Here is a 72,089-nt window from a genome sequence, read left to right as displayed (position 1 = left end):
GTGGCCAGCCCCAGAGCCTTCTACCACCTGGAGGCAAACCCTGAACCTGGAAAGTGAGAGGCGGGGCCAGGCCATTTGCTAGTAGAAAAATATAGGAAAGTTCCTTTTCTGTGTGTGTTTTCTCTTGACTTTAAAAAATCATAAGCTTGCCCATGGAGCTTTTGTGAGAGGAGAGATTTGACCAGCTCTGTGCCTATCCCCTGGGTCCTTAGCTGGTCGCTTTGCGCTTTGTCACCAGAAAAGGAAGATGTCTCTAAATCACTGTCACTGGATTTGACCAATGGAATTTTTGAAAACGTTTTCCATTTTCTCATGGTTTTGAAAAGTCTATACTTATCGAGAATTTGGCTTTAAGTTGTTTTGTTGTTTGCAACTTTCTTTTGTTCTTTGTTTCGTTTATCAATCTATAGAAACGGGTCAAAAATTAAATGACTTCTTATACAAGGCAATTAAAGACATGAATGTGAGTGCAGGACCGTGGGCACAGAGACCCTTTGCGATTCTCTGGCAGGAAGGAAGAAGCCGCGGGTGTGGCGGAGGTGAGGTGGCCGGGCCCCTGCTCCCTCGCGCTGGGCTAAGTGCTCTGGATGGGGTGGTGTCAAGGCTCTGCGCCCCCGCCCAGCGGCCTTCCAGACCTGAAGCCTTATTCGGAGCAGCAAAATGGAATCCTCAAGCCTGAGAAAAAGATAGGACTCATCAGGGGATCTAAAAGCTGGTGCCTTGCTTTCAGGCCAGGTCCAGGGTTGGGAGATCCCCGGGGAAGCACCAACTCTGACAAGCAGGCTTCGTGCGCGCCTTTGCCTTCGCCTTCTCCTCCAGGCCTCTTCCATTCCCTCCTAGAGGGCTCCCTTCCAGCGGCGGAGGCATGCCTTTTGGATTTTCAGGTTTTTTTCAAGAGTCTTCAATTTAAAACGAGTTTCTTTAGAAAAAGATTCCTACCTTGCTTCAGGACGGATGCTGTGGGTAGAGCGGATGGCGGAATAAGGGGTAGGCGCCAGGACCCAAGTGGAAACAAGCTCCCGGGGGCAAAGCACTCCCAGTTCCTGACCCTTTGCCTCCCAGCCCCACCCTAGGTCTGACTGTCACACACCCAGGAGTATCCTGAACACAGCAGCCCTTGCTCAGACTCCTTCAGTCATCATCCGCTGCTGGAGAAACAGCATCCAAACTCATCAGTCTGGTGTCCAGGGAGCCCATCTATCCGCCTACTCCTCTTGCTCCCTTGGCCCCAGCGTGCCTGGGCCCCAGCGTACCTTCTGCATAGCCTATCACAGCTGCACCTCTGTGCCTCTTTTCCTTTGCTGACTTTGCTCTCTTAGCCTATGACTTGCTTTCTAGTTATGTCCATGCCCCCTCCTTCTAATTGTTGAAATCCTAACCATTTTTCAAGGGCTATTGATCTACTCCACAAAACTGCCTCCAATCCATTAAGACAATATGAGTCGTGCATTTATGTATTCTTCCCTGGCACCTGGTATTGTCATGATTACAACATCTTCTGCCTGGCCCACCATCAGAGTTATTTGATGACCAGGTCCCTGATATGCTCGTCTTTGGACACTCTGTTGCACTGAACGCAGTGGCTAGGTTGAAGTTTTTGGTTCAGGATCCAGTTTAACGAGAAACTGAGCCTACAAAAAAGACAGGTTTTAATTGTTGAACGAGCCTCTCAGATGCAAAATGAACTTCAGGGCACTAACAGGTTCAGAAGTGGTGTGTGGCTGCACAGCACCTGCCTGCTTGATGAGGGCCTGGTGTCAAGGAAATAGAAGGATTCGGGGATCAGGACTGCCCTGTATTGCTTTGCAGAAAATGTAGAAGCCACAGCCATCATGCAGATTGTATTCAGGGAACCAAATGTTGCAGAGAGCCCTGCTTTGAGATCTCCTGCCTGGGCCCAGGAATACCATTCTTCTTATCCAGCATTGACTTAATTTTAGAATGGCAGAATCTTAGAATTGGAAGGTACTGAGGAGATGACCTTGTTCGAATTCCCAACCAATACTAAGGTCTCTTCATCGTGTCCATGCATCCTTCAGCAGCATGCACTGTGGTATTTGGAGTCGACCCCCTTCCAGGAAGGGCTCATACACATCAGGCCCCTTTCCCCTCACCAGCCCGGCCCTCAAACATGGGGCCTTGCAGAGAATGTCAAGGGACCATATATAGAGGAAATCTTACGAAAGGCTTGAAAAGAGTCCAGCAACTTGGTAGAGACACTGTACCACTGTCCCTGTGCCAGTCAGCATGCCTCCTGTTAAGGAAGGAGTGAGATGCTGACAGCACTCCATTCAGACTCAAAAAAGACCAAAAAAAAAAAAAAAGCCATCTTAGTGACAAATTTTTGTAATCACTCTTAAAAATCTCAGATATTGTTAGATCTTCCAATCTGCTTATAAGGAGCCTAGGATTAATACTTTTCAGTCTGACTGGAGTTTAGTATAAGCTGTTATGCATGAGTAGGGGTTAGTACAAATGCAAGGACATTTAGGATGTAAGTAATTCATTCATGATAGTTTCAGAGCTGACTGAGGGGTTTCTCGCTCAGAGGAGGGTTGATGAAGAAAGAACTTCACTGAGAGGGTGAAGCCAGCTCATCATAACTCTGTCTGCTGGCCTTAGGAGACAGATGCATCCATCAGATATATCCAGTGCATTAGGAAATGATAATGATAAGGAGGTCTTTTTCAAAAACATAACATCCTCTGTTATATACATGGGATATGTGCTATGAATGGAGTTTTCAGAGAATTTAAATGAGACATTTTCCACACTTCTTGTCCTAAGATTCTTGAGCACTGTTTATAATTCCTTCAGAGGGAGCGGGGAGGTTGTTGTGATGCACTTTTGGACTACGGAGTTCTTGTTTTATCTTTCCTAGATGCAGATGCTTTGCATCTGTGACTGCTTGCAGAGTCCTTCCTTTGAGCCATTGCCCCCTGCTGTTATTTTGCCACCTCATCCAAGATGCCAAGAACTCTCAGGTCAAGGCTCAAGATAAAAACAAAAGATCAGAGCTAAGCACACTCTCACACACAGGCACACACGTGAGTGCGCACAGGATTCCGAAGCCTCCGGGATTGACTCTGAAGCATGCAGGCAGAGGTGTGTTTGTACGGGGAGGTATGGATGTTGATCTGAGCAGCACCTCCTTTCTTGTGATCTGGCCATTTGTCTTGAAAGAACCAAGAAGAGACAAGCCTGAATCCCTGAGCCATCAGAGGACCCCAAGCAGCAGGGGCTTGCTGGTGGAACAAAGGGCCTCCCGACATGTGTGAGGACTGTGTTTTGTCGACTAGGTATCACATTCCAGCCACAGCATGACAGACAAATGTCAGGCCAGATGAGAAGATGCAATCTGCTCGACCAAATGCATCTTTACCTGGCTCATGTGATGGGAGCAGATGCTGACTCAATACGGGTGCAGGTGCAGAAAAAAAAAGGAGGAAAGCCCAGACACTGAGGCAAAGTGCTGTGAAAGCCCAGAGCCTCCAGGGAGGCTCACTTTTCCACATTATTGATCCAAACTTCTATGTGTCATAGATCTTGTCTGTGCTGTACCTTGTTGAAGCTTTCTGGCAGAGGAAGCCTGAGGGAATCTTTGACATCTGGAAACTGAAGGCCATTATACAAATACCAGTCTTTCTACTCCCCTCCTTGTGAGATGGACCTGAAGAGTCTCCCATCATTTGCGGCTGCCACATCCACCCTTGAGGATAGGACTGTCTTTATGCTGCTGGGTGTCCTTGGAAGGGTGCTAAGGGGAGACTGCCTCAGTTAGGCAGGGCTGGTGAACTCCTTACTCCTGACCTCTCCTACTGACTGACACACGAAACTTCACTTTGTTTATCAAGGAAACCCAAGCTTGTGTCACACAAGGGTTTTAACATTGTACACTGAACCTTGAAAATGGCCAGTGTCAACCTTACTAAATAGTTCTTGAGATCAGAGTTCCGAAATTTCCTGATTATTGTTGTTTTTCCAAACATTATTTATTGACATCTTCTGTTAGTGTGCCATGTGTTCAGATGGCAAACGTTGACATCTGGTTATCTGCGGGGGCACTAATATGCCTCCTTCTGCAACTCCTTTTTCTTCTTCTTCCCTGTATCCTTCCTTTTCTTTTTACTATTACTATTATTGTTATTGCTTTCTCTAGAATTTGCTCCATCCTTTCTATTTTGGATATTTCTTTGTTCACATAAAAACTGACTTCAGAGGCATGAAATTGCTCAAATTCCTGCCTTCTTTGCTGCCCTTGAAGCTATTCTTTTTGGAACTGTTTACTTTTTTAATTGAAATTTTTGTTGAGATTATGACAGATCCACATGTAGTTGTATCCTTTACCCAGTTTTCCTCATTGGAACATCTTGAAAAACTATAGGCTTGCAGCGTTACAACCAGGATATTGACATTGGTATAACCCACTATTCTTCAGATTTGCCTAGTTTTACTTATTCTCATTTGTGTGTGTGTGCATGCAAGTATTTAGCTGTGGGCAATTCCATCCTGTGAATAGGTTTGTGTCTTCACTACCACAGTTAAGATACTGAGCAGTTCTGTTACTTCAGGGATCCCACCTTTCTTATTAATTCACTTTATTTTTTTACAACACCTTTGGATTAATGAAGAAATTAAGCAGATGGCAGAGAGACTTCCCATATGCCTCTCCCACTCCCATATAGAATTTCTTTTACTGTCAGCATCTTATGTAGGTATGGTTTATTTGTCACAAATTAATGATAAATTATGATTTATCACAATATTGATAAATTATGTAACACAAGTCCATACTATATCCAGATTTCTTGGGCTTTTACCTACTGCCCCTTTTCTGTTCCAGGATCCTGTCTATATGGGTATGCTAGGTACACTCTACATTTAGTGAGCATGTCTTCTTGGGCTGCTTTTGATTGACTATTTCTCAAACTCCCTTCTCTCTAGTGACATTTACAGGTTTGAGAAATAATGGTCAGTCGTTTTGGCAGATGCTGTCTGATGTTTTTCTCATGATTAGACTGACATTATGGGTTTTGGGAGGAAGATCACAGAGGTAAAATGCCATTTTCATCACATCGTATCAAGAGTACATACTATCAACAAGATATATCACTTTAAATGTTGGCCTTGAGCTGGGTGCGGTGGCTCACACCTGTAATCCCAGCACTTTGGGAGGCTGAAGCCGGTGGATCACCTGAGGTCAGGAGTTCTAGACCAGCCTGGCCAACATGGTGAAACCCCGTCTCTACTAAAAATACAAAAAATTAGCTGGGTGTGGTAGCCCGTGCCTGTAATCCCAGCTATTCAGGGGGCTGAGGCACGAGAATCACTTGAACCTAGGAGACGGAGGTTGCAGTGAGCCAAGATCACACCACTGTACTCCAACTTGGGCAACAGAGCAAGACTCCATCTCAAAAAAAAAAAAAAAAAAAAGATGTTGACCTTGGTCACCTGTTGAAGTAGTGTTTGTCAGGCACCACTCCTTTTCAACATCATAGTAGAAATCCCAGCTAGTGCAGTTAAGACGAGAAAAGGAAATAAAAGATGTATACATGGAGAAAGAAGAAATAAAGCCATCTTTGTTTACAGATGACATGATCATCTACGCAGAAAATTCCAAAGAATCAACAACCAAAAACCCTTTTAGAACTAATAAGTGATTATAAAAAGTTTGCAGGATACAAGGTTAAGATCCAAATGTTAATTGCTTCTCTATATACTGGGAATGAATGATTGGAATTTGAAATTAAAAAATCAATATCATTTATATTAGGACCTCAACAAATTAAATAGTTAGGTATAAACCTCACAAAATATGTACAGCATCTTATGAGGAAAATTAGAAAAATCTGGTAAAAGAAATAAAAAAATAAATAGAGAAATATTTTATGTTCATGGATAGGAAGGCTCAATATTGGCAAGATGTCACTTCTTTTTAAATCCTACAATCAAAATCCCAGTATTTTGTGGATATTGACAAACTGATTCTAAGTTGATATGGAGAGGCAAAAGATCCAGAATAGCCAACACAATATTGAAGAAGAACAAAATTGAAAGACTGGCACTACCTGACCTCGAGACTTACTTTAAATCTTCAGTAATCAAGATATCAAGATACCATGGTATTACTGAAAAGAATAGACAAATTAATGAAACAGAATAGAAAAACCCAGAAATAGACCCACATAAATATAGTCAGCTCATCTTTGACACAGGAGCAAAGGCAACACAATGAATCAATGATAATCTTTTCAACAAATGGTGCTGGAACAATTGGATATTTACTGGCAATCAAGCAATTAATAAATCCAGACACAGACTTTTTTGACATTTTTCAACATCTGTAGAATGCAACTTCAAGAGTGAACCTTAAGGCTAACTATGGACTTCGGGGATACTGATGTGTCATTGTAGGTTCATGATTTGTAACAAATGTGCCACTCTGTTGGAGGAAGGTGATTGTATGAGAGGCTGTTATATGCTCTTGTTCTACAATAAATCCTAGTCAATTGCCTAGATAATGCCATCTGTAGATGGTATTTCAACTCTGAAAACATCCAGTAAATGGGACTCATGACTTACTGAGACACTGTATTCTATCCTTGGCCCATTCTTAAGTTTTAAAGAGTTTCTATGTGTATATGGTTTCCTTTTGGTTTGCCCACTTAATCAAAACAAAGCAAAGAATACCCCTCCTTCACATGAGAGTCCTTCAAATGGCTCAGATAAAGATCATGTTCTATCTCACTTCTCTCTGTTCCCAAGTCTTCTATTTTCCAGCTAAAATGAAACACCCAAAACACCAACAAACTTATTTTCTGTTTCCTCTTATGAAGTGATTTCAAGTTCTCCCCCTATCTGATATCAAACCCCAATTACCTCCATTTCCCAGTGCCCTAATCCCAATTCACCCTCTTGGCCCATGTCCAGATACTGTATTTATATCGACTTGAACTAAGACCGCACTACTGTTTTGTTACACTAATACAATAGCGTTCATTTAAGAACTATTTATTGAGCAGCTACTTTACTGAGAGATGTTCAAAATGGGAGTCAAGGCCTCAAACCAGGCAGAGGTTTTAGGGATCCCATAAGGTGTTTTCCACAATGTATTAGGAAGAAAATGGTAACAAATGTCCAAATAACACAAAGGACAGAAGGATCACATTGGCCAGGAAGACACAAAAAGTTTTATGATGTAAAAGGCTTTTTGAATCAATCTTGATGGGTGGATATGACTTGGAAATATCCAAGGAGGAGGTACATGGCTAAATTGATTGATATTTAATTTCCATTCAACCATTAACATATTTTACCAGGAGCTGAAGCTGGGCCTTGTGTCCCTATGTACATATTAGCAACATCATTTTCTGTTTTTTCTTTTAACTTTTAACCAAATGCGAAGCATTTTAAATCTCTATTAAGCTTTAATGATTTAATGAAGCCCACCAGTCTAGACACTTGGGGTGTTTTGGTGTCCTCATCTTGCTATCCATCCTGTTACATTCCCTACCCAGCTTCCGGTCACCCAGCAATTTAATTCGTTTTCTTTCCACTCCTTCCTCCAGGTGGTCAAGGAAAAGAGTGGCCAAGCCTGAGCTGAAAACAGGCCTGAGCTCACACTGGAAGCTGCCCTCCACAGTACCCTTGATCACATTTATCACGCTTTGTCTCCCTCATTCTTCAACCCACATGCCAAAGGACAGAAGGAGACCCTCATAGACGCCTTCTTGGAATCCTGTTTGCCATGTATCCCTGATTTGCCAGCTGGACAACAAAGGCAATCAGGCTTGTTGGCATAGCTGCTTATTCTTTGTAAACCTCTAGTGACTTGAGTGATCACTGTCTCCTTTCTAAGCACTTGCACAGCATCCTTGGACTCTTGCCTAAGTTCTGCAGCAGGATTTCATGTCTGTAGTCAAACTGCACACTCACTTCCCACGTTCCTGCTCTTGGTGTCAGCTTTCTAGTCTCTTCCCCTGTCTACAGGCAGCCATGATGACCCACAGTGGAGCAGTGGTCCTGGCCACCCATGCATTCAACAAGTGTAGACAGTTTATCTACGTGGGTATATTATTTGTTTTGGCCAAGAGGCTCAAACTACTATTGAGAAAAGTTAGAAGCAAATCACATTTTTCTTATGGTCTTGTTGGGCTTATATTTCCTCTTAACAATATTTGTTTTGCCCTTTCTGTCCAGAATGATTTAGTTTGATGGGGAAGACTGAATTAACATAAAAATTGAGTTTTAGTTTCTGTTTATCATTCATCAGCCTTTCCCTGACTGACCTTTGGCAGGAGATCTATCTTTTCAGTTCCCTTTGATTCTTTGAGGACAGCGTATGATAGTTTAAGTGGGTAAGAACATGGCTTTGAAGTGTGCACCTGGACTAGATGACCGCTGCCCTGGAGCGGGGGACCAGGCTTTTCCAGATTTCTATCTTCTGCCCTAAAAAATGTGCCTTATGATGCTATCCCATCAAGTCACTATATAAATTAGAAGAAATTAGGAGTCTGTCTCTCATAGGCACTCTGTAAGTGCCAATTCATAAGCTGTTTTTTATTCAGGTATTTGTTTAAGTTTCCAAGTTTTGTTCCCTTGGTGTTTTCACATCTTTAACATGAATACTGCATGCTCTGTCACTCTCTTGCATGGATCCTTGCTCACATCTCATCTTTCCATTTGTGGGCATGCTTTTCCTTAAATGCAAAGGATCAATTAAGACAACATGAATACATAGCATAGTGTTTAGTTAAAAAAAAAGTCAGATACAAAATAACACATCTGTGGGAATTCATTTATAGAATGTCCACAAGCAAGCAAAATGAAGTGGAATATTCAGATGCACACTTATGTATGAGAATTATTCATACTAGCAGGTGAGTGACCCTCACCACTCACAAGTAAGGTCTTTCAGAGGAGAAGGAGGGTGAAGGCCTGGCAGGTTACAGGGGCCTGGGAGTGGTTAGACCCAGGCGGTGAACATGGTGTGATGCTGTGGTGACTCAGTATGCCATCTATCCATATTGTATGGATGTTTGTTTATGCGTCTTGTGCTTCAAAATAATTTGCTTTAAAAAGGGTTACCTAAAGCTAATTTAAATATATATAATGTGTGAAGATGAGAGGAATAAGCATATTTTATTACAAACTTAGAAAATGCTCATTAAGCTCGATTAGATTTTACTGTTATTTTAAAGTAAGAAGGACCAAACAAATGATGAGTATCTTTGCTCTGCCTTGAAGTAACTTTATCACTGAAGCTGAGGGCTTCTCTTGTGACTTTCATCTTCAAGCTGGCAATTCCTGTCTGATTTCAACGCAGGTGTGCCCCGGTGTCAGGGGCTTCGTTGATGCTATGCTGGGGAAACTCCTGTGCCCCCACCGCTGTCTTGTGTGTCTTGTCCACTCCACCTCAGGCAGCTCCAGCCCTCCACACTCCCCTACAAGGCAGCCTCTCAGTCTAGTAAAGCAGTGTTGGGTCAGACGCAATTGTGGACAAGAAAAATAATCCAATGCAGTGCTTTAAACCTGTGACTTTTTTTTCCATTCCTCTCATCTTTGGACTTAATTTCGTAGGTGAATAAAATCCCATAGAACCCAACGCATGTCTACAATAACGAAGGAAATGAGTATGAATATTTTTCAAATAGCACATTGTAAATAATGTACCAGCCATCCAGCAAAACAAATTTCTTTTGCATGTACAGTACACCTATGTGCTCAAAGCTTAGAGAAATACACTTCCGGTCCTGACAGGATCCAGTGAACACAGTTATCTTTGTTCTCCCCCACTAAGTTCACCTGTAAACTGCGGAAGTAACCAAAGGAAAACAGTGGAAGGTAGTAAAAGAAAGGTGAATCGGCTTGGGAAAAAAGTGGCAGCAGGATGTCTATAGCTCCTTTATCAGCAGAAGGCGGCCCAGACCCTGGGCTTTACAGCAAAGGGCAGCCCACATGGGCCCATTCCTCCCTGGAATGGGAGGGGCTCTCTCACAGCACCACTAACAAGGGTTTCCTTGTCGGGCCAGGGGGTGCAGATCCTTCATTCCCTCTCCACCCAGAAATACCGGCAGGAGGATCTCATTACAACAAGCCCCAGGCCAGGAAAGCCTCTTCGTGCCGGCAAGCCTGAGACTCCCCGCCCCATGAGGGCACACTGGAGTGGGCTGGCATGACCAACCCGAGGGTCCCGGCCACAGCCAGCGGGCTCTGTGTCTCACAACCCGAGACTCGTCTCCCCTAATCAAGAGGCACCGGCAGACCCACACAAATACGCTGAACTGAGTTTCTAATAGTCTTCATTTTTCACAGCAGTTTCAGGTTCACAGGAAAATTGAGATGAAGGCACAGAGTTCCCATATATGCCCTGTCTCCTGGCGTGCACAGCCTCCTCTACTATCAGCCTCACCCACCAGAGTGGAGCATCTGTTACAATTGAGGGACCTCCATCGACACATCATCGTCACCCGGAGTCCATTGTTTACATTAGGGTTCCCTCTCGGTGTTGTATATTGGACAAATGTATAATGATATAGATCCGTCACTGCAGTGTCATATAGAGTAGTTTTGTTCTAAAATCCCCTATGCTTCACCTATTTATTCCTCCCTTCCCCCTAACCCCTGGCAACTGCTGATTTTTTTGCTAGCTGCAGTTTTAACTTTTGCAGAATGTCGTATAGCTGGAATCATACAGTATGTAGCCTTTCAAGATTGCCTTATTTCACTTAGTGTTCTGCATTTAAGTTTCCTCCACATCTTTTCATGGCTTGATAGCTCATTTCTTTTTAACACGGAATGGTATTTTATTGTTTGTACCACAGCTTATGCATCCATTCACCTACTGAAGGACACTTTGGTTGCTTCCAGGTTTGGCAATTATGAATAAACTGTTATAAACATCCATGTGAGGATTTTTGTGTTAACATAATTTTTAACTCCTTTGGGTGAATATCAAGGGGTTAGTCCTCATTTATTGTTATTTTTTTATTTTTGAGACGGAGTCTCACTCTGTCACCCAGGCTGGAGTGCAGTGGTGTAATCTTGGCTCATTGCAGCCTCCACCTCCCAGGTTTAAGCGATTCTCCTGACTCAGCCTCCTGAGGAGCTGAGATTACATGCGCCCTCCACCATGCCTGGCTAATTTTTGTATTTTTAGTTGGCTAGGCTGATCTCGAACTCCCAACCTCAGGTGATCCACCCACCTCGGCCTCCCAAAATGCTGGGATTACAGGCATGAGCCACCACACCTGGCCTATTCCTGGTTTATGTGGTAAGAATATGTTTAGTTTTGTCAGAAACTGCCACTCTGTCTTCCACAGTGGCCATATCATTTTGAATTCCTGCCAGAAATGAATGAGAGTTCCTGTTGCTCCACATCCTCACCAGCGTTTGGTGCTGCCAGTGTTCTGACTTTGGGCATTCTAATAGGTGAGTAGCAGTATCTCACTGTGTTGAATTGCAGTTTCCTAATAACATATACTGTTGAACATCTTTTCACGTGCTTACTTGTAATCTCTATATCTTCTTTGGTGAGGTGTCATATCAGTTTTTTGCCCATTTAAAAATCAGGTTATTCGTGAAACCTGTCTCTACTAAAAATACAAAAAAAAATTAGCTGGGCATTGTGGCAGGCACCTGTAGTCCCAGCTACTCGGAGAGGCTGAGGCAGGAGAATGGCGTGAACCCGGGAGGCGGAGCTTGCAGCGAGCCGAGATTGCACCACTGCACTCCGGCCTGGGTGACAGAGCGAGACTCCGTCTCAAAAAAAAAAAAAAAAAAAGAAAAAATCAGGTTATTCATCTTATTATTGTTGAATTTTAAGTTTCGTTGTATATTTTGGATAACAACCCTTTATTAGATGTGTGTTTGAAAATACTTTCTCGAATTGTGTGGACTGTGTTCTCGTTCTCTTGACAGTCTTGTATAGAGCAAAAGTTTTAAATTTAATGAAGTACAGCTTATCATTATCTCTTTTGCAGATCATACCTTTGGTGTCATATCTAAAAAGTCATTGCCAGAGTGAAAGTTACCTATCTTTTTTTCTGTTATCGTCTAGAAATATCATAGTTTTATGTTTTACGTTTAGGCCTATGCTCTATTTTGAGCTAATTTTTGTGATGAGTATAAGGTCTGTGTCTAGATTTATTATTATTTTTTGTGTGTGTGATTGTCCAGTTAATCAGCACAACTTGTTAAAGGACTATCTTTGCTCCACTGTATTGCCTTTGCTCCTTTGCCTAAGATCAGGTGACTGTTTATGTGAGTCTATTTCTGGGCTTTCTTTTCTGTTCCGTTTATCCATTTGTTTATTCCTTCACTAATACCACACGGTCTTGACGACTATAGCTTGATTGAAGTCTTGAAGTCGAATTGTGGTAGTCCTCTAAATTTGTTCTTCTCCTTCAACATTGAGTTGGCTATTCAGGGTCTTTTGCCTCTCCATATAAACTATAGAATCAGTTTGTTGATATCCACAAAATAACCCGCTGAGGTTTGATTGTGATTGTATTTGGCACATCACAAAAAATAAATGTTGCCCACAAATTCTATATCCACCAAAACTTTCCTTCAAGAATGAAGGGGAAATCAAGACATATTCAGAGGAAGTAAAACTGGGAGAATACGTTACCAACAGACCTATCCTAAAAGAATGGCTCTAGAAAGTTCTCTAAGTAGAAAGGGAATGCTACAAGAAGAAATCTTGGGATACGAAAAAGGAAGACAGAGCAGAATGAGGGGAAAAACATTAACAAACACAATGTACTTTCCTCTTATCTTGAGTTTTCTAAATTAGTTTGATGTTTGAAGCAAAAAACGTAATATTGTCTAATGTAATTCTAAATTCATGTGGAAGAAATATGTAAGGCAGTAATAAGGAACAGTAAATAGAAATACAGTGAAATAATGTTTCTATTTATCAATAAACTGCTAATATGATGACAGCAGTAAGTTTTAATATCATACAATGTAATGCAAAAAAGAACCACTAAAAAAGCTGTGTAAAGAGACATACTCAAAACCACTATAGATAAATCAAAATTGATTTCTAAAAAATGTTCAAGTCACCCCCAGGAAGGCAGAAAAAAAATAGACAAGCAAAAGATGAGAACACACAGAAAAAAAAATTAAATGTCAGCTTTAGGTTTTAACATACAATAATTGCATTATAGGTAATTGGTCTAAACATATCAACTAAAAAGCAGAAATTGGCCAGTAAATTATAAAATATGACCTAAATATATATTGTATACCAAAAACTCACTTCAAATATAATAATATAGGCAGGTTAAAAGTAAAATGATAGAAAGGATACATCATGAAAATATCAATCAAAAGAAATGAAAAACAGTTGTATTATTATTAGATACAGCAGACTTCAAAGCAAGAAAATTATCAGAGGCAGAGAAAGTTATTATAATATGACAAAAAGTCAATCTGCCATGAATACCTGTCAATCTTAATTGTGTATGCACCAAACAACAGAAACATAAAAACTGTGAAGCAAAAATTGATAGAACCAAAGGGAGAAACAGGCAAATCCACAATTACAGTTGGAGATTTCAACGTCCCTTTCTCAACTAGATAGAAAATCAGCAATGACATAGAACTATTCAAAACAGGCTCGCATATGCCAGGCACAGTGGCTCATGCCTGTAATCCCAGCACTTTGAGAGGCCGAGGCAGGGTGGATCACCTGAGGTCAGGAGTTCGAGACCAGCCCCAACATGGCAAAACCCCATCTCTACTAAAAATACAATAATAATAATAATAATAATAATAATAATAATAATAATAATTAGCCTGTCCTGGTGGCACGCACCTATAATCCCAGCTACTAGGGAGGCTAAGGCAGGAAAATCACTTGAACCTGGGAGGCAAAGGTTGCGGTGAGCTGAGATCATGCCATTGCACTCCAGCCTGGGCAACAAGAGCAAAACTCCATCTCAGAAAAACAAACAAACAAACAACAACAACAAGGAAAACAGGCTCTAATCAACATTTATGGAGCAACAGCAGAACACTCATTTTTTTTTTCTCAAGGACCCATGGAGCATTTGTCAAAATATTTTGGTGGAGGAGGAAGAGTCTAAATAATTATAAAAATGCTGAAATGATACAGAATATTTTATAACCACAATGGAATCAAAATAGAAACAAACAACAGAATGATAATGGAAATATCTAGACACTACAAAACTAAACAACATGCTTTTTAATAATTCATAGACCAAAAAAGTCTAAGAGAAAGTAAAAAATACATTGAACTGAGGAAAAATGAAAGTACAACCTACAAAACATTTTTGAACACAGCTAAAGCAGTGGTGAGAGGAAAATTCATACCACTAGATGCTTACATTAGATCTAGAAAGGTGTTAAATTAACAACCTAAGATCCCATCTCAATGATCTAGAAAAACAAGAGCAAAATAAACTCAAAGCAAGAAGGAGGAATATAAGAGAGATAACAGCAGAAATTAATAAAATTAAAACAGAAAAACAAACAAAAAAACCAAGTACACAAAAAGCTGGTTCTTTAAAAATATCAATAAAATTCATAAATCTCTAGCAAGACTGACAAAGAAAAAAGAAGACATAAATTCCTGAGAATAAAATAGAGACTATTACTTCAGATCTTGTAGTCATCAAAAGGATAATAAAGGAATATGCCAAACAACTCAATACACATACATTTGACAATTTCAATAACATGTAACAATTCCTTGAAGAGCACGAACTACCACAACTCAGTAGACATGAAATAGATACTTGACTAGTCCTGTGACTATTCAGGAAATTCAATTTGCAGATACAGTATCTCTCAAAAAAGAAATCTCCCGGCCCATCTAGATAGCCTGAGAATTCTACCAAAATTCTACCAAAAAAAAGAATTAATGACAGTTTCCAAGGGAATATCTTAGAGAAGGAATGAGCACTTCCAAGTTCACTTTATGAAGCTAGTACGGATGACCCTAATACCAAAAATAGACGCAGGCAGTACCAACAAAGAAAACTAAAGACCAATACCCTTGAGATAATGTTATTCTGTTCACTTGAAAGATAAAGAATTGGAATCTCAGAGGATTTGCTAATATTTTGTAGAGTAAGGGTTTGAATTTATAACCTCTGAATTGTTATGACTAGCAACCACCTTCCCTCCACTATGGGTTGTTTTTTCTTCCCACTTCTCATTGCTCTCCTTTCTCTAAATCTTTTCCATTTCCTTCTCGTTCTCCTTCTTCCGCTTCTGCTCCCGCTCCCGCTTCCGCTTCTGCTGCTTCTGCTTTTTCTACTTCTTCTGCTGCTTCTTCAGTTTTTGAGACAGAGTTTCACTCTTGTTGCCCAGGCTGGAGTGCAATAGTGCGATCTCGGCTCTCTGCAACCTCCGCCTCCCAGGTTTAAGTGATTCTCCTGCCTCAGCCTCCCGAGTAGCTGAGATTACAGGCACACACCACTACGCCCGGCTAATTTTTTTTATTTTTAGTAGAAACGGGGTTTCACCATGTTGGTCAGGCTGGTCTCAAACTCCTGACCTCAGGTGATCTGCCCACCTCAGCCTCCCAAAGTGCTGGGATTACAGATGTGAGCTACTGCGCCCAGCCTCTCTAAATATTCTTCTATCTACTGAATGTGAATCCCAGCGTGACTACTTTGAAGATAAGCTTGGGCAAGTCACTTATTTTTCAGAACTTCAGTTTTTTCATCTGTTAAACTGGGTAATGATAGTACTAATCTCATGAGTTCGTTGCCAAAATTAAATATACAAATACATGAAAAGTGCTTGGCAGAGTATCTGGCCACAGTGCTGAGAATTCATCATCATTACCATCATAACTACTTTTTATTAAATACACGTAGTTGGTATTTCTCAAGAGTTACTCTGGTGTTTGTCAGTGAGTCTAATGAATCTGTCTACATGAGTTCATTCCTTAATAGGATGGGAAAGCCTGTGATTCCCGTAGATGTTGTTTGGTGGTAGAGGGAAAACGTTTCAGATCCTAGGTGTAGCTATGGCCCGAGGAATCTACTCAGTGTTTTGGGGCTTTGTGGATTAACCAGGCGCGTGGGTGCACTTTTGGGTTACTGTGCTGGAGTAGATTCCTCCCTAAGGTATTCCCTGGGAACCTGACTTTTAAACATTTTACTGGCCTGAAGTTAATGTGGTATGTGGAAAAGAGAAGAGAAAACAAGAAGGTGGAGGAAGAAATGGAGGCAAAAGAGAAAGAAATCGGAGGCAAATGTGTATTTAAAACCTTAGAGAGAGTGCATTCAATTTGGGATAAAATCCAGACATCAGCTGAAGTTGAAGAGACCTAAAATATAAATTATAGCTTTAATTCAGGCTATGGAGCATCATGCAAGTGAAAGGCATTTGTCAATTGGAATATAATGAAGCTGAACTGTTGGATAGAATTAATTTGGTTCGAGCTTTTGGTTAGTGAATGGGTCTGTCTTTGCTTTAAACATTTTAGCATTCCTTATTCTCATCAGTTGTAAAATCTTTCAAAACATGACTCCTTAAGGCAAATGTCTGGAGCTTAATTGAGCCATATTATTTCAACTCTTCCATTGTCTTTGATCGTATCAGATGGAATACATTCTCCTTTCTATGTTAGAGAAGCAGGAAATGTAGCGGCTGAAGCTTTTTAATTTCATAGAATGGTATATTTCTGGTTTAACGTGGTGTGATATAACAGAAAGGGGACTGAATACGCAGCTCTGCAGGTCTTAGGGTGAGTCACTTCACTTCCCTGAGCTTCAGATTGTCCAGTGTGGAATGGGGATGGCAACAGTTGTCTGTCTGTGCCCAGGCTTTGTGTTGTGCAGATGTTATCAAATGGGATGTACATGAGAACGTGCTTTGTAAATTGTTCAGCAATTTACATTGTTGTTCTGATAATTAGATAGAGACAGTGTTGAATATTGAATACAAGTAATGAAATACATTTTGCCATTTTTTTTCAATTTCACCTCTATATTGCTGAAGGTTACACAGTGTTTTTTCTTGTTGAAGAGAACTGAAACCATTATTTTCTCCTATATACGGCTAGGGAATTATCAGATATGACATTTGTCCCAATTATCTTTATTTTTGTTTTATTTGTTTTCTTTTGATTTTATTATTTACTATTTTTTTTTCTATAGAGATGGGGTTTCTCCATGTTTGCCAGGCTGGTCTTGAACTCTTGGGCTCAAGCGATCTGTCCGTCTCAGCCTCCCGAGGTGCTGGGATTACAGGTGTGAGCTGCTGCACCTGGCCTCCTAATTATCTTTATATATTTAGTATGTTTCAGATATAATTTTTAGCTCTAATTTTACATCTTTAGAAAGTGTTTTTAGACTAGCATTTCTTCAGTTCCAAATATTTACATAAGATACTTCTACTTCAGTCCTGTTGAAATCGTGTGTGTGTGTTTGCATATGCACACATGCACACAAGTGGAGAATCCTTTGAGTTCCATAGATTGCAACTAGGATTCAGGGTTGAGACCACACCAGGTCTGTATTACCTGGGCAAAATAGACTGCTGGCTCTGACAATGGAAAGATTGGCTTTTAAAAAGAGGAGCTTCCAAAGACAGATATTCCCCTTTATTCAAATCATGTGGAATAGTATTATTAGGTGAGGGGTAAATGGAAAGAGATTGCAGAGCTAGTGTACTTACAGAGTCTGGCTATAAAAATACCTATTTAGGTCATATTTATGTGAAGTTAAATCAGCTCATCCCCTACAAACTCATCCAGCAACACACACACACACATACACACACACACACACACAATTTGTCCTTCTAACAAATGTTTATGTTCCTTAAGGTTTCTTATCAAATATCTCATCTTTCTAGACTTTGTAATTGTTAATTTGTATCAGCTATAATGGATTTGATTCCTGCAACAGATTGTCTCTTCATGGTAAGGTTGAATCAGGATGGTTTCATAAGTATGATGTGCTGTAGAATGACAAGGACATTCTAATTTTCATTAAAAACAATCAAATTTTATTATTGTAGGCTTGTTATAATATTTCCATTTATTATTATTATATTATCAATTATTGAAATATGAGGAGAAGCAAAGTTGAAGAAAATATTTCTTCTTTTGAAATGTAGTCTAGCATGAGTGTTGTAATGGAAAGAACCATTTTCAAGAACTGCCTCCGCATCAACCGTGTAACTTATTGCAAGTCATCTGACTCTGTGAGTTTCAAACAGTGGCTGCTGGAATGCATAGTAGGCTTGCCATGATGATGGAAGGGGACACACAACAGTCATGATTGTTATTACTATTGCTACCACTGTGAGGTTTCAAATCAGTTTGTTTTTTACCTATTTGTACCATAGCAACTAATGTCAGTAAAAAATCTTATTTCATGTGTTTCCTTTGTTGATATTACTGACCTTGATGTTTCAGCATTTTGACCTAATTCATCTGTGCTTTTACCTGATTTTATTCTAGCTTTTAGATTTGTAATTTTCATTTTAGGTATAGCTTGCATATTCTTGATCTTTTCAGCGTAACTGTGTATTTAATTGCTATCTTATTGGAAACAGAAAAATCAGCTGGGGAATAGTAAAGTGTATTGGTCAAACAGTTCAGAGACTAACTTCCTACTGCATTACTCAGGTATAATTTCATATTTTCTCAAGACATAAAATACTTCCATTTTATAGACTATTAAAAAGAGAAAATATGCTTCCCACTCAGCCAGTTTCACTCACTCTTGTGCAGGCTATGGCTTGCAGCCATGTCAAGCTGTCCATCACTTTTCTGTGAATGTTCACAGGTGGAAATTGAGATTTGTCTGCATTTGGGAGAAATTCATCAGATCCATCAAGGGCCCAGAAGTAAGTGCGGGAGGTGAGGATCTGATATCCCCTGTTTTTATTATGGAATGTGGTTTCTTACGATGCCTAATGATACATGTCCATCTTGAACCAATTTCAATTTTGCTATTTGTGTAAAAGAAAAAAAATAACTATGACAAGTCCATAAGACTAACAAAAATGAGATTGTGAGCTTTGGCAGAAATGTGGGTTTATTTTTTCCTTTAACTCCGGTCTCAGGGAATCATGAAGAATGCAGTATACCATTTCCATAGAGGAATTGTAACCAGTCAGCTGCTAGTTTGAAAGAGTTGAGTAAGTTTGACATGGTTATGGAGAGTGATATGCCTCCCTGAGACAGTTCCTTAATGAGTGAGTCAAAGTAAACATCCTACACCTAGAACCTGGCACTTATTGGCAGCTGATGCATATTTGTTCCATGAATGATGCTTATGTACTGAGTGTTCGAAGCTGGGGGTACAAAGGTGAAGGAAAGTTGGTCCCTTCTTGTGTGACTTAAGGAAAATACAACGAACTAGAGTGGAGGTAGAATACAGGGGCTGTAGTCATGCTGATCATCTCCAAGAACCTTGTACATTTATGAGAAATGTGATGCTAATACAATTTGCCTGACAGTTGAATTAGTGAGCAATGGTTTGAGATCTTCAAATTTTGTAACCCTAGTTTCTAACATGGAACGGTGTTGTGGCAGGCACTGTTGATTGGCCAACCCAGTCCATCTGGAAATCCTTCTCCTCAGACACTGTTCCTAGATACTGCTTCCAGAAAACCTGTGGTTTCCTGAGAAAAAAAGAGCAGATTTGGCTGGATGGCCCATAACCTTCTCCCCAGTTCCCTTTGCCCTTTTACTTGCTGGAATGAGGAAGTGCCTGGGGGTGCAGAAATCCTCTTCATACCATAGAAAAAAAGGTCAATGTATTCGTGATAGCAGAGAAGAGAAAACAGAAAGAGTGGTATTTTGATGGTATTGTTGAAGCAGCCCAAACCTAGATGATTTTGTGTGAGAAAGAAATTCATATTGGATTAAGCCACCCTTCCTTGGTATTCTCTTCCTTGCAGCCGAACACACTCTGATGGGCACAGAGGCCCTGCACAATAGTCCTTGCCTTCATTTTCATTTCACTCTTCCTGCACTCCATTCTGCAGGGTGAGGCTGTGCAGGACTCTGTTCCCAGTGTAGATGATGTGATCTGTGCAGGGACCCTGCCCAGTGGTGCCTGGTGGCCCTGACAGTGACGCTGGTCTTTTTTTTGTGCTTGTCTCTGTCTTCACATGAAGACAGAGTCTAAGTCTTCACAATGCTTCTCTATCTGGAATGCTTTCTTACTTCCCACCCCACCCCCTCCTGGCCTGGTCAACACCTCCTCCTCCCCTTCTGGTCTCAGTTTAAATGTCATTGTTCAGGGAAGCCATCCCCACACCTCCAAGCCAAGTGAGGAACCTGTGGTTTACACTTTCACAACACCCTTATTTTCCTCAAAACACTCATCATAGGTGTAAATAAATAAATCTCTGGGTCATTAAAAAAGTCATGTTGCTGGGTATGGTGGCTCACGCCCGTAATCCCAGCACTTTGGGAGGCTGAGGTGGATGGATCACTTGAGGTCAGGAGTTAGAGACCAGTCTGACCAACATGGTGAAACACTGTCTCTACTAAAAATACAAAAATCAGCTGGGCGTGGTGGCACGTGCCTGTAATCCCAGCTACTTGGGAGGCTGAGGCAGGAGAATCGCTTGAACCTGGGAGGTGGAGGTTGCAGTGAGCTGAGATCGCGCCACTGCACTCTAGCCTGGGCGTCAGAGCAAGAATTTGTCTCAAAAAAAAAAAAAAAAAGATATTTTCCCTTCTGCTTGATTACAAGAGACCAGGCCCCTGTCTTTTTGTTCACTGGGTTTGTGCCCATACCTGGCAAAGTGCATGGCATGTGATAGGAATGTGACAAATATTTGTTGAATGAGTACTCAAAAGAAGGAATGGAATAATTTATTTGTAATAAGATCAGTTATATACTTCTGCAATGACGGAGGATTATGGGGTAGACTAAGAGCTGGGAGACCACCATGATTCATGAAGGCTTCAGAGTTCTTGGTCTGTTCTCCAACAGGGCAGTGACCTCCCCAAGAGGCGGCCACCTAGGTGTGTCCAGACAGCATGGCTCTGGCCAGCAGGAGAGGAGCTGCGATGGTCACAACAGGGGCGGCCACTGCGTTCTCATGAGCTGCATTGCTTCCCCCTTCTTTGCTGTTGCTTCCTTTCCAAAGACAAGTTACAGAGAGCCCTTCCAAGAGCTGGGAGAGCTTGTGGGCTCCGACAGCCTGGAGAGGAGAGCTTCAGGGCCACTCAGCCCTGACTAGCACGATTTACCAGCACAGCACTGTTTTAACCTTTAGGGGAAAACGGGATATGATGAGACCTAAAGAAACATCATTTCCCAAAGGTGGATTTCATTTCTTTAACCATTTATAAGTCTCAAACAATAAAATATGACTATTTGGGGACTGGTATTATATTTCAATGACTTTTCCAGCTGTTGTGCTATTGCACACATTCCGGAGCCTTCTCTCCTCCAGCTGAAAGCTGACTGCTCACTCACAGCAGCGGCAACACAACCACCGCGGGCTGTTTGGGGCGTCCGGCCTGCACACAGTGACACATTCACACGCCGAGCGAGGGTCGGGCCTGCTGCCTGGGTGTGAGGAAAACCAGTCATGTTCTCTCTATTCTTGAGATTGATTACCCTGGGCTTCTGCAAGCCCATAAAAAGTAAGTCAAGGGGTGACTCCGGGCTTGGTGCTAATGTGACCACTGTTGTTGGCAGGTGCTGTGATTCCGGAGAGGCATTTGTCCACTCAGCATGTAAGGGAGAAGTCATGCTTTCCTCAGCTGTGCCTGCACTGTAACGGCCCTGTGTCTGTCACTACTGCTGGGGGCACCTGGAAGCGCCCAGGCACACATTTGGGGACCACAGCAAATCCTCTGTGTCTTGCATGTGAGCCATGGGGAAGCTCGCCTTTAAGATAAAGCCATGGCGGGGCGTGGTGGCTCATGCTGTAATCCCAGCACTTTGGGAGGCTGAGGCGGGCGGATCACCTGAGGTTAGGAGTTTGAGACCAGCCTGGCTAATATGGTGAAATCCTGTCTCTACTAAAAATACAAAAATGAGCTGGGTGTGGTGGTGGGCACCTGTAATCCCAGCTACTCAGGAGCCTGAGGCAGGAGAATCACTTGAACCTGGGAGGCAGAGGTTGCAATGAGCCGAGATCATGCCACCGTACTCCAGCCTGGGCATCAGAGCGAGACTCCATCTCAAACAAAGGCCGGGCACGGAGGCTCACGCCTGTAATCCCAGCACTTTGGGAGGCCAAGGCGAGTGGATCACAAGGTCAGGAGATCAAGACCATCCCGGCTAACACGGTGAAACCCCGTCTCTACTAAAAATACAAAAAATTAGCTGGGCATGGCGGCCAGTGCCTGTAGTCCCCAGCTTCTTGGGAGGCTGAGGCAGAGAATGGCGTGAACCCGGGAGGCGGAGCTTGCAGTGAGCCTGAGCCGAGTTGGAGCCACTGCACTCCAGCCTGGGTGACAGAGCAAGACTCTGTCTCAAAAAAAAAAAAAGATAAAGCCATGGGTTTACTCTTTATCAAAGATGCCAAAGAGTATAGCCTCTGATTGCATGATTTTTAAAAAATTAGAGTATAGAAATAGTGCTTAGTATTATGTCAGTAAATTCAATGTTTTCATACTTTTTTTGCTCTAAATTGGAAACCAGGGCAATCCCCTGAAATATATGTATTTTATTTTAAAATAATCCTAGCCCCTGTATTTAATCCTTTTCCTAACTGTCTCTCTCCTCACTCATCCTTGCTCCTTACACCTCTGCCCAGCAGGGCTTCTTTCTTCTTTTCCCCCTTCTTTTTCTTTCTCTGTAGAGCATCAAGCCAGCTTCTTCTTCCTCACCAGCCTCACCATCTGAGTTTCTCGTGGGCAGCTTCTCAGTGGACACAGGAAGGCCTAGACCCCACTCTGGGAGCTCTGAGGACCACGGTGTGCACAGGCAGGTTGGTGCCTAACACTCTACAACATTTACATACTCTTATTTTCACAGGACATCAAATATCCAGTAGTTTTGCATTTGGGCCTGAGCCATGGCTCTGACGTTGGAGATTAGACACTGTGACAAAGGGAGAGAATGGTAGGGGGAACAGACTCCGGGTTTCTAAGCAGATGGAGTGAACAGCTGACCAAGAAGCTCAAGCCTGAAGCAGGTGGCGGATTCTCTTAGCAGCACCAAATCACCCTGTCAGGCAGCCCAGCCAGGGCAGCTCAGGAGTGGGCCACAGAGCCGGACCTGCCAGGACGTCCAGAGAGTGTGGGCGGAAGCTGCTTCCCGGTGGAGCCTGGCCAGGGGGAGACAGCCAGACAGTGAGGCGGATGAGTCAGCCCTGAAAGCGATCCCGGCCATGACCTAGTGGGAGAGGAGAGAACAGAAGGGGCAGTCAGGAACCGACAGGTGGGCTGTGCAACATGAAGGGGTCACAGACCCAGCAGGTGGCAGGGCAGATGGAGGAGATGAAGGGACGTGTGATAGTGGGGGGGCACCCACCTGGGTGTGGGGGGTGCAGGTTGGGGTGGGTGGCCGTGGGGCAGGGAGCAGGGCACCAATCAAATGGGGTGGTGGGTTGAGGGGACACAGGGCAGGTGGGCAGGACACCAGCCAGGGGATGCGGGGCGGGGGATGGGCAGGAGGGAGCCCTTCTGACCCCCCGTGTGGCTGCACGTGCTGTTTGGAGCACACAGAGGCCAGAGGTGCCAAGGTGCAACCTGTTCTTTCAGGTTATTGATCTGTTTTTAAAGGAAATGGCTTGGGATGGCTGGAACAATATTCACTTTTAAATGAACAGCTTTGGACTCATTCCTTGTGTGATCTCAAAGTGCCAAAGGGAGCCAAAGAGGACCAAATTATTCCAAAGAATTATAGCAGCCCAGTTGTTAGGGATACAGTGAAGCTCGGCTTCCTTTACTGAGGCATTTTGAGTGGAATGAAATGCTTCATTTAGCATTTAATGAGATTATAGTGGCAGAGATAAACATGCTATGATAAGGTGGAAAGATCACCTGGTCAGAGCCAGATTCCTAGAGGTGATCCAAGCTCTGGGGACCTGCTGCTGAGCCGGGCAGTCACCACCCCCTGTTTGGTTCCCAAATCTGTCCAGGCAGCCTGCCGCTGGGATGTCGGCAGGGGTGCCTCTGGGAAGAGGGGGTTGTTATTGGCATGTGCTCTGCTCACTCAGGGAGGGCTGGGCCCGGGGCCTCGGAGCCACCCAGTCCTGAGTGGTGCTTTCCACCTCAGCATAAGAGCCGCTTTTCTTACTGTGTGGGGAGAAGCCGGTCTAAGGAATATTCCTGCATTTGTACAGTGCCTGCCACCTGCAGTGTGCGTCCCGATTCGTGTTCTTCCTCCATCTCAATGCTAACTCTGGGAGAGAGGAGGCACTGGTGTTAGCAGAGGCACTTTCCAGGTGCAGAATCTTCTGCACAGAGGGAGGCAACAAAGGCTGGCAGCTGGGAGGCTGGGCCCAGGTCAGGCCAGGCTCTTGGTCCAGACCCCACTTGTCACCTGTGTGTTAGTGGGCTGGCCCTCAGGGGCTTCCCCAGCCCCTTCCCTCACCTGATTTTGACTGGAGGGCCTTGTACCCTGGACTGAGGAGCTATGGAGCTAGGAAGGCAGGAAAGCTGGCCCTGGACTCTGGGAGAAGAAAGGGCCAGAAAGCGGCGTAGGAAAAAAGGGAATGAACATTTACCAAAAGTCTGTGTTCTTGGTGTTTTTTGTACAACGTATTTAATCCCACAAGGTCCAGTGAGTTTGTGTTAGTCCAGTTTCACACATGCGGAAACCGAGGCCTGTCACACAGTTGGGCAGAGCTGGACTCCAGTAACAGCCCTCGCTGCTGAAAGGACTGGAGGAAACTGCAGGCCAGAGCAGAAGGTAGGCAGTTTTCAGAGGAACTCTCAGACCTTGGTGAATAGCAGAGGCTGGAGTTGGGGATGTCAGAAACAGCAACTAGCATCCAGAGACATCCAGGGAGCTCTGAGTACAGGCACAGAAGACGTGCAGGCACTGCAGGGCGTGGCATGAGGACACAGCCTCAGGGCTCAGCCTAGGTGGAGAGCAGCACAGGGGCCTGGCAGGGAGGAACACTAACGGGTTAGTGCCAGTCCTGGGATGGCCTCTTCCCCAGGACTCTAGGCAGTGCTTCTCTATCTTAGGCCTTTCTTTCAAATTCAAGTTTGCATTTTAAATGAAAACAGAGGCAGTCTCCTTCAAAATATACTCTTAAAGATGATTGTACTTTTGAGGCAGTATCCTTTTAGTATATTCTGTACACTGAATCTGTTTTGGTTTTGCTTGACTTATTGGTGGTGAATTAGTTAAACAAAGGGAAGGAGTATACATTTCCTTCTTTTCTTACACAAGGCAGGGGTTTATATTCAGGAAGTAGAACTTGAATCATAAAGTTTTGCATGACTTGATCCAAGTCATTATTATAATTAGTTTTGTGGAATATTAAAGAAGGCGGGAGAAAGACAGAAGGAAGAGGAGAGTGCAGCCTTTGAAAAGCTGTGCCCCCTGATAGATGTGGAGTCTTGAGTTGCACTTTGCACTGTGGTCTGGACCTCAAGGTGTCACTTTTGTCGCTGAGCCACACTGAAAGTGTCATGAAAATGGTTTCTGTTTTCCCCTGTGGCTCCTGGCCAGTCACCTGGTTGTTTATTATGTGTTCTACCATGATCATTAATGTTTGAAAAGCAGTTTTTCAACTTAAGACTCCTTGTCAATAAGTTCATGGAAGGGGGTTTGATGGAATGCATCTTAGTTTGTGTTTTTTTCCCCACCCTCTTCTGTCACTTCTTCTCCAGGTAGACTTCCTTTCCTAAAGTCTGCTTCTCCCATCTCCTCTTCTGGGTCTTCAGAGCCCTGCACTTCTCAGCAATGTATCTTTGTTTTCTGGGTCTTACAAAGCACAATGGCAGAATGTTCAAGAGACAATTCAAAGAAAAAGATGCCAGTAAAAATGGGAGGCGATTATTAGAAGGGACATCTAGAAACCTACCCCATGAGAGGTCATGGCAATTGCAGCACGACAGAGGAGGAAAGGTTTTAAGGTTTTGTCCTGGTGCAAACGGGAGCTGTCTGAGCTGAGAGATTCGCTTGAGCCCTTCCAGGCCATCTGTTCAAACTTGCACAAGGGTGGGGGAGGGGGGAAGACATGGTCAACCGTCTCATTTGTTTCTACCATCATCTCCATGTCCGTCCATCTTTAATTATAAGAGAGTAAATCTTAAAAGTTGAAAAGGTGTATTAAGTAACGATTGTTGTGGGGAAAATCCTACTTTTAATGTTTTATGTATTTTTTTTCAGAAGCTTGATTGTAAAGAGTGTTAACTCTTCAAGGGAAAAAAAATTAAAAATAGTTTTTAAAGAAAATGAAGGCCCAGATGGAAGAGGCCCCCACCTGTAACGCCAAGGTGAGCTCATCCCCAGGTACCACAATGACCTGAGGTGCTTGTAAAAGATGCCGCTCTCTCGGTGCTTGGCTAGGAGCAAGCTAGGGCATGGAGAACAGGGATAGACCCTCCTGAAAATCTAGACCTGCTTCTTCATGGATGAAGGAATGTGCACCCAAGAGGCCAGGACCCCTGGTCACCTGCATGAAGGGTTTGAGGTGGTGCCGCACATTCCAGAAGGTGATGTGGTATCAGATGATGCCCATGGGCACTGTCAGGGCGGGTCCAGGACTGCAGCTGCCTGGGCTGTTTACTCTGCAAGCAGACATGCCCTGGGGGCCAGTCTGAAGAGCAGCTCAGAGAAGGTGATCAAGCTCCATTTTCAAAAACAAAATAAAATAGTGAAGACAGATCAACACCCAGTAAGCATGATGTGACCAGGGCTGCCACTTCCCGAGCACCCTGGGAGTCAAGACTAAAGATCACCAGCAGCCTCTGATTTGAACCTCAGATTGGAGCTGGAGGCTAAGCATTCTCAGCCTGCTCTAAAGCCGGACAGGCTTCCTGATGCCAGAGCTGGCTGCTGGACCCGAGGATGGACCACAGGAGGCTGAGCCTCCTCCCACAGCGGGGAGATGGTGCCCAGGTGAAAGACACGTGTCCTGAGAGAAACCCCTCGGCCCATCACTCATCACAGAGGGGCCGGGAGAACAGCTCCTAATTTTCTCTCGAGCAGTGATAACATGTGATTTCCCAGGTCAATCTTGATTTCAGAAATGTTAAAAATAAATGGGCCTGGAAGACTTGTAATTTGAGAATAAGACTTGAAAACAAGTGAAAAGCAGTGAGAGCAGATTTTGGTGCCTCCTAGACTTTTTTCATTGGCTGCTCACATTTAGCCTTGAAAGTAAGCAAGCTTATATAGCTGGTGTTCTTCAAACATTTCACATGAAAGTGTTAGGTATATTTTGTATAAAAATGCATGTGAAAGATCTTGTGACAAAGGAAAACAAGCCTACTTGAAGATTCTTAAGAAAAGAAAAAGGGTTTTTACTGAGATGTCTGTGGTCTCGAAAAGTGACTCTATCCTCTTGCTTGAGGCTGAGACAAGACACGTCGGGCGGTCCCACTGCATCCGCCTCACCCACCCTCTGGTGAACCAGGCGGAGAAGTCCTCCTCCTGCAGTGGATTCACACAGACTCGCCTCACAGCTCAGAGAAAAGGCTGCTTCTGCCCACATGTGGCTTGGCAATCCAGGGCACCTGCCTGGGGAATAAAAAGTCATCCTGGGAGGTGCTTCCATGGTGGCCTCTGGCAGAATGACACCTTCTCAGGTGCAGGACTCCACATCCCCTTTCTGAGCCACTGGCTGAGTCGGGTGCTCTTGTATGAGTGGGGAATAGAAGCAAAGATGTTGCTAACACCCTGCTTTGAAAGATGCTTCCTATTTAGAGTGATCTCAGGTCTATCTGAGGCTCGAGGCACCCTAAGTCAAGAGGAGACAATGCCGCATGCTGAACCAGGGTCAGGCGGGTACATGCACACGTTGCAAGGCTGTGAGGGAATCCTTGAGGGAGATGAGAGGATAGAAGCTAAGGGTCAAAAGAGGATGCACCAACGTGAAGGGAAATGTTGACTGTGACCCACAGCATCAAGACAAACACACGAGCAGGCTGGAGAGGAGCCCCAGGTGAAGCTTATTCTGGGAAAAGAGAATGTAAGGGGTGACTTTTACTAAAGATTCAGCTCTGAACAGAACCCAGATATCATAGGGTCACTTGTCGTGCATCTACATCTCCAACAAGACATGCTAGAAGTGATGGGAGCTTGTTACACTCAGACATGTGACCTGGAGACTCTGAGTTCTATTTCTATTCCCTTGAGGCCTGCAGACATGTCTTTGTCTTGTCTCCTAATCTCCTTTCTGTTTAGGAAAAGACAGAACACCAGAGCCACTGTCAAAATGGTGAGGACGGGATCTGGTTTTGTGGATTCCGCCATAGTGCTAACATAGCCCAGACTGTTGCTTTCTGTCTCCAGTTCCATGACTTCTTAATGACAAACTTGTTAAAATATGGTTTTATTTCCAAAATTCAAATGCAGGTGAGACACAATACTTCTTAAATACTGTTTCTACCGTCTCTTCCTCCTCTTGCCCTTTTGCTTCCACTAATATCTAGGAATAGCAAAGCATAATTACATGAAAGGTGCTTGGCTTAACTGCATGTGGGAGAGGAGGAACTGGAAAAGAAAGAGAGCATTCCATTAAGAGAGGACAAAAAAACACACACAGAGAAAGACAGGGACAAGAGACAGGAATAATGGAAACACCATTCTTCACATCTTCACTCTTTTCAACACTGGCTTCCTCAGCCTATGAGATATCACACCATTTACAGAGAATAAATGGAAGTCTAGAATTGCCGAGGTTTGCTAAAGTTCACACAGTTCGACAGTCATTGAATGCAAGACCCAGGCATGCAAGCTCCTGCTGTCAACAGGGGGAAAGGAGGGGTGGAATCAGATCAGATTCCTCCTCTACCAGAGTGTATACAGTTGTTACAGGGCGGCCTGCCTCCACTCGCACATCTTGCACATCTCAGCCATCCTCTCCCTTCTCTTGCCTTCTCTATTCTCCATCTGCAGCTCCTTTCCCGCAGCTGCTAGAGACACCATCATGTGCAAGTGCAAGCCTGGCTACTGAAGTGCAGGAGTGGCCACTGTGCCTGGAGCAGCATGCCTTAGTGGGGGATGTGGTCAGAATGGACGTGAAGGCCGCACTGCAGGAGGCCTTAGGCATGACTGTAAGGGATTGGGTCTTGATTCTGCACGAATGAGGTGGCGCTGGAGAACTCTCTACAGAGAAGTGTCGTTATGTAACATTCTTTTTAATTTTTAAAATTTTTCTTTTGGATTAATTTCAGATTTACAGAAAAGTTACAACACAAAGTATGGAGAGTTACTATAAACCCTTCACCTGGCTTCGTCTAATGTGCATATTTTACATAAGCAAAGTACATTTTTCAAAACTAAGAAATTAACGTTGGTTATGACTGACTCAACTACAGAGGTTATTGAGATTTCACTAGTTATTTCACTAGTGTCTCTTTGTTGTTCTCCTGTCTATTTGAAATATCACATTGTATTCAGTGCCATGAGTTTTCAACAGGGTCACTGAAGCTGCTCTGTGGGTGGAGGGAGACATTTACGGGATTTAGGAATAGACTAACCAAAGACAATGTTGATTTGGCCCAAAGTGGGAGCTTGGGCCAAGGATTCTGGATACATTTTGAAGATGAGACAGGAGCACTGGGGAGAGAGAGGAGTTAAATGTGTGTGTGGCCTGAGCACCTAGCAGAATGGAGCTGCCATTTACAGAGATGGGGAAGACCAAGAGGAGCAGGTTTGCAAGGGGTGCCAGGCACTCAGGTTGGGGGTTGCGGGAGGTTTGGGACGTGCTGCCTACTAAACATTGGGTCTGGCAGAAGCTGCACACAGACGGAGAGCCTTGGCCTTGGGTGAATCCAGCCTTTGCAGACCCATCCAGCCAATACTGACCCATGCATGCCATGTGCCATGGCCCTCCTTGGATTTACCACTCTTCATTTAATATGGCTTCACCAGCAAGTGACAGGAGTTGCTTACACAAACTGGCTTGACCAAGAAATGCCCTCACCTCACATAATGGGAACTGGAGAGACTGGACAGCATTCCCGGGTGCCCACAGGTCGTTTCCTGTTGCCCAATCTGCTGCCTCAGTGTTGCTACCTGGCAGGTGGAGCTGGTCAGTTTGCAGGGGCAGATGGCTGCTGGCAGCAGTCAGGGCACAGCCTTTTCTTCACTTCGGAGTGGGGTGGGAGGGAGAGGCGAGTCCCCTTGGTGTCCTCTCCAGGCCAGCTCTCAGCCGGGAAGAGTCTGACCCCTGGGCACACTTGGCCTTGCTGGGAGACATTTGGGTTGTCACAACTGATCATGGAAACCATTGTGAGATGCTGCTAAACATCCTCCCCTGCATCAGACAGCCTGACCACTGACCAGAGATGAGGTGCACCCACCTCTTGACAGGCTTTCCTGGTACTGTGAACACTTGGGTGTCAGTGGTCCCCAGACTGGCTGGGCTGAGCTTCCCAGGCCTGCTCTTTATTCTGCCCTAAAATTGGTCCCTGTACAAGTGCTATGTCCACGTCCACTTCCAAAGCAGTGGAAAGATGCCCTCAGATGTATCAGAGAAAAAAAGTGTGTATCTGTGTTTTGAAGCTTCACGTTCCTTTTAGTTTCTACTCTGGAAAGTGCAAGAAAAAGAAGGTGATCTTCAGCTCTGAGGGTATCTGTGGAAGTCCCCACACCGATTCTTTCCTAGGGACCCAATCATAACCCTCCAGGCTTACTTTGTTTACTTTTGTGCCCTGGTGCCCAGGAATGTGTTTGGCATGTGATGGGCAGCTAGGCTGTTGAACTGACTTTCACTTCTGCAGTATGGTTTACGTGGCATGATGCCTGCAGTGTTTCATTTCCGGAGCAATATTGGAATCCAAGGCCTAGCCCATTGGTGGGCACACCATGGATACATAAGAGTGACTGCTGACTGTTATGTCCAAATGCCATTGGATGGAAGCCCATATTGGCCTGAGTCACCTGAACAGATCATCTGAGTCTCTACATCTGCAAAATATTCACATACATTTGGAACCATATGCCCTTGTTGGGTCATTTTAATCTTTGTTTTAACTTTCTCATTATTAACTTTATTTTCTGCTTCACTGCAGGCATAGCAGTCCTACATCCATCCAAAATGAAGGAAACTGTTCTGGAAACATTTTTACCTTGGTTTCTCCTAAAGCAAGTTGGATCTCTGTAATGCTATCTTACATGCTGCTGAAGTCATTTTCCAGTGGTGTAATTTTCCTGTTAACTTAAAAAAGAAGCTCAGCATTACATGTCCCTCTGGGCTTCAGACATCTGTTCCTTCCTCCCATGTCCAGAAATATTGGACAATTTCTCTCCAGCATCAAGAGAAACAAACTGATGGGAACTTATTTCAATTTTGAGAGAATCTGAGTTTGTAGGACTAACACAATGATCATACCAGTTTGACAGTGGAAGAGTGTTAACATTTATTTCTTTTTTTCTTTAGGATTTTGTGAATCTTTTGTCTTTCATTTCTTAAGAATTCTAACTACACTGCTTGATATCATACAATAATAATTTTCTGAAAACTGAGAATGGAGATTCTGTTTAGTTAAAACTTCCAAATCAGTTGTAAATGTGGGTATAGTGTGAATCATAATGCAATTCAAAGACAGAAGAGAACGACGTCAGAGGGTACAGTGGGCGCAGAAGAGACTTCAGGTGGATCTCCATATTTCATGAACAAATCCAAGATTTCCAAGAAATAGGAAGACGATTGTCCTGAGGTTTACGGATCTCTTCCTCCCCCACCTCTCTCTCCTTTTTAAAAAGTAATTGAAAAAGACTTGAGGTGACTCTAAATATTTTTATTTGTTAGCTTACAGTTGTAAAGAAGTTGAACAGCATTTGTCGCAGGTGGCGGGGACTGTACAGGAAGGGAGGGTGTGCAGAAGGACCATGATCATGGGCAGCATCACCAAGCTCCAGAGAAAAAGAAACAGGCAGAACTTCTTAAAATCCTTAGAAGGAAAAAAATCATTCGTATCTCAGGGTACACATGACAAGCATTGTCATTAGCTCATTCTGCAACAAAATTCACTTCTTGTATGATTCCATTTCCATTGCTCCATTTTTGTTCAAAGTTGAAAAAATCTGCTGTCCCTAAGCACAAAATGGAGTAGGCTTGCAACTCTGTGGATCTTATGATAATGATACTGGTCCTTCTCCTTCCTTTGACTGTGAAGAACACTGACACATTATTAGGATTTTGTTGGTACCTGTGAGCCTGACCGGACAGCAAAGACATAGGGAAGGAGTTCCTGACACTCAAGATATCACACACACATGCTCACTGGAAATTCTTTAAAAGGGCCTTTGATTTAAACATCAGAATTGCCATTTAAAGTGCAATAACACAGGGATATTTTTCTAAGAGACTCAGTTAAGTGTATGCTAAATTAATTGGATAAAATATAAAATTCTGAGTGCAGGTGTTTATTTAAAATTCCCAGTGCTAAAAGTTTTGGGGTGGTATTGGGAAGACACAGTGAAACACGGTGTAATTTCTCTCAGTAAAGGAATTTGGGTTCCAACCAAAGGAGACAGGAATGCATGCAGGCAGTGATTAGACTGGGAGGAGAGGCAGCACTCAGTGTGGTCGGAGGTGAAGTGGAGGCAGGCTCAGGGCTGCAAATGAGACTGCTGGTGTTCTAGAGACAGCTGCTTACTTTCTAGTTCAGCTGTCTAAAAACCTGTCCTGGGTCTGGAAGCAGGGTGCATCTGTAGTAAAGGCTGCTTTAGAGTTTAGCTCCCACAGCAAGGTGGCATCATTGTAGATCTTGACACAGGTAGCCCCTGGGGCCACTTTTAAGTTCCCTTCCAATGTGTTGTTCTTTTTGGGACAGGTGAATAGAGCAATCAGAATTGCTGCAAATGAAGACATTGCCCCTGAGTTGAATGAGAGATCTATTCAATTCAGTCACCATCATTTTCCTTAATAATGAAGACACTAAGTTATGACAAATGTCTCCATTACCTACATCTATGGGAAATTAATTGATAGAGCTTGGTACAATAAACAGAAAATTGATGAGAAAAAATTGAGAAGAAAATTTAACAGCCAGGCCCAAAACTGAAGAAATATCTCCCACAGACTGTGGTTCTATTCTGTGCAAATATTATAGACTTTTACATATTTTGGTTGATAAAATATGCTGAATGAGACACCCTCACATTTGGGCAAACCAACTACATTATACAAATAAAGTTTTGGAAGTATCTTTGTGCACTGTGACTAATAATAGGAAAAGAGAAATGGGGGTTGAAAGGAAATACTCTTATTTACCTTGCGAGTTTTTTTGGTGCTTGAAATATTTCCTTGATATTCTTCATAAGATGTTAGAAAATCTCTATGTCCAATTTAATTATATCTTGGTCTTCTTTTTTGGTTCTTATGAGGATCTGGGTTTGGAGACCAAAGCACGCCAGGAAGGCAAGTGTGTGAATACTTGTGAGCTCACTGTCTTCTTGCTATCTATTCCCCAACCTGTTTTATTAACCATCAGATTACAGAAACAGGAAAGCCAAAAAGTCTCCAAGGGGACTCCACTTCCAGTTCCAGTTCTTACTCGTTCTTTGTAGAATAGGCCTTTGCGGCCTCTCTCCTGACCAGCATCCTCACCTGGTGCTCAGAACCTCATGTTGTCCAAAGTAGGACCCTTGACAACATTTCAAAGACCCGAGTGACTCTGGCTGTTGCTCTGAAAAGCAATACTTAGAAGCCATCCAGAAAATGGTCCTTAATAACTTGGCATAAACTCAACTCAAATAGGGACCTCTCTACCTCTTCACCAGGCTCAATACTGTTAGGGATCCTTAGCTAGTTCTGATCCAAAAAAGGAGATTGCTGAGGAGAGTCCCCTTCAGCTGAGCACTTAAACCCCGCCATCCAGAGCCATCCACCAAAAGGCAAAATGACTGCTCCTCCCTCAACTTCTTCCTTTAGGATATTGTGCATTTTTCTATTCTTGGTTCTTTCTGGAATAACCCTGACAAGGTGTTCCACATTTCAACTATAAATTTCATTTTGGTGTTATAGGACTGAAACTGCTTTTATTTTAACTGAAAACTTTAGTGAAATAATTACAGATTTTAGCCATTCTGATAGGTGACACATCACTAATGATTTTCATTTTCATTTGCCTGAGAGCTAATGAGGCTACATCTTTTTAGATGTGCTTTTTTAACCACCTATAAATCTGCTTTAGGGATATGTGTGTTCATGTCTTTTACCCATTGTCTAACTGGATTGTCTGACTTTTTACCATTGAGTTTTAAGAATTTGTTACATATTCTAGATAATTTTTCTTTGTTGGCTATATGCAAATATTTTCTCCCAGTCTGTAGCTTATCATTTTATTCCTTTCACAAGGCTTTTTATAAACAAAAGCTTTACATTTTGATGTGGTCCTACTTATCAAATTTTTTTGTTATGGATTATGTTGACTTTCTACCTAGTAGTTTATCAGTTGCTAAGTGAGGTTTTGAAGTCTCCAACTAGAGTTGTAGATTTATTAATTTCTCCTGTCAGCTCCACAGTTTTTGCTTTACAAGTCTTAAAGTTTTTATTTTGTGTATGTCCATATTTATAATTGTTAAGTCTTCCTGATGAATTGATCCTTTCATCCTTATTAATGTCTCTCTTTGCCTCTAGTTTTCTTGTGCTCTGAAGTCTACTTTATTAGATATTAATATAGTAATTCCTGATTTTTAAAAGTTAATGTTTATATGGCACATATCTTTCCATCCTTTGCTTTTAACCTACCTGTATTATTGGATTATATTTTCTTTTAAGTAGTATGTAATTGGGACTTGTATTTGTATCTACTCTGATAATCTTTGTCTTTTAATTGGTATATTAGATCATTTATATTTAAGGTAATTATTTATTTGTTGGTAGTTAAATTCATTGCTCCATTTTTTATTTTCTCTTTATTTCTGCTGGTTTCTCTTCCCCTGCTTATTTTGTATTGCCTTCCTGTGAGCTAAATTTTTTCCAGGAGTCTATCTTGATTTGTTTATACTGCTTGTTTAGAAAACTGCATCTCTGTTTGGTTTTAATATTGGTTTCTGTGGTGGTTACTATATACATATGTGACTTATAACAGTTTACTGGTGTCGGCATCTTACTATTCCAAGTGAAGTGTGGAAACTTCACTTTCGTATTAGACCTTTTACCATCCCCACTTTTACATATCACTGCTTCGAATATCAGATGCTGCTACACGTTTTGTTCTAGTCATAATTTATGATTTATAAAACTCACAAGAAAAAGGATAGCTCATGTTATGTACCCATATTTTTCATCTTTCCATTGTTCCTTCTTCCTTTCTCATTCTCCAAGATTGTTTCTGTTGTCATTTCCTCTGTGTTTGAATAGCTTCCTTTAGCCATTCATTAAGGCTAGGTCTAATAACAACAAATTCTTGTTTTATTTATCTGAGAATGCTTTTATTTTCCTTTAATTCCTAAAAGATCGTTTTCTCATGTATAGAATTAGAATTTCACAACTCTTTTCTTGAGCACAAAAATACTGTCACCTCCTTCTGACTGTCATGGTTTCAAAGAGAAATCTGCTGTCATTTTACTTCGTGTTCTCCTACAGGAATGTGTCATTTTTCTCTAGCTTCTTCCAAGATTTGATTTTTGATTTTAGTTTTCAAAAGTTTAATTATGATGTGTTTTGGTATGCATTTCATTGGGTTTATACTGTTTGGGACTTGTTCAGCTTCTTGGATATGTAGGTTTGTGTCTTTCACCCATTTGTGAAGTTTTCAGCTATTATTTATTCCTAAACAGTTTTCTTATTCTCTTTCTGATAATCTGGTAATATAAAGTGTCAGATTTTTCTTATTGTCACTAAGATATCAAAGACTGTATTCTTTTATTTGTTTTTTTTTTTCAAATTGGGTGAATTCTTTGTTATTTCCTTAAGTTCATTGATTATGTACTCTGATTCCTACTCTGTTGTTTAAGCTGTCTAGCAACTTTTAATTTTTTATTGTATTTTTCACTTTATAATTTCCATCTGATTATTTTTATAGCTTCTATTTCTTTGCTGAGATCTCATATATTTTCATTTGTTTCAAGAGGATATGTAGGTGACTACTGAAGCATTTTTATAATGCTGCTTTTAAACCTTGTCGGACAGTTTTAACATTGGATTAATATCACTGTTGACATCAGTTTATTGGCTTTTTTCATTCAGTTTGTGAATCTCCTAGTTCTTGGTATGACAGGTGATTTTCAGTTGTATACTGAGCCCTATTTAAATCTTATATTTTAGCAGGAAGTCACCCAGTTTGGGTTCAGTACACAAGTCTTGGGTATTTTTGTGGACTGTGGTTCCAATGGCAGCTTAATTTTTAGAGTCTTTGTTGTGTTGTTTGGTCTGCTTGGTTTTTCTGTTTCCCTGGGGGCTCCTATTCATGGCTGCTGGTGTGGCCTGGGAAGTGGGCAAGGCCTCCCCAAGCCAGCCACCAGGAGGCTCTTGGTGGGAGAAGGATGTGGTGGGATCCATGTGCCTGGGTCCTGGGCTGTCCAAGTGCCTCTGGTCAGGGCAGGAGAATCCCAGACCTTTGGCAACAGAGTCTCTCTCTGAGCAGCTGCTTGCTATGGCAGGCCTCTTTTCTGGTTCCACCTCTCACTCCTGTGTGTCTCAGCAGGGAAAGGGCATCTCAGGCTTAGTGGTAAGTAGACCCCTGGGTACAGATTTCTAGTGGGGCTCTGATGTGCCCCTGCTAGTGGCTCCCCTGGTGCTATTGGAGGAACTCTGCTCCATCTAGAGGATGAGCCATCTGAGGACTATTTGAGGAGCTGCTGGTACTGGGTTGGGGTGGAAACCATGACTGGTGGCCTTCCTTGCTGGGTGGAGACTGAGACCTGGCACTGTGCTGCTCCTCTTGGATCTTGGACACACTTGCCTTCCCCTCCTCCCAAGGTCCTCCTGGGGTTACCTCAAGTGCCATGCTGGGTTTACAGTTATGCTTGGTGGCAGGAGCAAGGAGAATGGGTCTATTACTTATTTGGCATCCAGAAGTCTGAAAAGCTACATTAATACTTTAATGTCTACATTTGACACTCACCTAGAGGAAATTCTACATCTTTCCAAAGCTCTTCAATCTGTCTGTCACTTCAATCTGTCTAGTTTGCTGGCTCATTTCACTTGTGTCACTTCTCCTGAGTCCACAGTAACAGCTGCAAACATGAACTCCGACTGTTCAGATGGTGCCTTCGGTCTGTCCTCCTCGCTGCCTCATACTACCGTGGGACCTTCCCATACTTTCTGCTGAAACCATCACATGTGGCCAATGCCATGGGGGTGCATGAAATAGGGTTGATTGAATTGAATAGGGTTTCACCTATTTTCAACTGTATACCCAGCTGCCTGAAATTCCCCCAAATGTTGTTTAATCTGTTTTTCTCTACCAGTAGGTGGTTCATTCTTTACCTTTTTGCCCTGGCTAATTGTGATTCACCCTTACAAACTGAGCTTGGCGTAATCTCTCCAAAGCAGACTTCCCAAATCCCTCCATGTTGGTAAGGTGCCATTTTGGGGGCCTTTCCTAGTGCCTTACCTACTTTCCTGTTTCCAAGCTCTGTTGATATGATCATTTCCCATGGAGCAGGCTCTGTATCGATCACCCCCATTGTTGCAATTGCACACTCTCTTATAATTGCCTGTTTACACTCTCACTTCTTCAGACTGCAGACCTTCTGAGGGCAGAAATTATGATGTATCTATCTTTCTATCCCCAGAACCTCTCAAATGTCAGATACTCATTGTTGGCTGAATGGCTAAATGGATGAATATCATCTCGTATTTATTTATTTATTTATTTATTCTTCCTTTTCTGATTTCTGAATAAAGAATTTAAGACAACAGGGAAATGTAATTACACTTTGTAAACCAATTTTTCTTCAGGAACTTAATTCAGGGTATATATTCCTGAATATTTATGCCCATTTACACACAACAAGCAATGTTTACACAGATCAAATAGAAAATCTGGATGTGAAGGGGGAAGCTTCATGGGACAATGCAGTCTAAGGAAAAATGGAATCTGTGAAGAGCAAATCCACGCAACAGAGGTGATCAGTGGCATGAGTTAACTCTGTTTACTCAGCAACACTGGCTGAACATCTTGGCACAGTGGAGTTTAGAGAGAAAAGACATTTTGTTCAATGATATTTTTAATGACTAAGCTAACTTTAAACAAGTTTTACAGTCACATAGTCCAAATATACATAAAGTTAGGTTAGTTTTCCACCTCTTCATGTAAATTATGCTCACTGATCTAAGAAGCTAGTTCTTATTAAAGACACAGCTAAGCAACACAATAAAATAAATTTAGTTCCTCCCATTCAAAAATACGTTTAAATGATGAAGCTGAGTGATCTTTCTTTTTCTCTAGTAAGTCAAGGAACAATGGTTTACGTTTCCTCTGTCATTCCATTTATCTAAGAAAATATTCTGGAAAATCACCAGAGCACTTCTAGAGGCTTCATGTGAATACAATCAAGAGCTTGATTGGTAAATTTTGGAAAAGGATGCTGAGAAAAAAATCTGAGATCGAATCAATCTCCTTTAGAAGTTCATCATCATCAGCTTTCATGGGCCTTTAAGTTCTCCCTGACCTCCTGAGGTTGCACGCCAAAGGGAAGTGCGATTTGAGTAGGCTGGGGGCCCTACCCACACTGCAGTAAGAACACGGGCTCTGGACCCTGCAGGCCCAGTTCAGAGCCAGGTTCTGTTGGCTGCACACAAGGCGGCTCTGCCCACCTACAGCCTCGTGCCGCACACTCTCTATAAGTAGAGGGTCGCACAACTCAACTCTTTTGTGTCCCCTAACCATTAGCAGGAGAGCTCACCTCGCCTTCCCGGCACAGCCTTGGACTCAGACTCAGCGTCCTCCCTCCTCTGTGGTTCTCTCTCCTCCGTGTTCCTCTCTCCTCTGTGTTCCTCCCTCCTCTGTGTTCCACAGCACGACTGGAGCTCTCCCAGAGTGGCTGTCTCTCCAGCAGGTCATCGTCAGCTTCCTGGGGTGTGGTGGGGTGGGATGGGGCGCTTTTCTCATGAGCTATCTATGTGGGTACCTCAGACCCACCCCCAAACCCTAGGAGGGACAGGACAGCCCCCACCCCCAACCCCGTGTGCATTTGGCCTGCGGGTCCCTCTGGATGTTCCGGCTCTGTCTTGGAATGGGACGAGGCCTCACTCCCAGGGCCAGGGTGTGCAAGTGCGTCTGAAACAGGGCTTGGGAAGAAGCCGCACTGTGGGGCACAATAACAATGTGTAGTGCTTCCTGGCTGAAATCTGCACTCAACAAGAGGTCGCTCTTGGAGTATTAGGCTGCTGCTTTGGTACCAGGCGCGCGCGCGCTCACACACACACACACACACACATACACACAATTTCTAGAAGCAGGCTTGACTGGCATGCATGTGCATAGACGCGGATGGCCCCTCATCAGGAGGGATGAGGACGGGAGCTGTGGGCTCGCGGAAGAGCAGCGAGGGACACTGGCGCATAGAGCAGAGGGGAGCAGTGAGCAGGCGGCACCCCCCGGGCAGGGTAAAAGGGCACGAGGAAAAGCGAAGGTGCGAGGGGAGGACCGACTGGTGGCCAGCGTCCGGGAGGGGCAGGCAAAGGCTCGCCTCGAAGTGCCTTTACGCTTAGGTAGAATTTCCATGCCTCCCTCGCGCTCCACCCTGCTGCGTGAACATTTTCCTGGCCTGCTAAGGAGGGAAAGCGGCTTTAAAAGGCATTAACTGTAGCCCTCACACATGGGCATTAACATGTAGTCGGTGACACACTTCACTGAGAAGGACGCAGGGGGCCCAGGCGTGGCGTCTGCAGGCTTTTGAGGGGACGTCCATGGACAGAGCTAACACTTTGTCTCTGGAGCAAAGTGGGATGGGATCCGGGGCTCTGGGCTGTGTGATTCTCGCAGGGGGAATGGGAAGCTGCTCTGTGGCCCCCTCGAGCATCCTGCCCCTGGAACTGGCTCTGCCGAAGTGTGCTGTGCGCTGAACGCTGCACAGGCTGCACACACGGCCTCCAGCCCTGCCTCGCGGGCTCTCTGTGCTTTCTTTGCAGAGCCAAGAATGTGACACATAAAATGAAACAGTTTTTAGAATAGGCATTTAAAAACCTTATATGTTTTGTACCTGGTTCCACAGTCAAAGGTGGCTAGCCATTGTGGTTTTAACGCAGGTTTGGCCAAGCCTGGGATTTGAAGGTTACAGCGGTCAGCCCCATCTAATGCAATCCTGAGAGGATGGCAAAGTTAGGCCAGAGAGCTCTCCGTTCGTTCAAGGAGAGCAGTGCTCAAATAAGAGGCACACAGCCGTCGGTTAACTGGTGGGATTATCCCCAAGGAATGCGTGCTGTACTGGAAGGGTGGCTTGAAGGTGAGTAACACGGGAAGTTACTTGTGTTTGTGTGTGCAGGCACAAAAACAATCAGTATTTGGAGAGGTGTCCTCACGGCCTCAGGAAGGCCCCCACCCGTTGTGTGCGGGATTCACACAGCCAGAATCTGCTCCTGGTTGAGAAAAGCCCGTGCTTTGAATGAGTTTGTTTACCAGGCAAGAAGGACAGCCTTCTTTCCTGCAGCTGTTGGCTTGGCCGATTATCTCTCATGAAATGAAAAAGTATTATGTTGATTTCTGCAGAAATGATGTTCCTCTACTTCCTGTCCTCCCCATATGGCCCGTTAGTATATTTCTTTTTAAAGGTATGAACAATTAAGCCCAGAATTACTAAAACTTTTATCACCTTTGTTCTTTGGAACTGTTGAAAATTCTGCTGAAAGATTGTAATTCTATCCTAGTTCTTAAAAGAATGCTTTATTGGCATAATATATAAGGAAATTGCTTATCTTTTTTCCACATGATATTTTCTCTTAGACGTAAATGATTAATTTAAAAGCCACTGAGTTTTATGTATTCTCTAAAGTGTAATGGAGAGCGACTTTTCCCTAGTCCTTTGAGCACAGGAGTCATCATGAAACCTCCAACATTATCTTGTCATCAAACAATAAATGAGCAATAGTATTGAAGCCACTGTAGGTACAAAACTTTAGAAAATTTGAGATTCAAAGTGGAGAAAGGATGGTTATTTACAGAATAGTTACTTCCTGCAGAGGGTTCTCCATGCTGATGGTTTTACACTGGGCGCAAAATGGTATGGAATATGGTATTTACTTTAGGCAGACATGCAAAAAAGGTGAGAGAGGCCTTGATTCAAATCATTGAGCACTCATTGAGTACCTATTGTTTGCTAGGTGTGTCAGTTTGCTGTGGGGACGCCAAAGATAAAGTATCCTCTTTTCAGGGATGGTTCACTTCTTCTTTAGGGTATCATACCTCAGATGACAATAACAGAAGACCGTAATCAGACACTGGAGTGGGAACTCATCCATGCATTCCATATTTATTGAGCATCTACTTTGTACCAGACATTAAGCTAGCCCAATACAATTCCATATTTTTACATTGTGTGCGTTTTAATATTCAGGGAGGTTTTGATTAGTTGGAAACTCACAACCTTGGAAAACCTCAGAGTGTTCATTGATATGAAAAGCAATAATTGTATGACCTTATCTAACTCCTTGAAAATATTTAATAGTATCACCTCCTCTTGTGGCGTCTGTGTGTCTGCAGCCCAGCAACCCAGGCAGCTCTGGGGATGCTGGTCCTCACTCCTCAGCCTGCAATGCACCGTCCATTCATCTCTTGTATAATAACACTGAGGGGAAGCACGATGGCAAATGGTTGTGAAACAGGGTGAAGTTGAGACTACGCTGAGAAAGACAGATGTGTGGGGGGAATGGTGGTGACACTGAGAGATGCCATTTCTGGTTAAGTAGCTATTTGATGAGAGGGAATAACAGACTGCCCAGCAGTGGGGTGGAGAGCAGAGAGTAAACATCCACAACCTGGTGAGAGAAGTGCCAAGTATTTGAAGGGTGTGAAAGGGATGCATGTTTACACTGACCACTTATGAAGGACACTGTTCACCCCAGTGCACCCAGACACTGTTCCCCCAGTGCAGCAAGGCTACCAGTGAAGCTACAGCCACTCTATCTAATCTAATAAACTCTTCTTCCAAGCTTCCACAGACCCTCAATGACTCTACGCTGTGCGGATGTATCAGTCAGGATATTCTAAACTTTGGTTTAAGAGCAAACCACGTGAAAAGCTGAATGGCTTAAAACAACAGGGTTTATTTGTTATAAAGAGTGCAGGTCCAGGGTGGATCAACAAGGGATCTGGTCGTCACCTCCTGTGGCAACAGAGGTTCCTTATTTAGGATATGAGGTGAGCCGTGGGAGAAAGAACTTCCAACTCTGACCTCCAATTTTATGCTGAGATATAAACTGTGGATTGTGGCTTGAACGTCAGTTATCCTAGAAATCATTTGTAAATGAAATACTCCAACTTGAAAATTATCCTCAACACCACATTGAAGATAGCACAGAGGTAGGTTGACTATTGTCAACTTCCACTGAATCCTACAGAGTAGTGTGACTTTGTGGGGTGGGGAAAACATTTATTTTGCTAATCTTGAAAATACTTTACATTGGACTATATAATAGATGTGTATGTCTGCCTCATATGAATTATTTCAATCTCCCTGTTAACATATTCACTGGGTATTCCATAGATATGTGGATACTTAGAGACTGTAAACAAACTTGAGCTTTGTGGGACTCATTATTTCTTCCTCTCTGCAGTTGGACGAATTTTCACAAAAGAAATTTAAGACTACAAGGAACAGGTGATCCCTTCCTAGCATTCCTGAAATTATGCTGCTCCAGGAAATGTAGAACTACACTAATTACAGAGGAATTCTGCATTGCATGTGGTATTTTTCATAGTTTTGGGTTTAGAGGGAATTCCTAACAATTTGCAAACCTATCGATTAATTGCATACTGCTGTTGGGGAAATAAATCCTTACGGAAACACTGCTCATGGTAGTACTATAGCAGAGACCAAGCATAATGCTCATACGGTAAGGTTGTTTTCCTTTAACTTTATTGCTATTAGTCAAGGTGTCCAGCGGTCCAGTTCTCAAATCCTCTCTTGCCTTGGCAGTTCCTTTGAAAACGTCAGTGGGGAGAAGTTCACCCCTGTGCAAATGATCCAGTCTGCCAGGCACTTCCTCCTTGCATTGCACTCTTCAAAGTGATTAACCTTGTAAGCTGCAACATGAAAAAGCCTGAACCCAACCGCCAGGCATGTTTGCAGATCATGGCACCAGTCCTAATATATGCTTTTAAATAATGCCCTGCCACAGGGCTCTCAGAATGGAATGGAGCCAAATAATTCTTAATTCGTCTAATTTAAACACAGCAGCATGAATGACTAACCACAAAGCGGGAGGGAGAAAGACAGCAGAAGTATTAAGAAAATAATCCAAGCTGAGTTAGAAAATCAAATGAGATTCCACTTCTTGTGTGATTGAAATTATCAGCCTTTGAGAGGATGAGTCTCTCGATACCTCTGTTTAATGAAGGTTTGGAGGGCTCTGGGGCCACATGGACAGACAAGCCTCCTTAGTGCTCAGGGAGGAATGCCCTTAAAATACACTTAATGGAGAACAACTGAGTTAGAGGCACAGGAGGGCTAGAAATCCCTAGACATCCCTCCCCCATTGCCTGCCGTCTCCCTCAGTGCCCCCCAATGTCATACTAGTCTCTGAAAAACAACAACAACAACAACAACCACACTCAAATCTGGCCATATCTATCCCTTGAATAAAATTCCCCTATGGTCCCTCAAGCTCTCCAGCATAACAAATGCTAGGCACAAGACCCGACCTGCCTGTCTTCTCCATTGCTTCTCCCAGCGGCATCTATGCAGAGCTGGGAGAAGACAGAGCCAGCCCTCCTGGACTGTGTCCCGCTGCTCCTTTGCCCCAACACCTCGGTCACTTTCCTCTGTCACTGTCAGACTCAACTCAACACTCATCCTCTTAACTCAACCTCAGCAGTGGCTCCTCTGCAGATCTCCTGCTTCTTCTTCAGGCAAGGCTAAGACTTTCCCCTTCTGAGTTCCCCAAAGGACTCGCATGTGCCACCCTGCTAGCCACTATGATGCTGTCATGGTGTCATCACACTGGCCAGAGCCTTTTGCCACCAGCAACTCTGCTCATCAGCAGAGCACTTCAACACTGAAGAAAGGGCACATACCTGTCATCCTTATATATTGCCATTACTGGCTACTCTAAACCAGATTGCATAGTTCTTTAAATTCAAACCTGTGACCCTAAGGATTATCTACCTAAATACCTTTTTTTTTTTTTTTTTTTGAGATGGAGTCTCACTCTGTCGCCCAGGTTGGAGTGAAGTGGTCCATTCTCGGTTCACTGCAGCCTCTGCCTCCCGGGTTCAAGCAATTCTCATGCCTCAGCCTCCCAAGTAGCTGGGATTAGAGGTGCACACTAACACGCCCGGCTAATTTTTGTATTTTTAATAGAGACAGGGTTTCACCATGTTGCCCAGGCTGGTCTTGAACTCCTGACCTCAAGTAATCCCCCTATCTCAGCCTCCCAAAGTGCTGGGTTTACAGGCATGACCACAATGCCCTGCCTATCTACCTAAATACTTTCAACATTAGTTTTTTCATATGGTAAAAGTGAAATGGGCATCACCAAATAAGACTGCACGTGTGGGAGTTCTTTGAAAATCCTAAACTTGGTAAATATTCTTGTTCTTAACCTTTTAAGTCAAAAGCCCAACATGGAGTAGACACATCCTTTGAGAGGTGAGTGGATGGACACTGGAGACCCTGGCACTGGAGCTGCACCTCAGGGGCATGCCCATGTCTGCCCGCTTGTGGAGCTGCTGCATAAGGAAATCCCCCTAAAGGTTTAGCTGTCTGTGCTCAAAGCTGCACCCTTCTTGCCTTTACAGCTGGAGAAGGGGGAACAGGAAAATACAACTAATGCAATAAATACTAACATTGTCCCTATGATTCCTTCATAATGTCTTTCCTTGATGAAAAAGAAATACTCCATTTCCATTTATTGCTGTTATCCCATCTTCCCGGGTAAGATGGGTGCTCCCATCCCTCGCACAGCTGAGGTTCAGCGTGCTTCTGTCATTTCTGTCAGCCGCGTCTCTTTGATGGGGCCTTCCTCTGGCTGTCCGCGTCTGTGAGGTCCCGTGGCACCTCTGAGAGAGACAGGCCCACATGGCACCTCTGAGAGAGACAGCCTTTCCATTTTCTGCCTTTCTGTAGCGGATATGGCGGGTTGGTGTTAATGGACAGATCTGAATGGAGCCCTTCCATTTCCTTCTATCACTGATCTTGTCCTCCACACTGACAGACTCCACAGCCAGACATGAAGAGGGTGGCGGATTTTTAAAGGCTGCTCAGTGTGGAGACACCAGAACATGACTCTGTGGGGAAAAGGACCATGTCTGTTTTCTCTCTATTTATATTTCCAGTGTCTGCTGAATAAACTATCAATAAATATTTACTAAAATGAAATGAATCTTTGTAAAAACATAGCGCTCACACAGAAGTTGTTTTAGGAGGCTCCCTGGACCACCTGCTTGTGGGATTGCACACTGGATGTGGAGTCAGCTCTTGCTTGTGCAGTGCTCTTATATCAGCCCAAACATTTCGAGAGTGGCATTAAAATGGAATCAGTGATTCAGTGATCATTAGGTGTTTCAGCATATCTAAACATCCGTTCCTTTTTATCTATTAAAGGAACAGTGAAGACCAGCTTTAAGACGTGTTTTGTCCTAGGAGAATAGAATGGCCGCGTTAGAGACGTGAGACTATGAGTGCAGCTGAAATTGGCAGGGGCAGGGGCAGGGACAGGGGCCAGAGTGTTAAGTTAGAGTTATCATTAAACATCTGCCATCATTAAACAAATGCTTTTAAACTGTGTCCTTTAGAAATGTGTATGTGAAGTCCTAACCCTGAGTACTCCACTACCTCAGAATGTGAGTGTATTTGGAAATAGGGTCATTGCAAAGGTAATTAGTTAAGAAGAGTTCCCGCTGCGGTAGGTGGTCACCAATCCAGCATGACAGGAGTCCTTATAAAAGGGTGGATTTGGACATGGACGTGCAAACAGGAAGAAGCCCGTTGAGAATGGAGGCAGGGGTCGGGGTGAGGCTTCTACAAGCCAAGGAACACTGTGATACCAGCAAACCACCAGAATACAGGAGAGAGGTGTGGAGCAGCTTCTCCTTCAGAACTGTTAGGAGGAACCAGTCCTGGATGCATCTTGATCTCAGGCTTCTAGCCACAGAACTATGAGACACTTACCCCTGTCATTTCAGCTGCCCAGGTTGAGGTACACTGTTATGGCAGCACTGGAGAGCTCATACAGCATCTCAGTGAAGACAGTAAGCAGTGTCAGAATCTGGAATTTGGGAGAGAGAGCTGGACTGGGAGGAAATGGGATTTCCTGCTATATAGGCGGCAGTGAAAGACATGAGATCAGATGAGACCACAAGGGAGAGTACCCCTAGGAGTGAAGCATGAGTCCTCAGTGCTGCAGTGTTTATTGGGGAGATGACCAGTACCCTGCAAAGGAGGAGCCAGTGAGGCAGCAGGGAAGCCAGGGCGATGCTGTCACCTGCAGGATGAGAGGTCTGGCTTGTCTTCTGCTAGTTGACCTCAAAAGCTAGGGCAATGACTGGTACACAGTAGGCCTTCAGGAAATAGTTGCCAAATTAGTAAATGACTGTGTTATCCTGTGACCTATGCTGTTGGATGGCAATTATTTTGTTATTTTCTTGGTAGTAGTAGTTTTGTTTATAAAATAGCAGCATATATTTAAAAGTATTCATTTTTAAAAGTGAGTGTTTAGGATTTATAACAAGATAACTAACTATTCACAGATTCCTGAAAACCAATGCATTTAAAAGCACTTCTTTGTTGAATAAGCATGTGTTCACATTTGGAAATTCAAACAGTAGAAATTTTTGTAGTGAAATTCTCCCCTTGCTAACAGCAGCCAATATCTACTCAAATGGAATGGATCCAACAAAGGCAGCTGATACCACTGATCAGTGTCTGTGGGTCTCTCCAGAAACACTTTGTGCATATAGGAGACACATGCACACACACACTCAGCATCCCATCTTCCCCCTTCTTTAAACACAGATGAAAGCGTTCTACCAGTACTTACTATGCACCTTGTCTTTTCTCACTTTTCTCAGCTTCTTCCAGATATGTATATAAAGTTTCATTCCTCCCTTCCCACTCCCAGTGGCTGCAAAGTATTTTATTTTCAGAATATAACACAATTTATTTAAACATTCTCCCCCTTTTTTTTAAGATGGAGTCTTGCTCTGTTGCCCAGTCTGGAGTGCAGTGGTGAGATTTCAGCTCACTCCAACCTCTGTCTCCCAAGCAGCCAAGACTACAGGTGTACGCCACCATGCCGAGCTAATTTTTGTATTTTTTGGTAGAGACGGGGTTTCACCATGTTGGCCGACTGGTCTCAAACTCCTGACCTCAAGTGATCCCCTGCCTTGGCCTCCCAAAGTACTGAGATTACAGGTGTGAGCCACCAGGTCTGGCTGAAACAGTCCCTCTTGATGGACATTTAGGTTATTTCCAATATTTTGCTACTAAAACCATTGTTTCCATGAGTAGCCTTGACATATTCCATTTCCTACATGTACAAATGTGTCTGTAGGATGAATTTCTAAAAGTGGAATTTGTGGGTCAGTGGGTATGTTTGTTGTACTTAGGACTGATATAGTCAGTCATTGCTCTCCAGATGGGTGGGCCAGTTCATATTCTCACCAGCAAGTGTCTGCTCCTGCGTATGCTTGCTGAAACTGTGTATCATCAAGCATTTTTATCTTTGTTAATCTCATAGGTAAAAAAAAAAAAATTTCCATGTAGCTTTTATTTGTATGTCTCTCATTATGAAACTGAAGAACTTTTCATATGTTTAAGAACCATTTGAATTTTATCTTTAGTCAACTGTTTATATCCTTTTCTCATTTTGCACTATTTTGTAGAATCTTTTTACATGTTACGAAAATTAGTCTTTTTTTATGGCGTAAATTTCAAATATATTTTTTCTAGCTTGTCTTTTGCCTTTTAAAAATAACTAATGTAATTTGATATTGATGATTTTTATGTAATTGAATTCATCAATTTTTTATGGCTTCTAAATTTGTTTCATAGATTTAAAGGCCTTAACTTCTCTGAAATGATAAAATAATTCTCCCAATGTTTCTCATAGTACTTTTACATTTTTACTTTTTGTTTGAGTGACTAATCTATATTATGTTGGTGTTGTGAAGGTGGCATTGTTTCCAATTTGGCTATTCACTTGTCCCAACATCATTCACTAAATAATCTCCATTTTTCCCCTTCAATATGAGAGGATTCCTGTATTATATACAATATTTCCAAACATGTTTAGGCTATGAGTTTTCCATCCTGCTTTTTTTGTTTACTGTTACATCAGACTTCTATTAATTACCATGGCTGTATACAATGCTTATTTTCTGGAAACATTAGCACTTTCTTTTTTATTTTCTTTTCCAGAGTAACTCTTGATATATATATTTTCTTTGATATTCTGAGACATTCATTTAATTTAGAAAGTACCTAATACTGTTGGCATTTTTAATGGGAGAAAGTTAAATTTTAGATTTATTTAGAATGGATAGTTTCATAGAAACATAATTTTATACAAATGCATATTGCAAAGATTTTCTGTGTATTAGTTTTAGTCTTGGAGAAGCAATTATGACCTTAGGTTTTAGAATGTTCTGTAGTTTCCTCAATACAAATATGAAATTTATTCTCTGTGCTTACCATGATTTCACATGTGGTTCCTGTGTGTAAGGATAACATGTATATTATGAAGTGTTTCTATGTTCATTCTTCATGTAGAAATATCTGTGATGTGGATGAAACTTAGATCCAGTGTATCAGCAGAGATGAATATCACCTTATCAAATGTTACCTAAAATACATAGGGTTCATCTTTCACAAAAAAAAAAACCCATTAAATCAATGAATAAAAACCAAATTTTGGGGAAAAAGTGTTTATATATCCCATGGCTTACTGAATTTCCCATGATCATCTCAAAATAGTACATGTTTATAAATAAAAGGTTTACGATCACGGGACAATGGGGATAACACACACATATGTGCAGTCTAAAATATTGTTTTCATGGTGACAAGTCCTGCCTCAGAGATTTTGATCATGGATAATAAAATACAGGTCTGTGATTCAAACGCACCATACCTGTGTAGTCCCCGTGGGGAAAGCATACTAAATTGCTTCTAATTAGCCTCACAGAATATTTGGTGGTGTTTCGTTCATTTGAATTTGGCATTTTCATGCGTCATTAGAAAACTGAGGCTAATTCAGCGCACTACTTCCTCTCTACTTCCTACTGCTGAAAAACAGTTGCACTTTATATTATAAACATCAGCAAGATATTTATGTACAAACTAATAAGTGAGAATCAAAGTGTTTCCATAAGGCAGTGAGAAAAAGGGAGATAGCTGGGCTTTTATTTTAACATTATCAACACTTAGCTATAGATAAGTGACCCAACCAAGGTGGCCTTGATTTCAATCTGTAAACTATGGTGGGGCAGGAAGGATAGACATGCTGTCCACCCTGTTGGTAGGACAGGTAGGGTGGAGTCGGGCAAGGTCAAAGGAGAGAAGAGGTACCTGGGAGGTTTGTCAAAAACAAAGCTGCCATGACAGAAATTCACATTAGTGAGTACATGGAAATTGGCAGGGCCTAAATGCTTGCCTCAGGGACTTGAGTAAACATTTGATCTGAATGTGGAAAAAAAAAGTTCACTTGTCACGGATTGTGATGTTTATAATAAAAAGAAACTAAGATAATTTCAAGAGCTCATTCAAGTCAAAAGCTAAGGCCTGTGTGCCTGGCATCAAGCGTATTATTCATTGGGTGAGAGTTCTAATCTCTGTGCAGATTCAGTTTTATTGCATGATCTGATGGAGAAAGTAATTATGATTGGCAATATCTTTCAAACATATGCCCTTAGTCAACGACTTGGGAGAAGGTGAAACAGAGGGGATGAAGATTGTAATATTTAAATGCATTAAAAAACTAGGTATAGGAGATTTATTGATGGGTTTTAATAATATGCTTCCTCTTATCAAATAAACTACCATTCATTAATCCATCAGTATCTCATTGATGCAATAAGAAATCTAAACTTGACATTGAAGAGAGAAGAAAATCATTTTTTAAAAGAAAGTACAGGTATTATGCTTTATATTAACTATTGTTAATATGTTGTTTAAAATCTTAACATCTATGTCTATGGGAGAGATTGGTCTGTAAATTTCCCTTGTAGTAACATGCTTGTCAAATTTTGGCATGAAATATATGTTGCTTTCAGAAAATAAACTGGTTGCTATTCTCTTTATTTCTATTCTTTGGAAAATTTGTGCAAAAATTGATGTTATTTTTCCCTTAAATGTTTGGAAGGCATTCCCGGTGAGTCAAGTGGTCAGACAGCCTCAGCACCAGCGTGGGGGGTTGCTTAACTTCTGTGAGCGTCTGCTCCTCTATCTGTAAGAGAATTTCACATCTATCGGTCTCATCTTTTCAACTGATTGTGGAGATAATAAACTCCTCTTGCTTCACCTGACATGTATAAGCATGCAAAGTGCCCTATAAATATACCATACACATCTTCATACTCCCTAATGCTGTTTTATGGAAGAAAGCAAGTTAGTGGGGACGAGTAAGCAGTCATGGCCAGGAAGCGAAATCTAGATGTAAGGACATAAATGTATCTCCCGAAGGAGATCAACAGGAATCCTAAAAGAGATCCTTGCACCATAGAGTGCATAGGGTGCACTAATAGCCTCCCATACCTGAGGTATGGACCAGCTTCCCCTCAGCATCCTGCATCCCTCAGGAGACAGCTGCGGCATAGAAGACAGTGTCTGGGATAGAACACTGTCAGTTCAAATGTGGCGATGTTTGGGAGAGTACTTTAATCAAGATTAACTTTTTTATCTTTTTTCAACAGGAGACTTTTAAGTTACAAAAATGAAGTAGTGGGTAAAAAAGAGATTGACAGCCAACTACAAATTGCTTTCTATCTGTGAAAGAAAAAAATCATACAAAATTTTTATTCATGAGGGAACCTCAAATAACCAATGCCTTGATCTCAGCAGTCTGAGTCTTCCCAGGGCCCGGAGCACAGCCTGCGGATACCCTATCCATCTCCTCTCAGCCTAGCCCTGCTCAGTGGGGAGAGCTGGCAGCTGCCTGCGCTTTGTCGGGGTGGCCTGAAGGGCAGTTACATCCGAGAGGACCCTCAACAAGGAGAAAAAGGGGGTCTGTGGATATGCACTCAGCTTCCTTGCCTCTCAAAGGGATGGGTCCACATTGCCTTCTTCAGGGTCTGTGGTGAGTCAAACCCAGTGGCCCGCTGTGTCCTGTTAATTTGGTCTTTTATTAACTTTCTCTCCTCTCCTGTCTCGATTTCCCACTCCCTCAGTGTTTCTGGAGATCACATTCCGAGTAAACTACAGGCACTTAAATCCTTGTCTTAGTGTCTGCTTCTGGGGGACCCCAAACTAAGTCAGTGCCAACTGCCAGCTGCCAGCAGGGAAGTGTCGTCTTTCATACCAGGGACAAGGGAGAGCTCTGTTGTAACTTGCTTGCCCAGTGTTTCATATTTTATCTCTGCTCCATGGCAACTTAAAAAGTTGATTGATTTGGGTGGAGCATGGGTACTCTGTTAAAGGATGTTTGGGTTGAGTTTAGATTTAATTTTAGTTTGAGTGCTCCATTTTTAAACAAAATGGCAGCTGAAAATTTTCCAAATGGATTGTTTTTGATAATTTGTAAACTATATTTTACAAATGTAGCTTGCAAGGGAATATGCTACATAGCCAGAAGTCTCCGGTTGTCTTTAATAAGATCTATAGCTTACTAAGCTACAATATAATATAGGATTAATGAAATCAAAGCCTCCACAAGTTTCCATGCAAATAGCTATCATTTTCACCCACTGGCTGGGGTTCAATCTGAGAATGAGTGTTTCAGAAAGTACATGCTGGGGCTAAGAGAGTGAAGGGAGAATGTCAGAACCTTCCTTCCTTCATTCAGCTACTCATGGCATGGCTTATGGACACCAAGTGTGTTAAAGGCATTGCTTTCCCTTGGATTGCAGGAAGAGGTTGTGTGAGATGATTCTGAGCACTCAGCTGGTTTGATTTATGTTTTGTTTGTCTTGTTTTCTGATCCACTGATACGTCAAATGGGAGGACCAATAACCCTGTAATTAGTCTCTGCACCAGAGAAAAAAAAGGCAGGACTGTGGAGCTCCTGAGTGAGCTCATCATGGAGTGAACCTCTGATGTGAGGACAGTCACTCGCTGTGAGGTGGGGGGATTCCTCTTCCTTCCAGAAATTCCCCTACTCTGTGGGTCTGGGGAGGGGTGGGTGTGCTGAGGGCCACGGTAGAGAAACCTTCCTGTGTGTGAGGGATGTGATCTGAAGTCCAGGCTCTCCCAACACCTGGTTGAGTGCATGGGAGTCCTCTGTGCAAGGGTGTTTCCATGCCAGTCACGCCTGGAGAGCTTTTCCTTGCTGTGCTGGTTGCTGGAAGTTGTAGCGCTCAGTGTCTGCTCCACCTCTGACAAAAATACAGACCCCATGGCACCAGCTTTTTGGGAAAGTTCAACTCATTCTTCCTACTTTTCTTTTTATCCTTTCATTTTTTTCTCCATTATTTAGTTTCCTACATGTTATATAAGTCTGTGCCAACTTTGTATGTAGCCATTTAGATATATAATAGAATTAGTAGATTCTGATAATATATGGGTCACTTTTAAGTTCCATAAAATCTAGCATACTAGCAAATGGCTTTAAATTATAGCACAGTGACTTAAGTTAGACATTGAGGATTTACTGGCTATCGAGATTGTTAAATAGCTCACCACAGAGTGTTGTGAGATCTTTCTCTGGATATGTTCATGGTCAACATTCCTCTGAAGCAGCTGTGTTGGAGTCCTGTTTGGAGAGAGAGGGATAGGTTTCATTTTCTTCCAGAAGAAGGAATTAGAAATCCCAATCACTGAGTTTCTTTCCTATGTGACTGAAAGGATGTGCAGCTACCAGCCCTCTGCCCAATTCTTGCAGACATGTTATCCCAAAGAAGCAAACTCCTCGGCTTAACTTAAGACTCCATTGTGGAAGCAGTACATGCATATTCAGATAATAAAAGGAGGCCCAGTCCCTCTTAGCCAAGTGGCATAGAGCTTACATTGGATGTGAGGACACTCCCCACAGCTGCTTTGCAGGTCCCAGCACTGCCCTTGTCCTTGCCCCACATCTGACCAGTCAAGGAGGAAGGGGTTGCATCCCAGCTGAAACCAGTGCCACCATGCATTAGTCAGGATGGGCTGTGATCTGCTACAGTAACCAATTCCCAGCCCAAATCTCCATGTTGGGAACCAGCAGTGTTTCTCAGACATGATATATGCCTTTGCAGTTCAGCAAGGCTCTGCTTATTTTTGTTGCATAGAAACTAGGTTGAGGGAGCTGTCACCTTCTTGACAGTTGCCAGCTGTGGCTCAGAGGGAGAGAGAACTCTGCAAAGTCCTGTGTTAGCAAGTACCATTTGTTAGCAGTTCTACTCATGATCTATAGGATAGAGGAATTGTATGAAGTTATCCACCCAACAGAGGGTCAGAAGTACAGTCTTACAAGGGGAGGAACTAAAATTAAGTAATGACAGTAATAATTATTACTGCATCTCTCTCTCTCTCTCTCTTTTGCAGACTGCAAAGTTGGTCAAAATTGTTGGACGTCTGTTACCATGAGTATAGACATTGCAGAATGTGTTTTCTTCACTGACTTCAGGAGAGCTAGTAACTATCCGTTGATATTGTAGAGTGCTAGGAGATTCTCATTTATTTGAGGAACAAGATATAATTTACAATCAGTTGGACATGAGCAATGTAAGAGAGAATGTTAAAATTTTATAATTCCTCTACACGGTTCTTTTTAAATATTGATAAGAAAGGCTTACAGTTCTAAGGAGAAGTACTGTTTTGGCTTTCACTGATTTAATAAAATCACATGATTCCTTTTTTAGTGCTAAGTAAGACAACATGCCAAGAAGTGATAATTAACTGAACCACGAGATACAAAGGGAAAGAATAGACATTTGTTCTAATCAAGTGTTTCGCAAATCTAAACTGCATGATGTCCACCAGGCAGGCATGATGTGTCTTGTTGAGTCTGCTAGAAGGAACAAGTTGTAGGTTAACTAGAGAATGTTGCAGCACCCATATCCTGAAAAACTACGAGTATTTTAAAGATTTTACTCTTTGTGGGAGTAGAATTTTAAAAAACCTAATTACGTAAGTACCAGTCATTAAAGCCTAAACATATCGTCTTGTGCTGTTTGGTGCTTTAAATCTGTGTTTGCATGTATGCGCATGCACATGGTCTGTGTTATTCTCTGTGATGTTCCATTTTTCCTTTTTTGCTGGAGGGACTATCATTCTAACCATTCTCTTAGAATGATCTAAGAAAAGGAGACTTCCATGACTCTCATTCTGTAAAGGAAGTCTCATTACATGGTTCTTAAAGTGACCAGTGTGTACCTATGTTCCTTTAATTGGAAATATGTGAGAGGCTTATTTTTATTAAACCTTCCTCAGGGAATTACTGCCACAAAGCATAAAACTGGTGTCTCCAGTATTCAGTATGATATTCCCGCTCTAGTTCAGATTATAGAGGGAACCCAGACTCCTTTTTATTGGTTGAGTTAAATAAGCATTTTTGGTACATCAGCTATAGGCCCTGTATTCACCGTTAAAAAGAGTAAATAATATATTTCTTGTCCGTAAAGAGCTGAGTATATCTTGAGAGAGACACGATTTATGTATATCTATTTAAGAGAACTTGGAGCATATGTAACTTACAATAGAGCCAGGCATGGTGGCTCATGCCTGTAAAGCCAGAACATTGGGAGGCCAATGTGGGAGGATGGCTTGGGACTAGAAGTTCAAGACTATCCTAGGCAACACAGTGAGACCTCCTTCTCTACAAAGAAAATAAATTAAAATAGGCATTTTGACTCTTCACAAACAAAAGATAAGATGTGGAAGAGGCTGGATTGTTTGAGCTAATACCAGGGCAGGACAAACATATGTAAGGTGATCTTCTGAGAATTTGTGTCTTACTTCTCATCCATATGTTCGACAACGGGGTTGCAGACTGCAATTGTCCAACTGGCCTTGAAGGGCATACCTATGTTGGTCTTAGGATTTGAGTTTTTGTGACAATCTCGGCCATTTAGATTTTTTTTTGAATTTTCACTTTCAGCATATCATATATGCAGATTGCTTGTTCCATGTAATTATGTACTTTCTCAAAGTAATGATTTTATATCACTGGCACTAACTCAAATTTTGCACTAACCCAGGGTTTTGATAATTTATAGGTAGGTCCTAAAATAGTTTCCATAAACAAATCATGTTTTATGAAAAATAAGTCAGGTTTTCCTTTTTGGGAATTTAAAAACTATGCATGCTTCCTACATAGGACTAATGTTGCTAACACAGGACTGAAGAAACATCCTAAACAATGGCAGCCGTGAGAAGAGGTCAGCTTGATTTGGGATTGTAGCTCACACCTGGCTCTGGATGAGTCAATGTTATCTTGACAGGATGTTTTCAGCAGACCCTTACATCCCTTGCCATAGCCAATTGTAAAGTGTTTGTTTCAGGAAATCATGCTCTGCTACTAACAATCCCTTTCCAAACTATCTTTTAGTGTTTGGCATGCAGTTAGTATTGACTCAGAATCTAATGGGAAAGTTGTAACTGACCCAGGCTGAGTCTCAAAGTGAACCTATGTGTATTACAGCATCATCCTCAGGTAAAAAGCTTGCCTGAGGTGGATAGAAGCTTAAAACCTGAAGCTGGGAACTCCTTAAAGGGCTTTTAGCAACTCAGGAGGACAACTGGGGTTACCAACCTGGAGCAGAACCAACTTCTAGTCTCCACCCATGCCTGGTCTTTTAACACAGCTTTTCTGGGAGATGATTGCATTTCAAGTTCCTCCCACAGAATTAGCACTTCTGTTGCTGGACATAAGCACATTTTCTCCTTTCTTAGCTGTGGAACCTTACACAAGTTACTTAACCCATCTGTGCCTCAACGTCTTTATCGACACAATGAGTACAATAATAACATCCTTCTGTTAGGATGGGAAGTGCAGTATAATCCTTAGAAAAGGCTAGGTATTGACGTTATCTATATCATAATCCCAGGAAGAAATGTTGTTGTATGGTAACTGGCACTGGATTGCAAGCACATTCAATAAAGTTCCATTAATACAATAAATTATGGCCTTCTCCAAAGTCCAGTCTGGGCTGTCAATCTTTAGACCCTATAAGCGATAATATTGAATTCAAACTTGCATTTATATTTTTATACAATAACTTACATATTATTACAGTCTTTTCTCAGCATCCCTGGGTATTGATTCCAGGACCTTTGCAGATACCAAAATCCTCGATGCTCAAGTCCCTGATATAAAATGGCATAGTATTTGCACAAACTATGCACATCATCCTGTATAATTTAAATCACCTCTAGATGACTTATAATACCCAGTACAATGCAAATGTTATATAGTTATTAAACTCCATAAGTTTTAGTTTGTATTTATTGTTGTTTAAATTTTTATTTTTTTCTTAATATTTTCACTTTGCGACTGGTTGAATCTGTCATTGTGGAACCTTCAGATACAGCTGACTGTAGTTTATTTTGCTTGATTTTATAATCAGATTTCCAAACTGCACATACAAATTTTAAATTCTGTTACGCTGAAATATTCATGTCTGGTCAGAGGTGATTCAGAGAGATTTGCCTATTAATCTAAAATTTAATTGAGTTAAAAGATAAGACACTTTAATTGGAACTAATATTAACTGCTCATGTGTAATTAGTACTAATATAAAATACAATTAAAGAGTAAAAGAAAAGAAAAAATGAACCATGAATACTTTGAAATTTTTTGCTGTCCTTTCTTCTTCTGGAGCTGTGAAAAATCTAGATCGATCTCTTGAAATGTACACAATCTTGAGTCCTTATGGTAATGGGGATTGCAAAACAGAAGTGAGAAGCAAAGCTAAGGGAGTGTGGTTGACAGAGGAAGAGTAGTCACAGGCTGTTATTTCCAGCTCCTCCTGAGACCCCCCAAACTGACAGCAGAGGGGGCACAAGGAAGCCACTCTTAATGGCTCAGACAATGAGGGCAGGACTGGGCATGGGGCTGGAGGTGGATGAGCTCACCTGCAGAGAAGAGATTCCTGCTGGAAAGTGGGTGGGGGTGGGAAGGCAGAATGGCCTCATAATACCCTGGAGGGGGCTGGAGAGTAACCTTTCTGGAAAGACCCAGACTCAAGGTCAGTTTCTCCAGGGAGGATTAGGACCCAGCCTGCAGGGGAGGAGGCTAAGCATCCACAGAGGACATCCCTGCATCAGTTAATACTGCCTGGTTCCTCTAATAGAAAACATTGCTTTCAAGACCATTGCCATTGCCATTGCCATTTGTTTTTATATGTATGCCATCCTGCCATAAAGTGACATTTAGGACAATCACAGGCTGCATATACTACATATACTACCGTGGTCCCATGACATTATAATGGAACCGAAAAATTCCTATGGCCTAGAGAAGTCAATAGCCATCATAATGTCAGAGTGCAACAACTATGTCACTGGTTTACTGGTTTGGGTGTTTACCATGCTATACTTTTAATTGCCTTTTTTTTTTTGAGACGGAGTCTTGCTCTGTCACCCAGGCTGGAGTGCAATGGGTACAATCTTGGCTCACTGCAATCTCTGCCTCCCAAGTTCAAGCAATTCTCCTGCCTCAGCCTCCAGAGTAGCTGGGATTACAGGCATGAGCCACTGTGCCCAGCCTTAATTGCTATTTTTGAATGTATTTCGCATGCCCTTCAGGAGGTATCCAGAAGAAGGCATTGTTATCATAGAGATGACATAGGGATCTGTGTTATTGCTCCCGAAGACTTTCCAGCGGGACAAGACGTGAAGATGGAAGACAGTGACATTGATGATCCTGACCCTGTGTAACCCTAAGATACCATGTGTGTTTGTTAACAAAGCAGTTTAAAAAGCAAAAACAATAAAAAATAAAAGAAAAATAGAAGAAAACTTAAAAGTAGAAGAAAACTTATATAATAAGAATATAAAGAACTTACAAGTAGAAGAAAACGTGTAATAGGAATATAAAGAAAATATTTTTGTCTATCTGTACAATGCATTTGTGTTGTAAACTAAGTGCGATTACTAAAGAACTTAAAAAATATTTTAAGGAATGTAAAAATGTAAAGTAAAATGTTACAGTAAGCTAAGGTTAGTTCACCATTTAAGAAACAAATTTTTGGAAATAATTTTAGTGTAGCATAAGTATACAGTGTTTATGAAGTCTATAGCTGTATACAGTAGTGTCCTAGGCCCTCACCAATCATTCACTGGCTCACCCAGGGCAACTTCCATCCTGCACCTTTATTCATGGTAAGCCCCCTACACAGGTGTTCCATTTTTGATCTTTTATACCATATTTTTCTATTTTTAGATATGTTTAGAAACACAAATACTTACCATGTCGGTACAGTTGGCTACAGTATTCAGGACAGTACCATACTGTAGCTCTATAGGCGTGTGCCCTAGGAGCAATAGCGTCTACCATCTAGCCTGAGTGTGTAGGAAGCTCTACCATCTGGGTTTTTGTAAGTGCCCTCTGTGATGTTCACACAATGATGAAAAAATCAGAAAAAGCCAAATTCGACTGGGTGTGATGGCTCACACCTGTAATCCCAGCACTTTGGGAGTCCGAGGCAGGTGGATCACTTAAGGTTAGGAGTTTGAGACCAGCCTGGCCAACATGGTGAAACTCTGTCTCTACTAAAAATACAAAAATTAGCCAAATGTGGGGGTGCATGCCTGTGATCCCAGCAATGCAGGTGGCTGATGCACGAGACTCGCTTGAACCTGAGAGACAGAGGCTGCAGTGAGCTGAGATTGTGCCACTGAACTCCAGTGAGACCCTGATCTAAACAACAACAACAACAACAACAACAACAATAACAACAAAAATTCTTGGCTTTGGATTTTTTAGATATAAAACCAAAGGCAAAAATTCCACTCTTTTTTCTTTCTATGAATTTTTTTTGATGTCCTCTCTTCACGAGGGTACTAAACCTTGGCTACAGTGTCTAGTTTTAATGAGAGAAAGACTCTGGGACAAAATGGAATTACTGAAATAGAAAAATACATAGGATGGTGGTTAAAAAGCTTTTATATTAAAGGATGAATAAAACATGGAGCAGAATAGATATTTTTCACTACACAAGTATTTAGAAAATGTAGATTGTATCTTGCATGCATTCTCCTCTAAGAAGTCAGTTAAGAATGAATTTCAGCAAAATAAGGAAAAAGAATGAAGGAAGAGGAAGACATGATATACAGAAAATAGTTGATCCTGCCCGGAGTGCAGTAGAGGGATGCCTCTGGAAGAGGCTGACTTCCAGCTGGGGAGGCGTCTTATAAGACAGAGTAGGAAGAAAGATTCCCCAGGAGGGGAGTCTCCTGGGAAGAGAGGAACTTGATAAAATAGGAAACATGATTTGAGCTTAAGGAAGCATGCAGTTGTAGTAAGGCAAATAACTCAGGTAAAAAGCAGACCATTAGAACTTTGCATAAAGAAAACCTGTGTCTGCAACATACCAGAATCTCTGGGACACGTTCAAAGCAGTGTGTAGAGGGAAATTTATAGCACTAAATGCCCACAAGAGAAAGCAGGAAAGATCCAAAACTGACACCCTAACATCACAATTAAAAGAACTAGAAAAGCAAGAGCAAACACATTCAAAAGCTAGCAGAAGGCTAGAAATAACTAAAATCAGAGCAGAACTGAAGGAAATAGAGACACAAAAAACCCTTCAAAAAATTAATGAATCCAGGAGCTGGTTTTTTGAAAAGATCAACAAAATTGATAGACCGCTAGCAAGACTAATAAAGAAGAAAAGAGAGAAGAATCAAATAGATGCAATAAAAAATGAAAAAGGGGATATCACCACCAATCCCACAGAAATACAATCTACCATCAGAGAATACTACAAACACCTCTATGCAAATAAACTAGAAAATCTAGAAGAAATGGATAAATTCCTCGACAAATACACCCTCCCAAGACTAAATCAGGAAGAAGTTGAATCTCTGAATAGACCAATAACAGGTTCTGAAATTGTGGCAATAATCAATAGCTTACCAACCAAAAAGAGTCCAGGACCTGATGGATTCACAGCAGAATTCTACCAGAGGTACAAGGAGGAACTGGTACCATTCCTTCTGAAACTATTCCAATCAATAGAAAAAGAGGGAATCCTCCCTAACTCATTTTATGAAGCCAGCATCATCCTGATACCAAAGCCTGGCAGAGACACAACCAAAAGAGAATTTCAGACCAATATCCTTGATGAACATTGATGCAAAAATCCTCAATAAAATACTGGCAAACTGAATCCAGCAGCATATCAAAAAGCTTATCCACCATGATCAAGTGGGCTTCATCCCTGGAATGAAAGGCTGGTTTAACATATGCAAATCAATAAATGTAATCCAGCATATAAACAGAAGAAGACATTTATGCAGCCAAAAAACACATGAAGAAATGCTCATCATCACTGGCCATCAGAGAAATGCAAATCAAAACCACAGTGAGATACCATCTCACCCCAGTTACAATGGCCATCATTAAAAAATCAGGAAAAACAACAGGTGCTGGAGAGGATGTGGAGAAATAGGAACACTTTTACACTGTTGGTGGGACTGTAAACTAGTTCAACCATTGTGGAAGTCAGTGTGGCAATTCCTCAGGGATCTAGAACTGGAAATACCATTTGACCCAGCCATCCCATTACTGGGTATATACCCAAAGGACTATAAATCATGCTGCTATAAAGACACATGCACACGTATGTTTATTGCGGCACTATTCACAATAGCAAAGAGTTGGAACCAACCCAAATGTCCAACAACGATAGACTGGATTAAGAAAATGTGGCACATATACACCATGGAATACTATGCAGCCATAAAAAATGATGAGTTCATGTCCTTTGTAGGGACATGGATGAAACTGGAAAATATCATTCTCAGTAAACTATCGCAAGGACAAAAAACCAAACACTGCATGTTCTCACTCATAGGTGGGAATTGAACAATGAGAACTCATGGACACAGGAAGGGGAACATCACACTCCAGGGACTGTTGTGGGGTTGGGGGAGGGGGGAGGGACAGCATTAGAAGGTATACCTAATGCTAAATGACGAGTTAATGGGTGCAGGAAATCAACATGGCACATGGATACATATGTAACAAACCTGCACATTGTGCACATGTACCCTAAAACCTAAGGTATAATAATAAAAAAAAATAAAAAAAAGAATAGAACAAACAAAATAAAGCCTAAATAAAGCCCACACACACAAAAAAAGAAAACCTGTGTCTGAAAGTTATTGCTCAAATGTGGAGTGAATGAAAATAGAGAACGTTCAAGAAAGGAACATTATCTTAGAAGAGAGATCGCATTTGATCTTGAGGACAAAAAGACAGAAAGAGAAGAATTTGAGTGGCCCAGATGTTGAGACGCTAGATTCAGAAAAAGAAAGACTTTCTGGCCTACTGATTGCCTCTGTGAGCGGTATTTACACAATGATAAGACTGTCAAGGCTGCTTATTGGTTTTCAATCTTCAGAGTCCTCCCATGAACAAAGCAGCAGAGACTGGCTGGTGGTGCAGAGCTGACCCAGGGGAAGCACATGGCAGCTCCAGGGGGTGCAGATGGGTTGGAATAATGGGGACATTCACGTCTATTTTCATCCTAAAGTGTGGTTGGGGATGTCAGGATGTACAGCTTACAGTTGAAGAAGAAAGGAAACAGACAAATACAAACACAGATAATCAGAAGAAGAACCAACATATACATTTCAAAACTGAGAAGCAGCAGGTGGGGGTGTATATGAGCTTAATTCTTACGTCTTACAAGAAAGTCAATGAATATTGTCTAAAAGTATAAACAAGAAATAGAGGAATGCATATATATATTATCTAGGTTCGTGGAGGTCACTATCAAGAGAAATAAAACAAAATAACAATGACAGGAAACATTTGAGATAGTTTTCCTTAAAAAAGAGGCTGGGATAAGGAGGGAGGAGTCTAGCCAGGGTCTGTTGTTTTTCTTTAGAAACTTTTTTGCACTATTTGATTTTAATTTTTTTACATTTATTTTTAGAGATAGTATCCCTAAAGGCTGAAATGCAATGTTGTGGCCTTGGCTCACTGCAGCCTTGATCTCCTGGGGTCAATCAATCCTCCCACATCAGCCTCCTGAGCAGCTGGGACAACAGGTGATCACCACCACACCCAGCTAATTTTTAAAATTGTTTTGTAGAGACAGGGTCTCTCTATGTTGCTCAGGGTACTATTTGATATGTACATGCACATATATTACTTTTATAATAATTAAAAAATAAAAATATACATTTATTAAAAGAGGACATATAAATGGCCAACAGGTATATGAAAAGGTGCTCAACATCACTAATTATCAGGGAAATGCAAATCAAAACCACTGTGAGGTATCACCTCACAGCTGTCCAAATGACTATCATCCAAAAGATAGGAAATAAGTGTTGGCAAGGATATGGGAAAAAAGGAGCCTTTATATACTGTTGGTTGGAATATCATTGGTAGAGTCCTATGGAAAACAGTATCGAGGTTCCCAAAGAAATTAAAAAGAGAACTGGCATATGGTCCAGCAATCCAACTTTTGGGTATATAAAGAGAATGAAATCAGTATCCCTGGCGGGATCCACTATTTTCTGTATATCATGTCTTCCTCTTTCTTCATTTTACTTTGTTTTTTGGCTGAAATTCATTCTCAGCTGACTTCCTAGAGGAGAATGCATACAATCTAAATTTTCTAAATATTTGGGTATTGAAAAATATCTGTTCTTCCCCATATTTCATTCATCCTTTAATATAAAAGCATTTTTAAACATCATCCTGCATATTTTTCTATTTCAGTATTTCCATTTTGACCCAAAGTCCTTCTCTCATTAAAACTAGACATTGTAGCCAAGTTTTATTACACTGATGAAGAGAGGACATAACAAAATTCATAGAAAGAAAAAAGAGTGAAATTCTTGCCTTTGGTTTTAGGTTTTACATCTATTTAAAATCCAAAGCCAAGAATTTGGCTGGCTCTTTTTTCTTTCTTTCTCTCTTTCTTTCTTTCTTTTTTCTTTTTTCTTTCTTTCTTTTTTTTTCTTTCTTTCCTTTCTTTCTTTCTTCTTTCTTTCTTTTTTTTTCTTTCTTTCCTTTCTTCTTTCTTTGTTTCTCTTTTTCTCTCTCTCTCTCTCTCTCTTTTTTTTTTGAGACTGTATCTCGCTGTGTCACCCAGGCTGGAGTGCAGTGGTGTGATCTCAGCTCATTGTAGCCTCTACTGTACTCCCATGCTCGCTGCAGCACTGTCACAAGAGCTGAGCTGCAGAATCAACCTAAGTGCCTGTTGGTGGATGAATGGATGAAGAAAATAAGATACCTCTGCACACTGGATTATTATTCAGCTATAAAAAAGAAGGGAATTCTGCCTTTGCAGTAACATGGATGAACCTGAAGGGCATTGTGCGATGTGAGATGGGCCAGACACAGGAAGACAAGGAATGCCTGATCTCACTTCTATGCAAAATCTAGAAAAGTCAGGCTCATGGAGGCAGAGTGGAGTGCTGGTTGCCAGGGGCTGAGTGGAGGGGAATGTAGGTCAGAGTGTGCAAAGATTCAGTTCCAGAAACCTAACATACATCATGGTGACAGTGGTTAATAATACTGCATTGTGTACATGAAATTTGCAAAGAGAGTAGATCTCAAGTGTTCTGACCACACACACACACACAAAATCATACTACGTGAGGTAATATGTGAAGTAGCTGGATTGTGTCAATCATTTCACAGTGTATACATATATCAAAGCATCATGTCGTGCACCTTGCATGTACACAGTGTTTTATTGTGAGGCGTACCTCAGTAAAGATGGAGGGTCAAGAAGATCACGGCTCAGACTCACAGGTTCAGATGCCATCTCCACTACCTATTGGCCATAACAAGGCACCAAAGCCCTGCCAACACCCCAGTTGCAGTCCAGTGAGACCCGTGTTGGGCTTCTGACCTCTGCAAGTGTGAGACAACAAGTTTGTGTTGTTCTCAACCCCTCGTTCATGTGGTGCATTTACAGGGATAGTGAACACATAATTGAAGGGATGTGGGTTCAGATCAAGCTGGAGCCTGGGAACACAGTCAGTGAGTGGTCCTGGGACCCAACAGAGCTGCACAGGAGGCCAGGGACTGGGGTTGAATGCAGGTGCTCAGACCAGCCACACCAGCTCCTCTCAGAATCAGGTGGTGCAGATGGGGATGGGCACAGTGGGTGTGGATGCTGTGAGATCTGGCCAAATGCAGGTAATGTGTGGGACCTGCTGGAAGGAGAGGCCATGGGCTGGGAGGAGCAGGGAAAGAGGAGAAATGGTGAGTGGAACTGGGGGACCACAGCACACATGACACCTCTCCAGGGACAGTGTCACCTCCATTGTGAGAGCACAGACATGAAAGCCAAAGGCAGGCACGCCATGTTCCAATCACAGGCAACACCTGAGGATTGGGATTAAGATAGAACATTGGAGGAGCATTATTATTTACTGTGTTAGAAGAGGGCTTTAGTGCCCCCGACCATTGCATAACTGCACTTTTTTTTTTTTTTTTTTTTTTTAGTTGGAGTCTTGCTCTGTCGCCCAGGCCGGAGTGCAATGGCGTGATCTCGGCTCACTGCAACCTCCCTGTCCCAGGTTCAAGTGATTCTCCTGCCTCAGCCTCCCTAGTAGCTAGGATTAGAGGCATGCGCCACCATGCCCAGCTAATTTTTGTATTTTTTTTTTTTTTTAGTGGAGATGGGGTTTCTTCATGTTGCTCAGGCTGGTCTCGAACTCCTGACCTCAGGTGATCTGCCCACCTTGGCCTCCCAAAGTGCTGGGATTACAGGCCTGAGCCACCGTGGCTGGTCATAACTACACTTTTAAAACTCCAACCGATAATAACTAACTTTAATTAATTCACAGTCAGATGGTGCAAATGGTCTAAGAAGCCTAATCATTTGGTAACCTTTAAAATTGGTGTATTATTCTTCAAATATATTTCTCATTTATCTAGCGGGGAGAGGAAGAGAGCAAGTGTTTTACTAGTAAATAAAAATGTGATTAACTGGAAATATTTACTGAGCATCTATTTATGACAAGTACAGAGTGTTATGAGCTGGAGATACTGTCTGTCAGAGCAAACAGGGTCTGTAGGAACAGCCCCACTGGCCAAAGCAGCTATTATTATAACAAATGTATATTATTCACATTCCATACATATGTATATCTCTAGCTTGGCCCCACAGGCCTCACCCAGATGCCCCTCCTAGCCTTCCAATTGATCGGCCACTTCTCAGGCCTATCCTAGGGACAGTGAACACTTTGAGGTGCCATCAGGGTCCCTTCCGGGAGCTGTGAGCAGGGCCACCACCGTCAGCAGTCCTGCCGCTCCTACCTCCCGGTGCTGCTGCACATGTTGATATGCTTTTTGTTTTTTTGGTGTGTGCCATCTCCTTCCAAGCCCTAAATAAGCAAAAAGCACCTCTGTTCTAGAATTCCCCTCAGTTATCTGAAAGTTGCCTGTGCTGACCCTCCGCCAGGCCAAGGCCCAGATAAGGGAGATGGAAAGCCCCGTGACCACCCCCAGGCCCGGCTTCCTCTACCTGCGCCACCAGCAGCCATGGCCAAGCATGGTCACCGAGACCTGTGTTGTCTTTACTCAATGAATGAAAGCTGGGGCCTCAGCCTCCGTAACTGGGTTCTCATTTTCCCACTGAACCAACATGTAGCTGTGTCTGCTCTTCCCCTGGAGCCTCTGGCCTTGTGAGCCCCTGTCCCGGGCCATTAGTGGGACCCTCGGGTGGGTTCCTGAGGTGCGTGAGGAACGTGGAGCATGGTCAGTATGACACAGGCTGGCTCGCACATCTTTTGTCCTGCTGCAAAGTCCTGCTGTGCTTGCAAGAGTCAAGGGTGAGCCACATCCAAGTTCCTTTCTATCTGTGTAGCCTCTGAATAATATTAAGTGTCTTCCTCTACCCACAGCACTCCTGTCCTCTTAGGGGTGAGTGACAAAGGAAAGGTTAGAAATACCAAAATGCAAAAGAGAAAAGCATGTTCATGTTTTCCCAAATCAAGTCCCTATGACAGTGCTATGAGAACAGAGCCACGTTCAGTAATTCCCTGAATTGTCTGTGCCTTGGTTTCTTCTTCTGTAAAATGTAGGGATGTGGGGAAGAGTAGAGACCAGTATGCCATCTGGCCAGCACCTGAGATTCTGTAACAAACTGTTGCTACTGATGGGTGATAGCAGTGTCTGCGTCTGTATAGTGGGGAGGTGTTCAGGGAGAAATTCTCAGGCAGAAGTGGGTGATATTTCATTACCCAGTGATGCCTACGACACATCTTCAGAGCTACCCTGCAAAGTCCCTGGACTATTTTTAGTTTAAATGGACAATGTAATTTATTATAAGGTTTAGCAGAGTCTCCACTTCAAGTGTCTTTTCAAAGAGACTGTGTGCTTTAAAACTCTAATTTCAACACGCCGTGAATTGCTGTTGGCTGAGAAGTCACTCTTTACCATTTGATACCATTCTTCTGTGGACTGTCTGGTGTAATACATCCCTAGAGAGGATCAGCAATCTGGGAACCTGAAAGATCAGCGGACCTCTGCTTTACAAGGCACACCTTAAACCCCTGTGACCAAGGTTTTTGTAAAAACGAAACACAGTTCACTAGCTCTGGGGTGGGCCCTGGGATTCGGGCTAATGACAAGCTGCCAGGCCACGGTGATGCCGCTGGTCTACAGGTCCCATAGCGACTGGAGTGGGGCATGCCAGGTCTGACTGCTGTGGCTTGATTGCAGTGAGTGGAGTGTCCTTGTTCACACCCGCCTGCTGAGATGGGACCCATTGTAGCAGCGTGGGTGCCGAACACACCCTTCAGTGCCCTCGGTCTCCTGCAGCTGGAGCTGATGGAGGGTGTGTTGGGTCCCAGGTAGGGCCACTGCTGTGGTTCGGGGCAGCAATAGGATTCTTGCATTTTGGTGTGCAGCACAGGGCTTCCCAGCTAGTTCATTTTGCTGTTGTTCTGTCCACACCGAGTTTTGGGCATGCAGAGCCCCCAGGGTAGACCCTGGGTATCCTGCGGTGCTTGAGCAATGTTTCCGTGGAGCATGCTGAGAAGATTGGGGTTTGTCGCACAGGGTTCTGCATCTAAGGTGACCCTATGTCCTTGCTGAGTGGCCCCTTGTGAGAGTGGGGAGGATGCAGAGTCCTGGTTCTCCTGAGAGGGCCGCACCACTTGCAGCCACTGTGACTGGGTGGTGGAGAGCATATTGTGGCAGCCTTCAAGAGCGCTGTGCTGCTTTTCCACTGAGTATGCAGTGATGATGGGCTTTAGAGTGGTGTTCCACCTAACTTTATGCATCAGCCATGGTACCCCGATATTTGATCAAACACTAGTCTAGATGTCTCTGTGAGAATATTTTTAGATGAGATTAGCATTTTAATCAGTAGACTTTAAGCAAAGCAAATTACACTCCATGATGTGGTGGGCCTCATCTAATCATCTGAAGGCCTTAAAAGCAAAGACTGAGTTCCCTAGAGGAAGGGAGCTCGGCCAGCACTCGGCCTTAGCACAGGAGCTGCAACACCGGCACCTCCGCAGGTCTCCCGCTGGCCAGACTGCCATGAAGATTCAGACCTGCAGCCTCCACAATGGCCATAGCAAATTCCTTAAAATAAATCTAACTCTCTCTCTACATATCCATTGTTTCCATTTCTCTGGAGGACACTGACTAATAAAGCACGGTGTTAGGTGGCCCTGGTGACTTGAAGAAACTGTTAGGGAATGCATGCTGTTCATTCCATCTATCCCCTCAGTTGGGAGGGTGCAGAGCTCAGTGCCTCAGTGCGGAGTGTCCCATGGAGGCTGTACTGCTACTCGGTGGCCACAGGGCGAGCATGGTGTGGAGTTATGTGGGGTGTCCCAGGTGGCATCATGGTGCTTTTCAAGGAGGGCACTCGTGGGTGTGGGACCGCTCACAGATTGTGTGTCTTGAGAGATGCTGGAGCTGCTGGTCCACAAGCCACTGCGTCCGTGTTTGGCTCACAGCACGGTGTGGCATGTCACAGCGGATGTCTTCTTCTTGCTTTTCCACAAACCATCTTTGATTAGTGGGGTGTGGAGCACAGGGCTGGATGTCACAGCTCAGTGTTGGGTGCCTCAGGTGTTCTTTGTTTTATTGCTTCGATGAGCACTGTGATCTCCATGCAGGTGGAGCCCAGCGTTGGGTGTCCTGGAAGGCATTTCTGCATTGCTCTTCTTACAGCGGGATACAGAAGGATCAACTCGGTCCTGTTGTAATGGTGTCTCCATGCAGCAGAGGCTAAGTAGATGCTGCCCCTTTTCTGTGAGCATTGCAGGGTGAACAGGTGACAGAGAAAAAAATGTTCCTAATCTGTGACCACTGCAGGTGGCTTCCATGGAAGAACTTAGAATGGTGAAACTGCTTTGATATGGCCACCCCACTGATACCAGTATCCAGGTAGAGAAACAGCTTGGGAGAGGAGGGAGGAAGGTGAATTCTGAAGTCCTGAAGAAGGAGAAGGTATTTGTAAGCCTGCTTTGTGTATCTTAAAGAACCATATTCATGTTGGTTACTAGTGATCTTCTGTACATGTGCCTGGTGAATTCAAGCATGTTCCAGGAGGAAGGTCCTATAGTCCTCTCTTCTTTTCTGTCTAAGGGTTTGCAGTTACCTTTAACAGACAAAGAAAAAGGGTCTTGCTCCCCTGAGCAGATGTCATAAAAGAGAAGCCTGGGGCTTCCTGCCAGCATCACACTCGTGCTTACGGGGTTTTGAGAAGCGCATGGCAGCACTTTGCAGGAGCTGCAGTGAGTCCTGGTGAACACTGCTTCTTACTGTGATGTTCATAGCTGTGCCTCCCATGCAGGGGGCTGTGCTCAAGCAAGGTTCAATGCCCTGCCTCCTTAGGAACATCCCCTCAAGTGGATGCACCCACTGCAAGTGGTGGCAGGGAAGTGGTACTGAAAATAGTTTTCCTGGAAGATTTTGTGGGCTGTTGGAGTCAGAGGAGGACAAAGCATCCAGTGTGAGAAAGTCTCTTCTTTAGGCCCCTTCAGCCCCACATGGAGCATGTGGAGAATGGCCAGGATGCTCTTCTTTTCAGATGGCAGAGTGTGCCCTGCCAATGCAAAAGAGAAGAGTCTTCAACAGTATTTCCATGACAGACTTTGCACTTGAATTGTCAAAGGGGGAATGAGAAGAGATTTTCGAGATGTTCATAGCAATGCAAATTCTAATCAAAAGGATTCCTGTAGAAGCAGAGGGCCAGCAAATTACTGCAGTTCCTTGAGGCAAGGGTCAGAGAGCCTAAGGTAAGCAGGAGACAATGCCCTGGTTTATTCCACAAGCAGGCAAACTCACAGAGAAATCCACTCTGCCTCCAGGCATGGCACCAATGAGGAGGTTTCCAGGGCCACTTAGGGCAGGGCTGGAGCTCCGCCTCTTCTCAGCCATTTTCAGACTTGCTTTGTTGGCTTCCAGTGATTTCAGTTTTTTAAGCACAAATGGTCTGTGTAGGGTCAGCACTTCCTTGAGGAGTCCTGCGGCAATGGGGGAAGGCAGCAGGCACTGGCGTCCCTGAGTGACAGGGAAATGTGCCTGCTGTGGCTGACAGGTCCCCCTGAGTGTCCCTGCTTAGTGACTGTCTTGTTTAACGTCCCAGTTATCCCCCGCAATGTTTAAAAAGGGTGCTAGAAATGTTACTTTCTCTCCCACCTCCCCCCAGGCTCTGCATCTGCCAAGGAAAACAGCATTTGACATTTTACCAGCATAATGATTTGTTCAAGAAATCACTGAGAAAAAAAAATGAAAAGTAAAGGCAGCACTCAAGTTCATGTGAAGGTTATGTTGATAGCAGGGTCTAAAGGAGACATGGAGTCTACATGTTGCTTAGTGGGCAGGTTTGTTCTGAGGGCTTGCTTGCAGGAGGCTATGATAGGTTAAAGGTGATGCAGGGTCCCCAGAACCATCAGGGCACAGCCTGAGGGGTCTCAGCTCCACCTACTGGGACAGTGACTGGAGCCAGGGCATGCAGTGCACAGCCTCGCCCTTGGGTCTGGGATCTGCTGCCACCAAGTCAGGGTGCCCTGTGGCATGGGTGGGGAGGGCGTCTTCCCTCTCCATCCCTGTTCCACCTAGCTTCTAGTGGGATGTCTCCACACAGCCCTCCTTCTTTCCTCTTCCATGCAAGTGATGGCACCTTTGGGAAATGCACCTGGGGCTGGGCAAGGTCTATACGTAAGCACGTGCAGTTGTGTGTGAGTGGTTGGTGAGTTTGTGTAATATATGTATATGTGTGTGGGTGTGTCTGTGTGTATGCCTGTATATGTGTGTACGCATGTGTTTGTATGTATATATGTTTGTGTGTGCATGTGTGTGTATGTGTATGCACATGTGTATGTGTGTATATTGGTGTATGCATGTACGTGTGTGTATGTGTGTATGTCTATGCATGCGTGTGTGTGTATGAATGTGCGTTTGTATGTATGGATATGCATGTCTTTGTGTGTGTGTGTGTACACACATGTATATATGTATTTTTTGGCCTGAGTACTGTTTTTACAAGAGGAAGAGCTCTGCCTTCAGTGTACTGGCAGAGCAAGGTGAAGGGTAGAACAGTAACATCACTCTTCCCCTTTGTTTTAGCTGTTTCCACCATTTACTAAAAAGATGAAGCCCTTAAGCCTGACTCCTTGGGAGTGACAGAGCAGGGTTTTCCAGGTAGGCAAAATGGCATCAGTGTTCAAACAAGCCCACAACAGATTATTGTTCTGGAGGCCACCTTTGGTCGTTGTGATATCATGATGCAGGAGGGTCACAAAAGAGAAGCGTGCCCCTCTCCCTCCCGGTCGAGGCCATCAGGCCCTGGGGCCGGTCTGGCATTCTACACCTGCAGATGCGGCCTTCCCCTTCCTCCTGTCCACGGGCAGGAGCCTAGCTCCAAGTCCTGACCAGCCCCAAGCCCATGCCCCCGCCCACCTGGGCGGATCAGGTGGGACAGGTGACTGTTGTTTTCCGTTCCTGCTCTTGCAGGTGTCTGCATTCCTGAGCGCGTGGTCACTGGCGGCAGCGTGTGCTGCAGGCAGAACCTCGCCTGTGCTCCTGGACGGGGAGGATGGGCCCGCCCTGCTGGCAAGATGTCTTCTAGGTCTGAATTAGAGCTTGAAAGTAGGAAACCTGCTCTGCTGCCCTGCCTGAGGGAAGGGGTGCGGGTGTCAGCTCAGCCTCACATTCCGGTTACCTGGGAGGCGGTTAGGGCACGAAAGGCAGAGATTCAGGCGGTTCCTACTGAAAAGCACTGAGGTTTGTTTCACCATCTATTCAAGAAAAACTGTTTTAAATAATTCAGATGACACTAGAATGAAAAGCCAGTTACTTTCATAGAATTCACTGGAGGCCCCACAACTGCCTGTGTTGTTTTCTGCCACTCTGACTGTCTCCCTGGAAGGCAGAGGCCTGAGGGGCACGGGCGCAGGGCTTCCATGGTCCTGGCAGCACCCTGGTGGTGTGTGATTGGGAAGTGTACTCATCCCCACCCTGTAGGTTCACATTACAGCTATCCTAGAAGTGAGCACCAGAGAGGCCATGGCTTTGCCGAAGCTCCTGGAGCTGCAAGAGCTCCCCGATTAATTTGAGTTCCAGCCCCAGCTTTGCTCCTAGTGAGCTCTGTGTCCTTGGACAAGCTGCTCATTTTTTGTTTTTGTTTTTGTTTT

This window comes from Hylobates moloch, unplaced genomic scaffold (genome assembly GCF_009828535.3).
Source record: "Hylobates moloch isolate HMO894 unplaced genomic scaffold, HMol_V3 SCAFFOLD_9, whole genome shotgun sequence".
NCBI classification, from domain to species: domain Eukaryota; kingdom Metazoa; phylum Chordata; class Mammalia; order Primates; family Hylobatidae; genus Hylobates; species Hylobates moloch.
The sequence above is the reverse complement of the archived record's forward strand: the minus strand, read 5'-3'. Positions refer to the sequence as shown.